The 66,114-nt window shown below is 34.8% G+C and overlaps 3 protein-coding genes across 4 annotated transcripts; 2 read left to right on the top strand and 1 right to left on the bottom strand.

Moving 5' to 3' along the window:
• The first annotated feature begins 6,241 nt into the window (after positions 1 to 6,241).
• LOC136205688 (D-2-hydroxyglutarate dehydrogenase, mitochondrial) lies at positions 6,242 to 17,144 on the top strand. The gene is made up of 16 exons (XM_065996404.1): positions 6,242 to 6,463; positions 6,592 to 6,905; positions 7,324 to 7,425; positions 8,460 to 8,507; positions 8,815 to 8,885; positions 10,057 to 10,175; positions 10,655 to 10,750; positions 10,853 to 10,962; positions 11,297 to 11,377; positions 13,004 to 13,104; positions 13,708 to 13,816; positions 15,101 to 15,206; positions 15,537 to 15,622; positions 15,704 to 15,829; positions 15,945 to 16,041; positions 16,898 to 17,144. Exons 1-15 carry the CDS (start codon positions 6,355 to 6,357, stop codon positions 16,038 to 16,040), a joined length of 1,674 nt encoding a protein of 557 aa, XP_065852476.1. The 5' UTR covers positions 6,242 to 6,354; the 3' UTR covers position 16,041; positions 16,898 to 17,144.
• An 11,179-nt stretch (positions 17,145 to 28,323) lies between these two features.
• On the top strand, positions 28,324 to 30,591 carry LOC136205678 (uncharacterized). 2 transcript variants are annotated; one of them, XM_065996383.1, is made up of 2 exons: positions 28,324 to 28,457; positions 29,202 to 30,591. In XM_065996383.1, exon 2 carries the CDS (start codon positions 29,204 to 29,206, stop codon positions 30,251 to 30,253), a length of 1,050 nt encoding a protein of 349 aa, XP_065852455.1. In that variant the 5' UTR covers positions 28,324 to 28,457; positions 29,202 to 29,203; the 3' UTR covers positions 30,254 to 30,591. The 2 variants fall into 2 exon arrangements, with proteins under 2 accessions (XP_065852455.1, XP_065852463.1); XM_065996391.1 differs by having other exon boundaries at positions 28,333 to 28,457; positions 28,902 to 30,591.
• Positions 30,592 to 39,978: 9,387 nt separating this feature from the next.
• On the bottom strand, positions 39,979 to 43,784 carry LOC136205670 (uncharacterized). The gene is made up of 8 exons (XM_065996369.1): positions 43,638 to 43,784; positions 42,977 to 43,182; positions 42,740 to 42,877; positions 42,457 to 42,535; positions 40,881 to 40,949; positions 40,673 to 40,748; positions 40,365 to 40,415; positions 39,979 to 40,278 (listed from the first exon to the last, which is right to left on the bottom strand). The coding sequence occupies exons 2-8, from the start codon at positions 43,154 to 43,156 to the stop codon at positions 40,188 to 40,190; spliced, it is 684 nt and encodes a 227-aa protein (XP_065852441.1). The 5' UTR covers positions 43,157 to 43,182; positions 43,638 to 43,784; the 3' UTR covers positions 39,979 to 40,187.
• Positions 43,785 to 66,114: the final 22,330 nt, after the last annotated feature.

The following is a 66,114-nucleotide window of genomic DNA, read 5'->3' as shown; positions in this document are numbered from 1 at the left end:
GAGAGAATTATTACATTAATTAGTCTTTGAGATTTTTTAATACTAAAAAAAATATCAATGATTAAAACAACAGAATCTTCTTAGGAAGGTAAAACATTACTTGCATCTTACCATATAAAAATTAACTACAATGAAAGAATTCCTATTGACTAAAATTTAAACTTGTTTTACCTCTAAATAAGCACCTACTATAAGTTTAGCTTCTTCAACATCTTAAAGTTCATAAACTCATAAAACATTTAGCGCCTTACAAGCATGAGAACAAAGCACAACATGATAAAGAAATCTCATTTATTTTTTCAAGACTTCTCATTACAGAATATATAGAGAAAAAGTAAACATTTATCGAAAGCAACCTGAAAAATACAAGTGACAGTAGATCCAAAGTAAAGAAACATGAGATCCAAACCTGAAAGAAGCCATCAACAAAATATAGACGAAAAAATAACAATAAGAATGCAAAAATTGGAGATCGAAAGGAATGGAAACTGATAAAAAAAAGTAGGAAAATAGACAAGAGAAAAGAAACAAACTATTTACCATGAATCATGAGAAAAACAATGTCATTACATATGTCCATGCAAATAAACCTGCAAGAGGTTGTCCATGTCAAATATAGCAGGCAAATCTAAATAAATCCAGCAAAATGAAAAGGGAAATATCAATTAGATCACGACAAGCACTAAAACAAGCACCCAAAACATTAAACGGATAAGGGAAAAAAACATAATCTCCACGAGATCATTTACCTTTCATAGCCAGAAACAGAGGGAGAAGTTTGAGGGAGAAATCCAGCAACAACAGTTTAGCCATAAGTGCACCACCCGGGAAATAGATAAACAAATCCAACTAGCATAATAAAAACCAGACAAATGGATAATCACACTGATGCAGAATCGAGTATCCATCTAGAAAAAGTGTTTGCAAATTAGATGGTAGAGCTTAATGATGTGAAAATCACATGAAGAAATAAAGAACAAAAACAAAAAAATAGCACAAATGGCAACTGAAGAAAAAACAACGCCATGAAAACATGCCAACAATTGCTAGATGTGATTGAGTTTTTATTCGATTGTTTTTTTTTTTTCCGCACTTGCTCGATATTTCTCAGCTTTGGTCCCTACTCTGGTTATCTGTAAGGCACCAAATAAGGAAAACGTTCAGTTTTTGTTAGGGAGCAGTAAATAAGTCTTCAAATAAATACTGTTTTGGAGTGCATAAGTTTTAACAAATGCAATCTAATTTCTAGACCGTACAACAAACATGACTTGTCCAAAGGTGTTGATTTGTTATTGATGACTTGTTTGATGAAGCCATTAAGCTTATTCTTCATCCAACTAAAAAGTTGAAGCCAAAAAACACAAATTCCAATAAATTAGAGACCATTCTCTCGAGAATTAAACTTGCACTGGGAGTAACTTACCTTCATCTTTATCATGGGTTTTTTGGGCTTTTAAAGCGGTTTAAATGGTGAGATTAAAGCAATTTTAAATTGAGTGCAATGTTTGGAAACAGACAAAACTCTTAAAAATTAAGAAATAGAATTAAGTTTCAAAATAACCAAACTAAAAGAAAGAATAAGCAATCAAGCTAATCATATTTAGCTTTATTCGTATACATCATAAAGGATGAATAATTGAACGAAAATTGAAAAATCAGAACTTTAAATATGCATGTCGTCAATGAAGATGAAGAAAATAGTTGCTTCGAATATAAAGCATAATGAACATGAATCTGTAGAAACACATGATAAAATAAAGAACAAAAAGAGATAAAAAAGAAGAAGAGTAAAACTCATCAAATGTAGCACTCGGAATACCAAATCGAATGAACAATGATCTCCGAGAAGGAAGATGATCAACAACAATAGAAAGAAGACTTTAATAGAGAAAAACAAAGTTGAAATAGTCAAATAAAATAAATATCTGTAACAAAAGAAAGAAAAAATGAAGAAAGAATAAAAAATAATAAAGTAGCAGAAACCTAGAAATTTTGAACAGAACACGATGAGAGAGAAGGAAAAAAACATGAGAGAGAAACGATGAAACTGAGAATTCACACACAAATTATTGGGAGCGACACCGTTTTGGAAGATGTCTATGCAAATAACAACAAAAGCATTGAATGGAAATTAGAGGGGCAAATTGGTAAAAAATCCAGAATTGAAATTGATTTCAATGTGCTGTTGAATTCCTCCTTCAGCTTTAATTCTATAGAATAATTCCAATTTTAATTTTTTCAATTTTTTTTTTTGGTAAGAAGGGAAGAAAAAAAAAAAAACAAACAAAAACCTAACCCGGAATCAGTCTAGGAAGACTGACCCCAATCCTATCCTCAAGAAGAGAAGGTAACAGAAAAGAAGGAGGAACGGAAAGGGTAGAAACACCTAACATCTCCCCATGCCCAGCAGCTGCCAAGCGATCCGCCACGCGGTTTTGCTCCCTATAAATATGGGAGAAGGTAAGAGAATCGAAGGCAGGACGAAGCCTCAAGATGGCTTTAATGAGATTCTGACTCTTAAGACAAACAGCCTGTCTATCCGAAATCCTGTTGATAGCCTCCAAATTGTCAGACTCCACCGAAAGTCTTTTAACACCCATGCGAATGGCGAGTTTAATGCCAGACAAGATCCCCCAGAGCTCTGCAGTAAAGGAGGAGCCCGTACCTAAGTTATGGGTAAACCCAGCCAGCCAGGCGCCACCAGCATCCCGAAGAACTCCACCAGCAGCAATTCTGCCATTACTAAGGCAGGAGCCATCCGTATTCAACTTGACAACCCCTTCCCTGGGCTTCCTCCAACCAACTAACTGGACCTCTTTAACCGGGGAGGGGTGAACCAGTCTTGTTCAGGAACCTATCACTGTAGTATTCAAGAGGTAGGCCCGGGAACCTAACCCAAGTAAGGATCCTGTTAACAGAGCAATCATGGGGATCAAAATTTGGGACCCAAGGTCTCAGAGCCAACACATGATTGGAGATAATATACGGACCACCATTCACAACAACATTGAAATCCTCAGCCCTTGTGAATTTAATGACATAATAGTCATTTTCAAGGTCTGTGATAGTAACCTTTCCTTTCTTTGCCCATTGAGCCTGGATCCTCTGGGCAAAATAATTGAAACTGATCCTTTTCCCCAACACAGTGACGATTAACGCCAATTTCCACTTCGATCTCATGACCCGCTTGTCATCTGAGGACAGCCGGATCCTAGGACACAGCGGGTTATCAGGCTCTCCATCCTCAGAATCGGAATCAGAGAGAAAATCCCCGGAATCATTCTCAAAAGCATCCACCTCCATCATGGGATCCTCCTCTGACACCCCTAGCAACTTATCCCTCCAGGAGGGGCCTCCCAAATCCACGGAAACTTCCGCTAAATTACACTCATGGCTACTGAACTTTATCCATTTTAACATTGTGGTCATTGAACTTCAATTCTTAACGGTATAGCCACTGAATTTTACACTTTTTCAACACTAGTAGCCACTAAATTTCACTCCTAAAAATGACCATTAACGATCTCAAAATAAAAATATTTAAGAATTAAAGTTGTTTAGAACGACATTTACCATGAAACCACATTTTTTAAAATATTTATCTCTCTAAAAAATAACCCTCTCCCCTAACCAAACAACACAAATGATCCCAAAACGCGAAATTTTTTCAAGAACTAAAGTTCCTTAGAATATCATTAACTCTTTGAATTTTTTATTTTGAGGCCGTCAACAGTCGTTTTGAGGCGTTGAATGGCCACCGATGTTAAAAAGTGTAAAATTCAATGACCACACCTTTAAGAATTAAAGTTCAATTGCTACAATGTTAAAATGGATAAAGATCAGTCGTCATGGATGTAATTTACCCAATTAATAATAAATATTAATAAATATTTTTTTTCCAGTTAATGTTAATTCATTGGTAATTTTATTATTATTATAAAATATGTTAAAAGGTAAAAAGAAAAATATATTATATTACGTATAGAACTCTATTAAATAGTATTGATTGTGACTAATCATTAAAGATGATTTTTGATAGAGATTATTTGAAAAAGAGAGTTGTTAGAAATGAGTGACGTGAAATGGTTAGAGAATGTGCAACCCTCCAACCATTAGAGATGCTCTAAGCAGCGTCCTCTAATTTCTTTTAGTTTCTTTTCGAGTCATTCACTTATTTTTTGTTAAATGAGGATAACTCAGAGCATCTTTAGTGGGTGTTGTTTGCTTGTTACTTTAGAGAGATAGATTGTGACCAACCATTAGGAAGCATGTTATTAATTTTAGTTAGTTACCAATATTGGTAACAAAGTTTCTCTCTTCCTTTGTATTTTATATATAAACATGTTTCTTTTACCGTTTTTTTTTTTTACATTGTGTAGAAATAATAAACTTTATATGTAAACTTTGTGTTTTATATATTAAAAACATGGCTGTTGAACTTGTAATTTTAATTTTTTTTAATGATTATATTTTTTCGAAAGTTTTAATGATTATTTAATTATTAAATGAGACATAATAAAATAATTATTGAATTAATTGTTGGATAAATACTTTTTTATGAGATTAATAGTAATTGATCGATTAGGGGTTTCAAATCGTTTCATCTAGATCTCGAGTTTTGATCCACTTAAAGGGTGTCTGAAGACCATCAAACCGCGAAATCGGATAAACTAATTTTAGTTTATTTAATAATAATAATTATTTATTTAATTTTATTAAAATAATAATACATATTGAATTAATTATTATATTGGATAAATATTTTTTGTATTAATAATTAGTATTGAATTAATTATATTGTTGGGTAAAAAATTATTAATTATATGTTAATTAAGTAAATATGAAGTCTATCCGTTGCTCACCCCCTCATATCGCTGAACTTAAAGCAATTGCATTTGCTGTTAATGAGGCGTGGGAGAGAAATTGGAGGAATATTTGGATTGAATCAGACTCGGCCTATGCGGTTCACCTGCTTAATAACAACCGGGCTGATGTGCCGTGGAGAATACGAAGAGAATGGCAATCCTACTTATCCAAACTTTTTGAAATGAACTGGCGTGCTACACACATCTTCAGAGAAGGAAATCAGGCTGCAGATCGATTAGCTAGTCATGGTTAATCAGCAACGTCTACCTGCTGGTGGAACTCTGCACCATACTTCTGTCAAGGTTTTGCGTTTGATGATTTATGTAATGTAGCACACATACGCTTCTTGTAGCGATTTTTGTTTTTTCTTTTCCTTGTTTCGTTCTGTTCCTCCCCCTCTGTAATTTTTCACTTTTTTCAATAATATTCGGGTTGTTGGTTGTGTCGGGGGTGCCAGCCTAGCTGGGATGTCTGACATTCCTTCGCGTCCCAACTTTCATTCAAAAAAATTAAGTAAATATGAAGTGTTTTATGATAAGAAATGCCTACTAAAATTTAAAGTAACAAAGTGCTCTAGTAATATATAATTTTAGGGTATTATTTTTGATGATGTGGAGGGGTAAAATAATAAAGTTTGTAACTTTGCATTAAAATGCTCTTATTGTTCTGTTTGGGGGAATATCTTAAAAAGTTCCCCAATTTTAGCCATATGAATATTCCTTATATAAGATGGTGGTTTTTTTTTTTTAAATGATCGTAATTTCATTAGATAAGCAAAAAAGAGTATAACAAGCAAAATATAGAGAATAAAACCTCACATGATCATAGACTAAAGCAAATACAATATCCATGAAGTGATGAAAATAACTACAAATAGCATAAAAAACACAAAATAACAATATATTTTGCGTAAATTCAAATACGTGGAAAGATATCTGCAATCCAAACTTTATCTTTAGACCATTCCGAACATTCGGATCTGATTTTTATTTTGTTGCAACCATGTAAATTTATTAATCTACGGATAATATAAATCATTCCCGTTTTTGTTAAATCCGAAAAAAGCATAAACAGACGGAATAATAGAAAGCGGATGCAATGAGACAGATAAAAGTTCCCATGAAATATATAAAAGAAACCTAACAAGGTATGGAGAAGAAAAAAGGAAAATCCTAGATCAACAAAATAGGAAGATCCATGGAAAAAGAGAAGAGGAAGGAAAAGAGAAAGGAAGAAAGAAAAGAATTGTCTGTCATTTAAGAAGATGACCGTTACTGCGTTTGTTACAGAGGGAAAAGATTTTTTAATTTTAACAGCAAAGTTCTGATAGTGGGCTTAGCCTGACTCGGCCTAACCATCTGCAGTCCAGTCCACCACTTACAGATTGTAGTTGACAATGGCATGCTCATATATCTTGTCATTGCTGTATTCAAACGTTTACACGCAACTTCCTACATTCATCTACATGCATGGTGATTTCAATTTGTGATGGCAATGGACAAGTTCAGAGCACTTCATCGACTCTTGACCCACTCCTCCAAGTCACCATTTGATCTTCGATTGATCATCCATCACTCCAGTCGCCGTTTTGCTTCATGTAAGAATCGAATTCCTTTATTATCATCTCCTATTTCAACTTTGATTTCGATAATTTCAACCGCATCATCACATACAACATTTCTTCAAGAGATGATATTGAAGCCTATTTATGTATTTTTGTTTCAGTAATTACAGGTTTTGAGCATCGTTTCGATCGAAACGGTGAACACTACCTGCCGAAGCGAGAATTACAGACGCTTACTCCTTCCTCAACGACATATCCAGTTCAGTGTAGAAGTTTTGGTTCAGTGGCTACGACAATTCAGAGAAATTCGTTGTTTTCGACCTTGAATTCTGATGATATAGCCCATTTTAAGGGAATATTGGGCGAGAAAAATGTCGTTCAGGATGATGATAGGTTAGAGTCTGTGAATACCGATTGGATGCATAAATACAAAGGTTCCAGCAGGCTACTTCTCCTACCTAGAAGCACTGATGAGGTTCATTTCTGTTTCTCGGTTTTCTGCATTGGATATGGGTTGATGACTTACTTGTTTATTAACGGAGATCTAATATGTGCTACTGATTTTTATGCTGTTGAAATAAGAATTATGCTTTCTTTCTAGAGAATTTTGAGTGTGAAATTCAATCATGCTATAATAGTATAATGTGAACCATGTTTGCTGCATTTGTAAGATGACAGAATTTCCAAAAGATTGTGAAATCTATGTAGGAACGGTTGGAGCACTTGCTCAATAGTCAGAGTAGTTCTGAGGCTGGGATACTTTCAATATGATGTTTTCTGTCGTAATCATCATTTATTTTGCTTGTTTCCAGAAGTTGTTGTGCTAAGTATGCCTACTTTACTTCCCTGGAAAATTTCCCTGTTACAGATATTCTTTGCTCTTTCCTTCCCAGGTTTCTCGGATTCTTAAATATTGTAATTCAAGGCACTTGGCTGTTGTTCCCCAAGGTGGAAATACTGGTCTTGTTGGAGGAAGTGTGCCGGTATTTGATGAGGTGATGCCACTGTGCAACTTATGATTATAAATGTTCATTGTGCTTATTAGAAGATGCAACGTGTTATTAATTAGTCACATTACCCCGTCCCGTAAAATGCTTATTGTCTAGAAATTTCTTTCATGTTGGTATACTTTTTAACTTGTCATATGTTTTATATGTTGATAGAGTTTTGCTTCATAATTTCTGTTCACAGTTTTATAGGAATAGTTATAGAAAATCAGTTATATTTTATGTTGATCTGCTGAAACAAGTGGAAAAAGAAAGATGATAGGGCAGTTGGGTGGCCCAAACCGGATGAGGTGAGAACCTTAAGCAATATAAATCATATTTCGTTATTTTGGAACTGAGAAACTGGTAGGAGTATGTGCTAGAATAAGAAAAAAAAAGGAAGGCCATAATTACACAGATATTTTTACTGAGAGGAGACTGGTTTTGTATCCTTTTCTTAGAACTATGCTTTTAGCAGGGTTAGGCAGTTGATGCTAATCATTCAGTTACCATGGATAAAATGATCTCATTTCTTAGCTTGTCAATGAAGGTATGATGAATGTGTGTCAAAATCTTTGGAGTTCGTCTTTTTCAAGAAATCCCGATATGTCATTTCACTGTAACCAGCCTTCCTTGATCAATAAAGCCCATTTATTTGAAATGTTCATATTTCCATACAATGGAATAATACACTACAGGCATACATATGCACCTGGGACATACCAAAACATGCTTACCTGCACATTTAGATGGACACACAATTTGGCTTTGGCAGGTGATGAAACTGCCTCATTCAATGTTTGGATTTGAAACTGGATATGGCAATGTCTAGGTATGAACTAAAGGTTATTTTTTCTCCTCTAACATGATTCACATGGTTGAATATGATCATAATATTAATGTTGATGAGTGTGTAGATCACATATAGGAGTGCACATATGCAACCGAGTCCAGATTTTACATATAATATCATTAATTAGAGTCTGTAAAATTCTCCAATATACACTCATGATTAAAAAGCTAACCCACTATCTTTTCTGCAGGTGATTATAGGTACGAGTTTGATGAATAAAATTTTATCTTTTGACAAGGTGGGCATCATATCCCTTCAAGTTTTTTCGCAGCTTTTTTTCCCACTTGAATTCATATGTATACATTGGCAAATATCACCTGATAAAACGTTCAGGCTCACTTATCTGATTTCTTCTAGTTCCATGACATTTGAGTTGTATTATTTGTTGCTCTTTCTCAAGCAGTAGTTGGTATCTGGCTTAGCCTCTTCTTCATATTTCATTCCTTGTATTTACAAGTTCGTATAATTTAATATTTTATTTCAGTTTTAACGTTCAGGAACTATTGCTATGCATCCTAAAGTGATTGTTTCATGCTATTTTTCAGATCAGTGGTATTCTGGTGTGTGAAGCTGGATGCATATTGGAAAACCTGATAGCTTTCCTGGATAACCAAGGGTAAATATCCTATATTTTTGCAGTTTTTTCCCTGCAACATATTAAAGGCACCGGAATTAACAGTAACATAACATAGTTTGAATTAGAACTGAAACTAGCTGTTGATTTCCCCATTGAAAACAATTGTCATACGATTTAGTTTCCCATAAATCAATAATATTATTATCCAGTTGAGAAACTACTCTTGATAATTTTGTGATAGGCATGCAATTATATGTCATCATTATTGACAAATTCTTTTGCCACTGGACAGTGTTTGACTTTCTTTATGATTGACAGGACCATGTATTAACTAATAGGAGTATTTGGCTTATATACCAGAACTGGAATTAATAGTGATATTATATGATACGTAATCAGTTACTAACTAATAGAATGTCATAATGAAGTAATAAAATAAGATACTAAATAAGAGGGGTAAATTACATACATGGTGTACAACTTTTGTCATTTTTCACACTTTGATGTACAATCCTTAATTTTGCACACAAAATTGTACAACCTTTTGGTGACCTCCCACTAAAGTGTACAACCGGTAATTATGACCGGTCAACGCTAAGTCAACGTTGCTGTCGCGGCGCGTTGACTTCGTGTTGGCCGGTCAACTGTTGACTTTTAGGGAAGTCAAATAGCTGACGAGGCACGTTGATTTTGCGTTGACCGGTCACAATTACCGGCTGTACACTTTAGTGGGAAGTCACCAAAAGGTTGTACAGTTTTGTGTGCAAAATTGAAGGTTGCACACCAAATAGGGAAAAAGTTGTACAACACATATGTAATTTACCGTAAATAAGAGAATAGGAAATGAAGTTGATGGCTGGAGATGAATGATTCCCGAAGGATGGACTATGGACAATCATCCTATGGGCAATGGAATTCTCATTCCTTCTTTTTTTTTTTTGGCAAACCAAGGAGGAATGAGAACCAAGCATTATCGTCTCAATTCTTGAGTAAAAAATACCCTTCCCAAACACCTCCTTGATTTGAATCGTATGATGTAAATTCTTATTTGTTTGGTCTGGTGTCTTTTGGCAGTTGAACTTTTGATGTGTTTTGGCCCTAATAGTATGTTCTAAAGTACTAATATTTCACCCATTGAATTGAAACTGCACCAAAACAAAATTTGACACCTTATAGATGTTTTATGCAAGCAAATTATGCTTCCATTCAGATTTATTATGCCACTGGACTTAGGTGCTAAGGGTAGCTGCCAAATCGGTGGAAATGTTTCAACTAATGCTGGTGGTCTGCGCCTTGTTCGTTATGGTTCACTACATGGAAATGTACTTGGTGAGAACTACATTGTCTACTATCTACTGAACTTTATTCACAATTGGAAAGTCGATTTGAAATGTTTGTGGTTGGAAGGCAATGTGACATGGCACGAAGATGGTTATACCAATGAGTCTTTCTACCAAATAAAATAAACTATGCTTGCAATATAGGGAGTTGTGTGTACGATACAAGTTATTTGCCAGTTCGGGATTTCATATCTATATATATATCATTTAAATCTTATAGACGTCTCTGACTTGTTGTGGCCGGCATATGGTAAAATTAAAAATCTTAAAAATGTGTAGCACCATCAATACCCAAGCCAGAAATCTTTTTAGCACAATGAGGCCATGAAGCATGCTTGTGTTGAAGGTGTATTAGTTCATTTATTTGATGGTGAGGTACTTAAGAGTCTGATTTAGGTTTTAATTGTGAAACTGCTTTTTCTTATAGTTGTGTTTATTCTGAACATACTTTGTTCATTTTTTATACAGGCTTGGAGACTGTTCTGGCAAATGGCGATGTGCTTGATATGCTTGGAACTTTGCGTAAGGATAACACAGGTTATGATTTAAAGCATTTGTTTATAGGTACACTCTAAATTCTTCAGTTTGGGTTTATATTTCAGGACTACTTGCTAGTCAATAATTAGTAAGTGGATGTTATGGTTCATGCAATTATCTATGGTATAGGAAGTGAAGGCTCCTTGGGTATAGTAACTAAGGTGTCCATACTTACCCCACCAAAACTATCTTCAGTGAATATAGCTTTTCTTGCATGCAATGATTACCTCAGCTGCCAGGTATGATTATGTACTGTATAAGTGAAGTTCCTTACCTATGATCTGCCATTTTAAAGTCGGTTAATTACTCAGATATAGAAAGATATATTGATATATTTATTCTAGTTCTAAACAAGGGGCAGGAAGATACATAATTATGTTTTGCACTCAAGTAAGGTTTAGATAGAAGCTCATTTTTTATTATTTTTCAGGAAAGAAGAATTTATTTTGATACGGAAGAAGTTTTACTACAGAAGCTTGTGTTGTGGCTTCATGTTAAATTGTTTGTCCCTGTGCTTTTGTAGAAAGAACTTTTTTCTTGCAGCTTTTCCTTATATACTGTTCTATTTGGCAGAAACTTCTATTGGAAGCAAAAAGGAAACTGGGAGAAATTCTGTCTGCGTTTGAATTTCTGGACAGTGAAGCGATGGATTTGGTAAAGTTTGCTATTTCTAATCTATTTTCATATGCTTTTAGAAACTTTTTATGAGCTATTGTACTTGAAAGTGTATGCAAAGGGGGTAGATAAGGTTACAGCTTTGCACAAGTGTACAAATTTTTAAGACCTTAATTGTGACTGTTATGTTGCATGCTTTCAAGTGGTTGATGAGGATGCATATAAATTTGATTTTGGCCCATTTTCTTTTGCAACTCCTGTTGTGTGCCTCTTGTAATATCTAAACGATTCTAGCTAAATTGAATAATTTGTTTAATTATAATTTATATGTTAATGAGAACAAAAAATTATTATTTTAGTACTTGAGTTCTGACTCAGATTTTTTAATATTATTTACTTTAGGAAGTGCTATAGTATATCAAGTTTTACATTCTATTTTCAATGTTATGTGATTTTTGTTTCTTGCTCTGTCACTTTGAAAAGCCATTGCACAACATTGTCTTTTCTTTCTCTTGCTCCAATAATATTTTGATCATTATCGCGAGAAATAACTTTGAGCTACTCCTTTTTGGGTATTTTCTTTTTCTCTATTTTCTCACAACAAAAAGCTATGCTTTGCATTGCTTGCACAATTTCAAATATGTGTTCTGCTGTTTGAGTATTCTTACTAGGACATCTTCACCTTCTTCTTAACTTTCTTTCATTGTTGTTCTTTTTCTGCCATGGTTTTCATAAAACGAATCTTGCCTATTAAATTACCTAGCCTGAAAGCACTACTCAGGACAATTTATTAAAAAGAAAGAAAGAAAAAGAAGCTTTTTAAATAGTGCCAATGAGTCTGGGTTTGGCTTTTCAGTTGAAGAAACTCCCCACTCTCCCATCTTTCTAATAAATTTCCTCCCATTTCTGTTTTTCACTATGTTACACACTTTTCTCTGCTAATCCTTTCAAGCTGGGTTTTCCTTTTCTCCCTAAAATTGCATTTCTACGTTTAAATTTTTTTTATCATCTGAATGACTGGCTTCCTCAAATGGATTGCTGGAAGAGATTCAGCAAAAGTTTCTAAGAACAAGCCAGTTTGGACCTTAACATGCTTCTAGTCTATGTTGCACGGACACTCTTTAGTAGTGTTTCTGCATTTCATGTCCATGTCCGTGTCTGTTTTTGTTTGAAGGCTATTTTATGAAGGTTGTGTTTTATAAATTATGTTTCCCGGTGTCCGTTTCCATGTCCGTGCAACGTAACTTCCAGTTATAAGAAGCTCTTTTAAATCATGAGTATTTGATGTACATGATACCATGTATAGTCTAAATCAGCTACCTTCCTGCAGTCGTCAATTATTTATCACTTCCAAATTAGTAATATAGCAATTCGTGGTTCCATTTAATCCATCGTGCTGTGACATGTGCTCCACAGGGTGCTTATGTGTTTTACCCATAATTTGCAATGTTGAGTATACTTAATTTGTACCGCCATCAGTTTTCTACCCTTTTAATTGCCCCAAAGAAATAGATAAATAAATAAAAGAAACGGATTTCCAAACACAGCAAATAATTTTTTCTGTTTCCTCTCATGGTTGTTTTGTGAAGCATGTTATATATTATTATGAAAGTATCTCATCTTCTGTTTTGGTTTTGATCCTGCTGATTGTATTTTATCTGGCAGGTTCTAAACCATTTAGAAGGTGTTCGGAATCCATTGCCTCCCTCAATGCACAACTTTTATGTTCTGATTGAGACAACAGGCAGTGATGAATCTTATGACAAGTAATCTTCTTGTTTCATTTTCATTCTGAAGTTCCTGTAATTTGCTCTTCAAGAATATGTTATCATTACACAAATTTTCAGTGGTGTTGAGGTTGACGCCCATTGGCCCTTCCTTAAATATATATATATATATATATATATATATATAAAAAAATATATATATATATATATATGTATGTATATTTTTTCTTTTTACTTTTTTCAAGAATTTAATGTACTTATATCGGAAGACTGGTGATACCTGAGACTTTTGATTTGAGGTTTACAAGCAGAAACTGATTGATTTTCTCAGAAAGAAAAAAGATTTACATACTGGAAAGGCTTTGTTTTGCAATGTAGAGACGTGAGATGTTTTCTTGACTTTCACTGACCAAATAATCTCAAGATCAGTTGATACTTCGGTATAGCGAAAGTAACTCTGTTGCCATTTTTTGATTGTAGACTTATTTGGTTTTTGTTTTGACCTTTCATCAGTTTTAATGTTTAACTGCATTTTGTCCTTCAAAACTTGGTCAATGTATTAATTCTTTTTCTAATTGATTTGCATAACTTCAACTTCCATGTTATCAGTTCCAAGTATGACTAGTGTATGATTGTTTACAGAGAGAAACTTGAGGCATTTTTACTTCGTGCAATGGAATCTGGTCTAGTTTCTGATGGAGTACTTGCACAAGACATTAACCAAGCATCCTCTTTTTGGCGTATACGTGAGGTCTCTCTTTCCACCTCAATTTGTTTTCCTTGCATGCACCATTCTTCGTATTTTTAGAGAGAGTGCATATGCCTGTGCTTCTTTCACTTTTGATCCATGGATGATTTCTTTGTTCTCACACCTTTTGTTTGATTGAAAATGCACCCATCTACTTTTTGGATCGATAGAATCTCCTTGGTGTGAATCAAAATTTCAAATCTAAGATGCTTGTTTTCCAAAAATGATATATATGGGGCCAGACTTTTAATTTTTTTTATAAACTTTGGTCCCATTAAAAATAATATGTATTTTTTTAAAATTTACTTGATCCTTATAATTTAAATAACATTTCACTCTATGAGACCTTGTTTTCTAGAAAGTACTTCCTAGAAATTAGAGAACAGTTTTCAAGTTTTCATTTTATTTTCTATTTCCATAAAAGAATTAACAGAAAGCACCTATCTTTCTTATAAGTATAAGAATGATACGTACGAAGGTGACTAGAAAAAACAAACTGTTCTCTACCATGCTACCTCTTTGCATGTGTTTTTTTTTTTTTAATTTGCGCAATTGCGTTTACATTAAATAACAAAGAAAAATCTCCACCCCACCCCCATGTGATTCGAACCCATGACTTCCCCAGTCATGGGTACGCTCTCAACCACTAGGATAAGAGCTTCACCCCATATGTGTGCATGTGTTGTAGTTGCTAAACTTCTCTCAAATAAAAAGCTAAAATTAAAGAAATTGAGTTTATCAAAAACTTTAAATTATTAGATTAAATAATTTCATGTTATGCTCATTATAATTGTTAGATTGAACATGAATACCAGTTTCTAAAAACTAAACTTCTATATTTATTTTTTCATGTTCAATTAAGAAGTTTTTTTTCAAGATAATAGTGCATAGTAACAAGTAAATAATAAAATTGATGGGCAATCTGATCAAATGAACTTTTTAATTCGTTTTATAAAAATACAATAGTGAAAACTTGAGAAATGGAGAAAAATAAATTGGTCAAAAGGGATTATGTTTTTCACATTTAGATAAGACTTGAGCTTTTCATATGAAACGACATTTTAATCCCTGTTAAAAGATTATTGACTAAAATTTGTTTGAAAGGTGAAAACTTCACTTATTATTATTTTCTTCTTTTAGTTGAAGCAAGGGACTAATTACATTTGGGGTCTCTTATTAAAAGCCTATATTGTAGTATTCTTCTAAACGCGAAGAAATGATTTAAAGTTAACGTGATGTATATCAGAAGCTAACATTCATTAGTGGGGTCACTTTATTTGGCCACAGGGCATACCGGAAGCCTTGATGAGAGCAGGGCCTGTATACAAATATGATCTGTCAATACCTGTTGAACATATGTATAATCTTGTTCAAGAAATGCGGGAAAAATTGGGTAAGTCGCACTATCATTTATTCACTCTGAACAAAATTTTAAGCCAGCATTTTCTATACAATAGAGGTGGTTGTTGCATGTACCATCTGATAATTTCATTAGAATTTCTGAAATTAATTGATAAAATGAATAGAAGCCTCGGCTAGGCAGGGAGTGGTGGTTCCAGAAATGGTTCTATTTGGAACCTGAAATAACGTGATCTCTCCTACTTTGGATTAACTTCTTTTCACTTAAACATTTCTTTTTTAAGTGGGGAAAGAAATTGCTTATATCACAATGCACATCCATAGGAACATCATATTCACTCTGGTATGTCTTATAATTTTCCAGGTCAAAAGGCTAAAGTAGTAGGGTATGGGCATCTGGGGGATAGCAATTTGCATCTAAATATTTCTGCTACCAAGTACGATGATACGGTAATTTTCATTACCCAGACGCGGAGTTAATTGCATATCACAAATTACATTTCGTAGATTAATTTTGGAGCATTATTGCAGATTTTAGCACAAATTGAGCCCTACGTCTATGAGTGGACATCTAAACACAAAGGAAGTATAAGTGCAGAACATGGCCTGGGACTTATGAAAGCCAATAAGATCTTCTATAGCAAGACGCATGAAACAGTATGTATCCCTGAACTTGTATTCATAGGAATTCATATTATCATGATGTGTTTTTGGAGTATATGTAGTTACCTTGCAAAGTGATGTCTAATTTACGTATGATCCACTTGCTTAGGTACAAGTGATGGCTTCAATCAAGAAATTGCTGGATCCTAATGGAATTCTTAATCCATATAAAGTTCTTCCTCAGTCAGTTCTTACTCATGAATGAGGTAATAAATTCAAGGGCAAAGTAAAAAAAGAATATGTTTGTGTTTTGCCCTATTTGTAAACATAGGTACGTGGTTTAAAAGTTTGCAAATAAAGACGTGTTTTGCTTTTTGTACAAAACAAAGTATTTGAAATTACACATGTTTTTTAAAATTACATTTACCTATTAACAAATAAAGACTCCAAAATCGAATTGTGACGGTGTAAACTGAAGTTAAATATCAATCTAGTTCATAAATTGTTAAATTAGTGAAAAACATAAAATGTCCATCATATGATTTATGGTTTCGATTTAGGGTACTGTGTTTTGGGAAGGGCTGTGTTTTGTCGATATGTAAGAATAATTTTCTTTAAGATAAAATTTTCATTGGTTGTAATCAGAATTTAATAGTGTAATTTGAAATAGTTTATTTTGTAAATAAAACATACCACAGAACTCTATTTACAAACTTGTAAACCACAGACCTCTATTTGCAAATTTGACAAATCACAAGTTGTACTTTTCCCCACATTCAAATCTGCACGGGTACAGAAACAGACAAGGATAGGGAAACAACACCAGAAACATTATTTAACTTTCACAAAATAGCTTTCAAATGTAAACGGACATAGACACTAAATGCAGAAAAGCTACTAAAAAGGAGTTTCCGTTCTTCAAATCAATCCTTGTCTCTTTCTGGATTTCCAAACTGATTGTTCTTGACAGTGATACTGAACTAACTCAGGGTTGAAAACATTTGCGTCATATAAAATAATAATAATATAATAATATTATTGTTATTATTTTACAGTAAATATACTTGTTTAATTGGTGGAAAAAATCTTGGATTGTATTGACAGTTCAAGCTTTGATTGCAGAGTACTTAGGGGGCGTTTGGTTTAAGCTTTAGAATCGGAATCGGAATTCGGCGGAATCAGAATCGGAATGTGGTGGAATCAGAATCGAATGACTATTTATTTGAATCGGAATGAGATTCTCTTTGAAGCTGTTTGGTTCTTTTCTTTAATGATCGGAATCGAAATAAATACAACATTTGTCAAAAATAATTTAGTAAATAATTTTTATTATAACATCAATTAAAAAATAAATATAAAAAATATTAAATCATCCTAAAATTAATATTTTAATACAAAGAAAATTAAGTGTAAAAAATAGCATATTAAAATAAAATTAATAGTTTTTACTGATAGTTTTTATTATTATTGTTATAAATTCAAAAGAAAAACAAACATTTGCTATATAATACAGATATATTTCTTAAAAAAAAAATATAATACAAATACATTAGTATTACAAAAAGAATACATTAGTATTAAAATATAATATAATGTAACTACCCCTTTTTTTTTGATAGAATGTAACTACCCCATTTAAAATATAAAAAAATAACTATGATTATGAATAGTGGGTTTTTGGGTTTTGAAAAAACGTGGATATTGTAATGTTTTTTATAATAAATCAATGGTAATGGTAATGAAATGTGATCGAGGTGGAAAGATGAGGTTCCTATAGTTGGAGGAATGAGATTATTCTTCAGTTATATTTGTTTAACCAAACACTAATAAAGAGAATAATTCAATCTTATTCTCATTCTATCGTTCAAGTTTAGGTAATCAAACACTCCCTTACAATAATCTGTATAATAGAGGATTCAAGCTCAAAATTAGTGTTGGAAATATGCCTTAGTTAATTTATTAGCAGATAATGTTTTATTTAATTATTTGAATTCAGGAGAAGTTATTCAGTTATTGCTTATGTTTAGGAGAAGTTATGGAAGTCAACTGATGTTTGTAATTCTGTATAAATTTCCTGAAGTTCAATAGAAGTTTAGTGTTGGTTCCAAACTCTTAAATGTTAATTTATGCAGTATCTTTTAATCAGGTTGTTGCACCAGTTTTTTGATGGCCAGAATTAGCAAGCTTAGGATACTTTGAAGGGTCTCTATCATAGTAATGATAGAACAAGAAGAAAAGGAGACTCTACAAGAGTTTTCTGATAAACGGTGATAAATAAAAGGTTTGGACATATTCAAAAGAATTGTAGAACCAAGTCTGAAGAAAGTGTCAAGTTGACACATGTTGCCGAAGAAGAAGAAGAAGAAGAAACATTGTTTTGAAATTGGTGAGACGTGCACCAATATGAAGCATTTGGAGAGAAGTGCTCCAATTCTAATATGAAGCATTTGGAGAGAAGTGCTCCAATTCTAGAATGGTGATGGGAAGTACATCATCAAAACAAATTTTGAATCAAGAGGTCCAATTGTAGAATGGCGATGGGAAGTACATCATCAAAACAAACTTTAAAACAAGTTGGATGTTTGTAAATACTAAGGCAATGAGGAGTTTGTTGGAAATATGTCTTAGTTAATTTATTAGCAGATAATGTTTTATCTAATTATTTGAATTCAAGAGAAGTTATTCAGTTATTGCTTATGTTTAGGAGAAGTTATGGAAGTCAACTGATGTTTGTAATTCTGTATAAATTTCCTGAAGTTCAATAGAAGTTTAGTGTTGGTTCCAAACTCTTTGAGTTGGTTCCAAACTCTTAAATGTTAATTACTACAATTAGCTATCAATGACAGATGTGAGTAAAGCTGATGTGTCAAGCACGCTTATAATGTGAATAAGAGAATGTATACAATTTTGATTTTAAACTGTAATCTTATATAAATAGATGATGTATTACTTACAAATTAATTCAATTCAATAAGAATTAAGTTGTTTTTCTCCTCTCCCATCGCAATTCAATAAGAATTAAACTGTAAGCTTATAGAAACCTAATTTTGCTTTAGACCTTTCCTGTTTTCTTTTTTTCTTCTAAATCAAAATGTCCAAAGTTAGTTATCTTTATGTTGCAATGCATTCTCGAGGCATGATTTTGAAGATAATAGCGATGGTTCATCCAATACGAAATCTGGATCTGGAAAATCAAGCAACGTAAATGATCGTAAGAAAGACGGAGAAAACAAGATTTCTAATGAGAATTCTGGTTCTAAACATGATGAGAATAACAACAATCACAATGATGATATTAATTGTAATCGCGATGTGAATTTCAATCACACAGGCTTCTAGCATCCAATTACTTCTACAGAAAATCCAAGTCTTATTTTGGTTAACATGTTGCTCACAGGTAACAACAACTATATTCCATAGTGTCATTGAATAACACATGCTTTGCACGCCAAATGCAAGTTCAATTTCATTTTGAGTAATATAGAACCTGACGATTCCTCCCTTGAATATGAGCGTTAGTCGAAGACTGATATCTTAGTTATATTTACGTTATGTTAAATTACGTTACATTACATTGTGTGAGGTTACTCTAACTTATGGTATGTTAAGTTTCGTTAAGTTACATTATGTTAAGTTAAGTTACGTTACGATAAGTTACATTATGTTATGTTATATTACGTTACGTTAAGTTAAGTTGCGTTAAGGTATGTTAAGTTATATTACACTACGTTATATTATGTTAAGTTGAATTATATTACAATAGGTTACGTCAAGTTACCTTAAGTTATGTTACATTAAGTTATATTAAGTTACATTACATTGAGTTATGTTACGGTAAGTTATGTTGAGTTGTTTTACGTTAAGTTTAGTTTTACATTGCGTTACGTTGCTCTAAGCTATAGTACTTTAAGTTTCGTTAAGTTACATTATGTTAGGTTAAGTTATGTTACGAGAACTTACGGTAAGTTACATTACGTTATTATGTTTTGTTATGTGATATGATGTTACGTTACGTTACTCTAAGTTACATTGCGTTATGTTACGTTATGTTACACAATGTTAAGTTTAGTTAAGTTACACTAAGTTACATTACGTTACATTAAGTTACGTTACGTTACGATAAGTTATGTTTAAAATGTACCCCATAATGTAGATATCAAGTAAAGTTATGTTGCAATAAAGTAGTAGTTGGTATTTTAGCGGTTCATTTTTTTTTGTAGGAAAGGAAAAAAAACAACAAAAAACAAAGAGCTTAGCCCGGGATCAGCCTAGGAAAACTGACCCCCACCATATCATCCATCAGAAGAGAAGAAAGGAAACTAGGAGGTGAAGAGAAGGTAGAGACCCCCAAAATCCTCACATGGCCTTCTGCTGCAAGACGATCCGCCACCCTATTCTGCTCCCTGAAAATGTGGTAGAAACTGATGGACTCAAAGGAAGAAACTAACCTTCTAATCCCTTTGATTAAGTTCTTGCTATTTAAACAAATAGCATTAATATCAGAAATCATTCTGACAGCTTCCATATTATCTGATTCCACGAGCAGCTTCTTCAACCCTAGATTAATAGCTAACCTGAGACCAGAATAAATCCCCCAAAGCTCCGCAGAAAAGGAAGACCCCATACCCAAATTCTGAGCAAACCCAGACACCCAACCGCCTCCTTCATTTCTCAACACCCCTCCAGCAGCAATCTTACCATCTTTTAGGCAAGATCCATCCGTGTTTAATTTCACCATCCCTTCGCTAGGCCTACTCCAGCCAAAGAGATGGACATCCTTCCTCTGAATAGACCCAGCTAAAGTGTCCTCTTTGAAGCTATCCACAATAGTCCAAATCTTATTGGAGAAGAAATTAAAAAGATTGGGCATAACTACAGTTTCTCCTCCAAAAATCTCCTCATTTCTCCATTTCCAAATCTGGTGACAGACAACTGCAAAAATGGTCACATCATGCTCAAGATCAGCCAATAGCTTCCCACTAACACCATCAACAAACCAGTCAAGATCAGAATGGGACAAGAACGCAGACAACAACTGGTCAGGGAGAACTTTCCTCCACACCTCTTTACTCTTAGCACAATCTCTAAGAGCATGGCAAATGGTTTCTTCATACCCACTGCATCTACTACAAGCTCCAGACTCCACCAAATGCCGCCTTTTCCTATCTGTATTAGTAAGCAGCCTATTTTTAACACCAAGCCACAAGAAGCTCCTAATGCGGTAAGGGACTTTCAAGTCCCAAATAATTTTCCACAGCTCCGGGTATGGAGTCTCCAATCCTTGATTAAAGGCCTCAAAAGCAAATTTACAGGAATAAGCTCCATTGTTTGTCAAAGACCAACAGTGACCATCCCTATCCTCCTCCTTGCTACTAACTTTTATTCCTCTAATCTTCAGGAGCATTTCCAGATTGAGGTAAGAATCGAACCTTGACCAAATCCAATCACCCTCAGAATCCACCACATCCGCAATCCTCCAATTTCGAATACCTACAGGCGGTATGGAATCACAAACCTCTAATAAGGGTTTCTTACCAATCCAGATATCATTCCAAAAGCTAATTGACTTACCATTACCCACATCCCAGCCAATCCCAGAGCAAAACTCAGTGAACACAACACTAAGGCCTTTCCAAAGAAAGGAACAGTTGATAACTCTCTCCTTAGGACCCCCAAAGATCCTATCCTTTCTATACTTTCCGCATAACAACTGAACCCAAAGAGTAGAAGGAAGTTGTCATATCCTCCACAGAAGCTTCATCAGTAACACTTTATTGTTATCTCTGGCTTTCCTAATCCCCAACCCTCCCATACTTTTAGGTTGACAGACTTCTTTCCAAGGAACGAGGTGATTTTTTTCCCTCCTCAGAATCCCCCTACAGGAAACGACGATTGAGTTTATTAAGATCATTAAGCACAGGCTCAGGCAGCCGACAAGCTTGCATAATATGATTAGGAACCGCACAATTAACTGACTGAATTAAAGAAAGGCAGCCCGCAAGCGAAAGAGTCTTAGCTTTCCAAATGACACATTTACTATTAGTTTTATCCAACGTCTCCTTAAAAGAAGCTTTCGAGACTCTATCACTATGGAGGGGAATCCCCAGGTACTTACCCAAAGAATTAGTCAGAGGAATACCAGAAATATCACTCAACCTTTTGCAAACTCTTTGACTCATATTTTTTGAACACAACATCCGGGACTTTTGGATATTCAGCTTTTGGCCAGAAGCAGAGCAAAAGCAGTTAAGGATATCCATAATCACACCAATTTGCTCCTCATTGCCTTCCATAAAGATCATAACATCATCAGCAAAGAACAAATGAGTAATCTGGGGACATAATTTATTGATTGACACCGGATGAAAAATCCCATTACTGACGGCATCTTGGATAAGGTGAGTCAACCTCTCCATAGCAATTACAAATAAAAAGGGACTCATATGATCCCTTTGACGGATACCCCGGGAAGGAGAAAAATCCTCACACATATCTCCATTAATCAAAACTTGAAAAACAGGAGAAGAAATGCAGACCTCAATTAAACTCCTCCAACTATCTGGAATCCCTGCTCTCTCCAGACTATCTATAAGAAAACTCCAGTTTAGACGATCATAAGCTTTTTCCAAGTCTAGTTTAAGAGCCACAATACCCCTCTTTCCCTTTTTGATTTTCATAGAGTGGACCATCTCCTGGGCAATAACCACATTATCCATCATCTGTCTCCCAGGAACAAAACTGCCTTGATTTTGGCTGATTATATCAGGAAGAACACCTCGGAGTCTATTAGCCACAATTTTTGTAATAGTTTTATACAGCACATTACAAAGGCTAATAGGCCTCATTTGAAGGAATGAAGACGGCTTCTCAACTTTAGGAATCAGGACCAGAAGAGTTTTGTTCACAAGCCTAATATCCTCAGAACCACTAAAAACTCCCTTAATAAAACTATAAATGCCTTCTTTAACAGTCTCCCAATGTTTATAAAAAAAACCAGCCGGCAGACCATCAACTCCAGGAGCTTTAGTAGCCCCTATACTGAAGATTGCCTGATCAATTTCTTTCTGGTTAATAGGATGGAAGGCTTCCCGAACTTTATCATCTCCCAAACTGGGAAACGTAGTCCTAGACAGAGCTTTATCCAGATCCACAGGGTCTTCTTTGAACAACTCTTTATAGAAATTAAGGGCCATGCGACGAATGTCCTCATCCTCATAAACCCAATCACCATTAGGATCTTTGATAGCATCGATACGATTCTTCTGTCTCCTAATAACAGTTGAAAGATGAAAATACCTGGTATTATGATCTCCATCTTTAATCCAAGCTTTCCTAGATTTTTGAAACCAAAGTAATTCTTCCTGCCTAAGCACAGCTTCCAATTCCTTCTGGAGGGTTCTAAGAAGACCATCTAAACTGTGATCAAATCTATTCTCTAACAAACGTTGGATGCCCTCCATTCTTCTCATAATTTTATTCTTTCTTATGATAATATGGCCAAAGATATTCTTATTCCAACCCACCATATTATTCCTAAAACCCTCAGCAGCTTATAGGACATTAGAATGAGGCTTCCAATTATCATGAACAAAGTTTTTAAACTCAGGATGAGATTCCCAAGCCACCTGATATCTAAAAGGTCTATCCCCTCTAGGCCGATGACCTCTCACCAGCTTGACAAGGATATGCCAGTGATCAGAGTGATGAAAAGGAAGATTTAACACAAACACTTCAGGAAATCTACTCTGGGCCAAAATATTCGCATAAACTTTGTCTAAACGAACAAAAGTACTATTTCGTTTCCAAGTAAACTTATGACCAGCGGCACCCAGATCCGAAAGCCCACACAAATCCATACTCTTTTTATGATTAAGACAACAATTTATATAGTGATTGCCACCCCCTCTTTGATCACTCATAAGGGCAATGTCATTAAAATCCCCAGCCACAAACCAAGAATCATCCAAATTAATGCTCATAGTATACAGAACCTCCCACAGCCGTTTACGATTGGCCTGGATAGGATCAGCATAAACAAAAGTGATAAAGAAAGGTTTATTACCAGGGTAGCTAAATTTACTATGAATAAACTGTTTATCCATACTAATGATATCAATATGAACACGATCTGGCTTCCAAAAAAAGCCAAATCCCACCAGTCCGGCCAGTAGCTTCCGATCTGACACAATTCCAGTTCCTAAACTTTTTAACCACCTCATCTGCTTTAGCTCCACTGATCTTAGTTTCCATTAAAGCAAAACAAGAAGGGTTAAATTATTTAATTAAATCTTTCACATGGATACGGGTAGCCTTGCTAGCCGCTCCTCTAACATTCCATACAAACAAATTCATCAAAAAGTAAGACTACTGACCCCCGGCCCAACACCCTAAACCAGGTATTTATTAGGGGCTCCTAAGAGGTACCAGCAGGCCCCCTCTTATCCAATAAATCTATATGATTATGGATCTTTTTCTGATTACCTTTCGATTTTTTTATATTCATTTTATTAACACCCATAACATTCCCATTATTGGGCCCAACACAGGGTTTAGGGATACTAACCTCTTTATCCCTCTCTTTTACTTTTGAAGTATGAACCTTGTTGCCTTCATGGGCCTCTTCTTTGGAGACAAAAGTGGATTAACTGTCTCCACAATGTTAATCAGACCTGGCATGCTCAGCTCAATATGCTCGTTAGAATGTTTAGAGTTTTGCTCATCCTCAATAGAGAGAGCCCCAAATCTGGATCCTGAAGCGATAATCGGAGCAGCACTAGTCCCTTCTTTCTCCTTTGGCCGAGGCTTCTCCTTGACTCCTGGATTAGATTGGATCGGAGCAGAATCGATGTTGATATCCGGAGGACGATTCTGAACCACTGATGCACGCGTCCTTCGCCTTCCCGACCTCTTAGCAACCATCCAGGGGCCAAAATTCCTCCCATCTCCTTGATTCCCTCCTTCTATCCCTTTAACAGCTTCAACAACCTCTTCTCTCACCTTCTCCCTCTTAGGGCATCCCTCATAAGTATGACCAAACATACCACACTCATAACAAATATTATGTAAACCTTCATACTCAATAAAATAAACCGTATTCTGAACACAAAATTTAGACAAGAGGGGTTTAGCAAGGTCAATATCAATACAAACTCTTGCAAACTTGCCTCTAACTGCCCCAACGGTAGTTTTATCCATATGGTGAACTTTGCCAACTAACCAACATGTCTTATTAAGAAAGATTTCATTATAATATTCGATTGGTAGGCTCGAAAACCTAACCCAAGTCAGAATTCTACTCACCGAACAATCATGCGGATTAAAATTAGGAGCCCATGGCCTTAAGGCCAAAACCTGATTAGAAATAATATAAGGTCCTCCATTAATCACTGCATTATAATCCTCAGCCCGGGTAAATTTAATTACATAGTAATCATTTTTCAAGTCAGTAATACTGACTTTTCCTTTTTTAGCCCACTGTGCCTGGATCCTCTGAGCGAAATAATTGAAACTAATTCTTTTTCCAAGCACCGTCACTATTAAAGATAACTTCCATTTAGCCCTAAAAGCCCGCTTATCGGCCGAGGAAAGCCGAAAAACAGGGCATAAAGGATCGTCTTTTCCACCATCCTCCTCATCTGAATCAGAACAAAACCCATCCGAATCATCCTCCATAAGACTTTCACTTAAACACGGCTCCTCCTCGACCACTCCTATGACCGTATCCTTCCACCATAATTTCCCCATTCCTAGATCAGAATTATTCTTGCTCGCCAAACCACTATTTGACCTAGGAGACCCATTCACAACAGACGGGGCCCTGACGGTCGCCTCTTCCATCTGAAGTTGAAGTCCCCTACTAGCCAAATTCCCATCCGACACCCCGCAGCCAGCCCGGGCCTGAAACCCTCCTGCGCCTACACCCTCCAACTCTCCTGCGCCCGCAGCCAGCAGGCCGCAGCCCTCCTGCCCCTCTAACAGCCTGCTCTCCCCACCCCTTGGCCAATCACCAACACCCCCCGCAACGCCCACGACATCCGCGCGCCTCGCCCCCTTACCTTCCGCGATGCCGACGCCGACGCCGCCCTCCCCTGCTCTATCCCCTCAACCCCCTGCCGATATGCACGATGGCGCAACCCATCCCCACCCACACCAGATCCGCCAGTCCCTAACATCAAACCGCCGATCTCCCTTGTCTTTCCTCCCTGTCCCCGTCCGACCACAGATCCCTTTCTAAACCCGTCCCCTCCTCCCGATCCGACCAACCCGCCCTCAACCGCTCCCCTCCTCCGCCTGCCGCCGCCCTCTCCGATGACCTATCCCTGACTCTTTTTTCTCTCATCCGAAAACCTCTCTATGTAATAATTAAGTCTCTATTTTAGCGGTTCATTACTTAAACATAATTTATTTAAATTTGTATTTTTATAAAAAAAACATGAAATTTGTGAAAACATTGAGTTTTACGTAAAAATATAATCTTTACCTGAAATCTTTAGTTTTAGACATAATTTATGTAAAAATATGAACTGTATCTAAAACCTTTTAACTTTACCTTAAATCATTAGGTTTATGTATAATTTACATAAAAATATGATTTTCATATAAAGAATGTGATCTTTTTAATATTAATTATCGCTTATTATCTTCATCAAATCATTAAGTATATAGTTTAATTTTTATCAAAATTATCATGAAATATTAACTCCAAAAATTCATCACGTTTTAGTTGAGTTTTAAGAATTGTAATCGCATTTTTATAAAAAAAAATATCACATAATTTCAATTTAAGGTAATTGGGATGAAATTTTTTAATAGGTTTAATATTTTTACGTTATTTCACATAATTTCACTCAATTTTACCTCATGAGAAAGTAGATGTGAAATTTTCTTTAGTTAGCATTCAGTTGCAAAAGGATTATTGCTCTTATGACATTTATTTGGGTTAATTATAAAAATGGGTCAAATGGGAGGCCCATTTACATATTTAACCCATTTACTCAACCTACTACATATCTAGACTGATTTTGTGTGACTTTCCCATAATACCCTCAATATTTACGCGTGGCTATCTTCCTCCCGTCTGACTTCGCAGAGGTTAGCATATGCGAACCCTGCAAAGCTAAATATGCGAAGCCTGCGAAGCTAATGTTTGGTTTAGTTGATGATTTTAGTTAGCATATGCGAAGTCTGCGAAGCTAATGTTTGGTTTAGTTGATAATTTTAGTTAGCATATGCGAAGCCTGTGAAACTAATGTTTGGTTTAGTTGATTTTAATTAGCATATGTGAAGCCTGTGAAGTGAATGTTTGGTTTAGTTGATGATTTTAGTTAGCATATGCGAAGTCTGGATGTATTTTTAACAAAATTCGCTAAGTGGTATATAACAAAAAATGGCAAACAACAACGGATTCTAACATTACTTAACAAAAAAGTCAGAACATAAATGAATACACCAACAATAATTCAGTGAGATTTATAGAATTAGGCATTTTCTCTGCGTTTCCCAATCTTCCGTCTCACGGAACGAGGTTGCCGTTTGCTCTAAAATCGCCATCTTTCTTCCATTTTCTCTGTTGTTCGCCTTCTTCCTCGTCTGTTCTCTCACTGTTCACCTTCTTCTACCGTCTGTTCGCATTCTTCATCTTCTTTGCTCTCACTGTTCACCTTCTCTCACCGTCGATCGCCCTAAAATCGCCTTCTCGTTTTTCCTCTACCGCCGTTCGCTTCCCTTTTCTCTCACCGGAGTAGGAGTTGCTGGAGAACGCTGTCAAACAACAACGGATTTTGCAGGTTAGGTCCCTGTGGAAGGAGGAGCCATTTTGGGTGAAGAGGAAACCGTAAGGAAGAGGAAGAGGAAGATGAAGGATTGGGGGTATTATGGGAAAGTCACACAAAAACAGTCTAGATATGTAGTAGGTTGAGTAAATGAGTTAAATATGTAAATGAGCTTTCCATTTGATATAGTTTTGTAATTTATCGAATTTATTTTCATCAAATTTATTTAGACATAATTTACTTAAATTTCTATGAGCGACCCGGTTCAATTACATCCATAGCTAAAATGTGAATGAATTGAAGTTAAGAAAAGGTTTTGTGGTAAAAGCAAAAGATTTTTTTTAATAGAAAAACTAAACACACTTCTCAACCATCTTATGCCAAATGGACTTTAGTTCCCAAGGTACATGTTCTTGTTAATGTTCTTCTTATTTGCATTTTTTATACTTTCTTTTTTTTTGTTTCTCTTTCCAACTTTTTTTTGCTGACTAAATTTTGATTAACTAATATTTTATATTATTTTGGAAAATCAAATAGCTGGTTAATGTTGGTGATGCTTTAAAAAGAGAAATAAATTTAATGTACATAACATAAATTATGCGGATATAATACTTAAGAGACGTTGGAATAAATCTTAAAAAAAGAGAAATTTCTAAAGCACGACTAACATGTCAACATAGTAAAATTCATTTTAATATTAAATCAAAACTTAATTAGATAATTTTTCAATACTTATTTTATATTTATATATATATTTCTTTTTATTTATTTTAGTTGATATTGGTATAAACAATTTAAAATTTTCTTTGGAATAATAGAATTTAACTATGTGCCCAGGTCATAAAACCATAGGATCATGATCTTTTTGTGAAGTTTGAACTCGCTGCTCAGATTTCCGATTCAATGCCAAGGTCAGTGATATGTTAACTTTAGTTCTCTTCTTCCGAAATTCATAATTGCTTTTTGAGTTTTGGCTATTCTTAAGTGTAATTCCTGAATTTCTGACTTGAAATTTGTCGTATAATTTAGGGTTTTAGGTGCATTGATTTTGGAAATGTGTTTTTGGGATTGGATGCTTGAGGAATTTCTATGTTAGCTTGATCTATTTGTTTTCGCTTACTTTTATGTTTTTCGTTGTTCTCTGTCTCTGTTATCGTTCCTTGTAGAATTGTATGCTTTAATTTGCCGAGTTTGTTTTTCTAGAGAAGGATTTTGGGTAAACCTTTAGCAAGTACAGTGTAGTTTTCGTTTACTGTTTAGTTGAATTTGTCGACATAGCAAGTGAAGAAATTGTGACAGTTCCTATTGCTTATGAACTAATATAATGATTCTGCTTTCTCGGACTGTTCTTTCAGAATCAATATGATACATCTGAACTTCTTGCTTGGCCGATGACAATAGACGATTCATAGGGTTTCATTTAATACAATCATTTTCCACTTTCAAGTTTTGGGGAGAGGCATATCTGATCCTTGCTTACATTCAGCCATTCACCGCATTCAGAATCTTCTTAGTCCTGTTCAAATAGACCTGAATGATTTACTTCTAGTGTTACCGTGGCAGTGAATTGAATTGATATTCTTCATGAGTTTTGGTCTTCTTCTTCTTTTTTTTTTTTAAGTTATTTTGTGAATCAATAGCTCTTTTGCTTTCAGTAATGTTGAAGCGTGGAAATAAATCAAAGGGATGGCATGGATATCAAAATCAAAATTGTCGGGTGCCGATTCTTGGCACATGTCTAGTCATGGTTTTCTTGTTTCTTGTATTGTTATTGTACAACCATCACAAAGAAACACATCCTTCACTTGGATCGGCAATCAAAAACCAGAAGTCAAATCCTTTCGAGTTTCCGAGGTTTCACCCAACTATAAAGTTTAGAAATGGAACAGATGTAATATGGCAAATACCTGATTCACCCAAAGCTGTTCTTTTTTTGGCTCATGGATGCAATGGCAGAGCCAGTAACTTTTGGGATAGATCTCCTAGCTGCCATAAATGCGTTGGTTTGCCTGAGGAAAGGCGACTCACCCTTTATGCTCTTGCTCATAATTTTGCTGTTCTTACCATATCAAGTGCAGGCAGGTGCTGGACTTTTGCTGAGGAAACGCAAATTGTCAAGGATATTATAAAATGGTGGTTGCAGAAGAATAAACTCGAAAAGCTTCCGATTGTAGCTTTGGGGGCATCTTCAGGAGGGTACTTTGTTTCTGCACTTGCCACCAGTCTGAGATTTAACAGCGTAGTACTCATGATTGCTGAAGGTCTATTTGATGGTATTGATATCACAGAAAACTATCCGGCTACACTTTTCGTGCATATGCCAAAAGATTTATATAGGCAACAAAAGATAAGTGAATTTGTCGAAGTTCTAAAGGACAAAGGCATAGATGTTGCTGAGATTAAGTGCATGGAATTCGCACTATCACCAAGTTATCTAGCTGATAGAATTCCAGGACTTGATGGAACAGTCTCTTCTAAGCTTTTTAAGCTGTTTCAAGACAAGGGCTTTGTTGATAGGAACGGATACATGAAGAAAGACGGGCGTGCAACACCATGGAAAGCAGCTCTCCGGGAAACTGAGGAGCTTGTGTTGGATAAGAATTTGATTCAGCATGTGCAGGAGGAACTAAATCTTGCATTTGCATACCATGAAATGACAAGCTTGCAATCTGACCAGATTTTTAAATGGTTTGAATCACATATGTAGAATTTTGGCTTATGCAGTTGCCTAAATTTCTTTAGTAAGTCATGATACTTTGTAATTCTTAGATAATCTAACCCCTGTCTAACAAATTTGTGAGTCGCATCTCTTATTGTTCGTTAATTGGCGCAACATTATCTACATCACATATAATCTTGGTAGCTTTTGTGGAACCAATTGACCGAAGATGAGAGATATGTGTGACAGATTCGTTAGTCAGAAGCTAGATTACCTGAAAATTAGAAGTACAGACCACGAATAGGAGCTTTTGTTAGATGAAAATGATTTGAGCTTGATCATACAATCTTTAGTGAATTCTTTTCCCAATCAAAATTTGTTGTACACACTAATCAAATTTGCATCCTAATTCAAGCAACTAGAGTTACTTCCACCTTAAATCAATTTTATTTAGTACTAATTCGTCTATATATAGACGTACAAGAAAAAAGTGACATAAAGATTCAATTTTGGGGATTTCATCTAAAGCTAAAAAAAAAAAATGTGTTTATTCCTGTTTTGCCAAATATGTGTGTAATCTCGATGATAAAAAAAAAAAAAATAATAATAATAATAAAAAGTAAAAAGCATCTTAAGCCCCTTGATCTCTATTTTCTTTTTCATTAAATCCTCGATCTTTTATTTGAACACGTTAACTTTGTGATCTTTTTTTGTCTCATTGAGCCACTGTTTACCAAATTAGTTCGTTGTGAACACTTAATTCAGTTAAAAATGCATTATTTATTTCATTTGTATTTGAAATTATATTTTTTTACAATTTGAATTAAAGTTTTTACAATTTTTCTAAAGTCACATTATACATATTAAAAATTGTTTTTAAACTATGAAACATACAAATTTCAAACACAACTGAAATGAATAACTCTTTATTAACCGAGTTTTATATTCAAAGTTTTTTTTTTGTCATCAAAAGCTTAATGTAATGTGACAAAAAAAAAAGATCAGATGTTTAACAAACATTTTTAGGGACTCTTTTAACAAACATTCACTAATAAAATTTTGTAAGAACTCTTTTAAAAGATTAGAAATAAATGATCACATGCTTAATATGACTAAAAATAAAAGATTAAATGCTTAATACAGAAATTTTTTAGGGACTCCTTTAACAAACATTCACTAATGAAATTTTTTCTTCAACTACAATCAAGATGCATTCTTAAAGTAATACAAATAATTATACATCTATATTTGCTAATAACCCAAAAATTTGTTGTAGAATGTATATATTAACTACAATAATCGTGGAATATAAATTTCATGGGAATAATAATAAATCCATGGTAGAATAGAATTTTTTTAGGAATTCTAGTCTATTTTAAGAACCACACGACTGCTAAATATCCAATGTTTGGGATAAAACATCATTCACAACACAAGCTTTAAAAAGTAGAATAAAACAATCTCTTAAATTAATAGTTAAGACCTGATAATAATAATAATTTTTAGTATAATCTCTAACAGTGAATGGTTTTATTATTATTTGATTTTATTTGGATTGAATTCATTTCATAAAAGCCTTTATTAAAATTATGTGTATTGATTTTGGAAATTCATTCAAAGAAATTTATTGTTATTCTAAATGCCGTTTATTTCTATTTTTCAAAACTGGTATTTTCTTTTTAATTTGGGTAAATTACATCAATTGCCATTGAATTTTACTCATTTTAACATTGTGGCCATTGAATTTCAATTCTTAACGATATGACGACTAAACTTTACACATTTTTACATCGGTGGCCACTCAACTTTAACCAAGTCCTCAAAATTACCGTTAACGATGTCAAAATGAAAATATTCAAGAATTAAAGTTGTTCAAAATGACATTTACCATGAAACCACATTTTTTATTTTCCAAAACCACATTTTTTGGAGGTTTCTCTCTCTAAAAATTCACTCTCTCTCCTAACCAAACAACACCTAAATGGTCTCAAAAACGAAAATTTTCAAGAATTAAAGTTCCTTAGAATATCATTAACTCTTCGATTTTTTTCAGACCGTCAGCGGTCGTTTTGAGGCGTTGAGTGGCCACCGATGTTAAAAAGTGTAAAGTTCAGTGGCCATACTGTTAAGAATTGAACTTCATTGGCCACAATGTTAAATGGGTAAAGTTCACTGGCCATGGATGTAATTTGCCCTTTTTAATTTTAAACATGAGATATAAAGTGTTTGGTAAATTTTTGACAGCTGCTTTTAAGAGAAAAGATAACTAATATCTACTATATAAGCAACAACAAAGAGCTAACAACAACAACAACAAACAGGAACATGTGAACCAAATGAGCCCTAAATATTTATGATTTATAAAAAAAAAGACATTGCATTGTGATACCATATGGAATAAAACAGTGAAGCATTAAGAGCCTTCAAATCCAGCGGCCACGTGGAATACTAAAGGCCTTCGGATCCAGCAAACTTCTAGGAACTGTTTTCCATAAGGGAAACTCTCTCTGGACACCATGGACCACTAGAGCCTCAATACCAGAGGTTAGTTGATGAGATCACTAGTCGATTCTGCCAAAATTTGGGGGGAATCCAGAAAGAGATGAATGACATCAGGGTAGCACACGCGATGGAAATGGTTGAGTTAAAAGAGAAACTGAAAAATGCAGAAGAAATCATATAGAATAATCAAAACAACACCGGAGAATCCAGTCATCGGCCAACTCGACCATCTAGAAGGTATGCCAGAATCCCATCCCTAAGGAGAAAATGATCTAGATCACTTAGTCCACCCAGATGGAGAGAGGGCTCAGAGGCTTTTAGAGAAAGGCCATGATCTCACCCGGAGGGAAGGTGAGAAAGCGATAAACAGGCTCCCCATAAGTATCAATCAGCCCATAGGAGACATGGGGAGAAGAGCGGACCAAAAGATGAGGATAAGGATAAACCCATTAGTAAGAAGGAGATGTACGAGATCATCCGAATGCAAGGCTTGGAAAACAAAGATACCCCCAGTACATACACCGGGACTTCAGCCTTGACAAATATATGTACACATTTGTCCTTTAAAATCTAGTGTCAGGCGATGCCTGTGGGATTATGGATCCCCACTTTTAGTCAATATGGGGGCACTGAGGATCCAATAAATCACGTTAAATTTTTTAGAAGAATTATGGAGGCATTAATAGCCATAAATGTCGTTCTCTAACATCTTTTCCCCATAACCTTGAAATATTCGGCAGGCTTCTGGTACGAGCACCTCCTCAAAGTTCTATTCACAATTTTAATCAAATGGTAACATCTTTTGCAGATCACTTTGTGACCTCCATTCCTAAAGGAAAAATGATGCAAGACTTAAATAAAATTGTCCAAACCAAAGGGGAAACTCTAGCCCAATTCATTAAGCATTTTGAAGCCTTGACCATCCGGATAAAAGAATTCAACATCGGAGGAGCAATAGACTCCACGGCTAGCAATTACCATAGCCACACCCCCCTGTAGCAGCGCATAATTACCTCCAGACCTAGGTATTTTCAAGAGCTAATAAAGAGGGCAAGGATTTATATCCTTTGGGATGAGCACAAGCCAAACCTTCTGCTCAAAAGTCAATGTTGCCCAAATAACGACAAATCATCAAAATACAAGGTAAGCAAAGTGTGTGAAAGTCAACATCTCATATTCGCTTAGTATCTAGTAAACATAACAGGCATTTTACCGGATGTCATAATGCATTCACTGAACATTGATAAGTCCATAGAAGGCGTCAACTAAAAGAAAAGGAACCATGGTCCAGAAAGATAGAAGATAATGAGCACGGATGTCAAAAAACTGATGGGCTACGGGCACATCGAGCTAGTTCAATACCCCAAATGGTGAGCCAATGTGGTGTTGGTCAAAAAGCCAATGGCAAGTGGCGAATATGTGTGGATTTCACTGACCTTAACAAAGCATGCCTGAAGGACTCCCAGCCTTTACCATGCTTATTGATTCCATAGCAGGATACGTCGTCTAATCCACGTGCGGTGCAGCTTAAGGGTATCACCAGATACCCATGGACCCTAGAGACAAAGAAAAGACAAGCTTCATCACATATGAGGGGACATACTATTACAACATAATGCTATTCGACCTCAAGAATGCAGGGGCAACATACCAACGGTTGGTCAATGAAATATTTAAGGACCTAATCGGAGAGAATGTGGAAGTTTATGTCGATGATATGATCATAAAAAGCCGCACAAAGGAATGGCATGCTAAAGATCTCGATTTGGTTTTTCTCAAATCTAAAGTCCTACAGTTTGAAGCTTAACCCAAAAAAATGCACCTTTGGTGTGGATTCAGGAAAATTCTTAGGATTTATGATCTTCCAAAGAGGAACAAAAGCCAATCCATATAAGATTCAAGGGAGCCACCATTAAAGCTGAATGATGTACAAAAATTGAACAACAAGATAAACGCCTTACGAAGGTTCTTTTTCTGTTTGGACAAACGATGTTTGCCATTTTACAAAAGCTTGAAGAGAATAAAAGATTTCCAATAGACACTCGAATGTCATAAGTCATCTGAAGACCTGAAACAATTCCTGTCACGCCTTCACTATTGAGTAGACCCGAAGTAGGAGAGACACTCTACATATACATCAGTGTTGCTGATGAATGCATAAGCACGGTTTTGATACGGGAAAAAAAGGGAGAACAATTCCTAGTCTAATATGTAAGTAGAGTGCTTTGGGATGTAGAAACTCAATATCCCAGTTTCGAAAAATTAGCCTTCACTGTAGTCATCACAATGCAAAAGCTTCAACATTATTTCTAATGTCATCCCATAATGGTTCAAACTGACATGCCACCTAGGAAAATCCTCCAATGACCTGAAACTTCAGGAAGACTAGTCGAATGGGCTTTAAAATTAGCAGAATTTGAAATTTGATTCGAGCCCCTGAAGAGCCTTCAAAGCCCATGCTTTGCCATATTTTTTGGTCGAAGTACTAAACGTAAAAAGGATCCAGAAATTTCAAAAGAGGTATGGGAATTATTCATTGATGGCAATTCGAGGAGAGGAGGGACATGAATTTGAATATTCATCAAAGGGTCAGATGAAATCTTAGTGAAGTATGCAGCAGCTTTATAGAACTCATATGAAACTTGATTGAAACTATTATCCAACCTTATCACTACGATTCCATCAAGTTTCACTAGAGTTTCATCAAGTTTTACCAATATGAAACTCAGGTTTCACCTGATTGACTAATTTATAAATGCAACTCCACACTTGTTAAATTGAGAGTCTATTTTAATTTGTGAACTTGAAATTCTATAATTGCTTGTAATAAATGAAAGAAATCATATATGTTATAGATGATAACGAGCATAGTGTCCACCTTATTAATAAACTATTTGAACAAAAGTTTGAACTAATATAAGATGATAATAGTTTTTTTTTATTAGGCTTAATACATCATTTGCCCCCTGAACTTGTTCAAAATAATTGATTGACCTCCTGAACTTTTAAAGTGTCTCGATAGCCCCCTGAACTTGCATAAAATGTTTAGTTAGCCCCCTGAACTTGCATAAAATATAATCAATTAATCACTTGATTGTGAAAAAATAAGTTAAATACGGAAGATATGTTTTACACATCTTAAAAAAGTAAAACGATCAACATCGGGGTATGCGATTATAATATTAGAGAAGAAAATGTTTTATAGTTGAACGAGTAAGAAATTCTTTTTTAACATATTTTAATCTATTCTGTGAAGTATGTAATAACATTCTAAGATACGTATAACATATCTTCCGCATTTGATTTACTTTTTACAAACAAATGATCAATTGATTACATTTTATACAAGTTCAGGGGGCTAACTGAACATTTTATGTAAGTTCAAGGGGCTATCGAGACACTTTGAAAGTTCAGGGGGCCAATCAACCATTTTGGACAAGTTCAGGGGGCAAATGATGTATTAAGCCTTTTTATTATTATCTTTGACACGTCCCTACATGTGAATGCCCCTTGGGCTTGAAGCATGTACATCACAGACTCATCATAGCATGTGTTGAAATTCCATCAATAAATGAGGTGGTCAAAATTTGAACCCTTAACCACATGGTTTAATAGATTCTGATATCATGTCATGTAACCATTTGAAGTCTGTAGGAACCAGAGGAGCAGTGTCCGTTTTTTCAGACCTAGAGATTGGCACAGGTGTGGATGACATATTAGGTGATGAATTCTATAGCGGAACCAGAGGAGCAGTGTCTGTTTTTTCAGAATCTGAGGGAATATTCCAAGCGACAGAACCCAAAGTGGAGTTCACATGTGTAGTGGGATATGAAGAAGAAGAAGAGTTAGAAGAAGAGGGTGTAGGATTGGGAATAGAAAGATTACCTGGATATGGGCCAAGTAAAGATGGAAGTTGACAGGATGTGCTTTCCACCAGGATGCTAGTAGATGATGTTGATGAAGCAGATGAGGCAACACATCTTCACTATACTAGACAAATTTGAAAATGTATACTCGGCAAGTAGCAAAATCAAGACATATATCCTAGAGTGATTTGCAGAAGGACCTAGATAGACACACAACTTAGATCTAAAATCAAACTTGTGTTGGTTATATGGGCGAAGCAGAGGATAGATTCCACTTCCAAAGATATGCAATGATGAATAATCGAGTTGTTTGTTATAAAACAAGAGATATGGTGATTATTTTTTAGAACTTTAGTAGGTAGACTATCAATTAATCGTATGTTTACATAGTTCCAAAATGTTAATGGTACAGATGCATTAGCTAATATGGTAAGGGAAGTATCAACTACATGCCTAATTTTTCTTTCAGCAATGTCATTTTGAGCACAATGTCATGGCTTCTAAGAAAAGGTTGTAATTTTTTAAATCCCCCCCCCCCCCCCCACTAAGATCAAAATAGAAGTTTTTAACTCTTGCACTATACTGATTAGAAATCATGGCATAGAAATCACGAAAGGTAAAAAAAACCCCACTCTTATTTTTTAAACAGAACACCTATCCAAATCTAGTGAATTCATCAATGATAAAAAAAAAAATCAAGACAAGATAACGTTAGAGCTGGCCCCCAAATATCCAGGTGTAAATTTTCAAAAATAAATGTACTAGAACGATTAATAGAAGGTAAAGAAGTTCTAGCTAGCTTGCCTAAAAGACAAAAAGAACAACTACTAACTAGACTTGAAAAGGATAAATTTTCTTTCTTTGAGTACTATGCTGACTATCTGATTCTGAAAATGTCCAGGCCATGCATGCCACCTTTCAAAAGACACATTCTCTCTTACAAGCGTCTCCTATGGGTGGAAGCACATATAGTCCATCTTTACTAGGGCTATGTAACAGGATTTCCCTAGTTGTTTGGTCCTTTACAAGAAAATGGTTAGGCCAAAATTCAAAAAAAACAAGAGTTCTCACGAGAGAATTTTTGAACAGATAAAAAGGATTTAGTGAGTTTAGGAATAAACAAAGCATCATCAATTTGAAGATTATTTATGCGAGTGTGCCTAAAATGAGAAATTTTCAAACCTTGGCCATTACCGAATTGCACAATGTCATAACCCTAATAAGGATGCATCTGCTGAAGTTGAGCTAGATCAGCTGTCATATAATTGGTGGCACCAGTATCAGGTTACCAAGGTTGATGAGGGCCAGATAACGGATTATGAGGTTGTTATCATGCCATATGTGCTTAAGGACCAGGATTGTAGTTCTAAGTAGCAAAGTCTTCAAACGTTTGCACTTGTCACTCTAGTGGCTAGGATCTCCACAATTGAAGCACTTACCACCCATTCTCTTCTTCTGATTCTGTTCCTTTGGTTGTGATGATGCAACAGTGGAAACATTGGCTTCCCGAGGTGTAGATATACCAGTAGAAGCTATCAACTCAGATTTTCTTATAGTTTGAAGCATGCCCTCAATAGTTTTCAAGCTAGTTAGGAGTTCATAGTAATCAATATTTGTGCCCTTTTGAGTGATGAGATTCTGAATAGTGGAGCAATATTCTTCACCCAAAATTTTGAAGAGGAGAGCAGGTAATAGATGCATAGGATATGGATTACCCGAAGCAGCCAGATCATCTAAACTACCTTTCAATTTTTGATATAAGCAGTTACAGACAACCCACCATGTTCTAATTCATACAGTTCAAGTCTCAACTGAAACTGTTTAGTTCCTGATATAGTGCCATAGGTGCGTTCATGAGCCACCCAAATATAATGTGAAAACGTAAAACAAGTAATAAGAGGAAAAATCTCTTCAGTGATGGAATTTAAAAGAAATATTCGAACCGCATTTTCCAAATCATCTCATGCAATAAAAGATGGATTTAAGATTTAATCCGCGGAAGATGTCATATAGCCAGTGCGGGAAATGAATTAAGGTGGAGGAGGTATTGTTCTAGTAATATGATAAAAAATGATGAGATTTTAGGGTAGATTCAATAGACATTCTCTATGCTTTATAATTATGTGGGGTTAATTTGATATTAATGATAATATTAGCTGGAGGAACCTTAGAAAAAGTAAACAGAGATACAACATGGCTCGTATAGACTGGATTAATGTTATTAGAATGATGAAACAGATAGACTTGAGGAGGTATATGGTTAGATTGGAATTGAGTAGGAGGGATTGGTAGGGGATTACTAACCGTGTTTGAGAAAAAAGATGGCGGTGGATCAAAATTAGGTCTAACTTGATTAGGAAAGATGAACGGGGATGAATCTGACTGCTATACCGATGGAGGAATCACACGATGCGATTGATTCGAATCTGCTGGAGGCTGCTGTGCCGGAGATGGCACTCGATTTTCAATCGTAGGATGCGACTGATGATCGGCTGCAACACGATCTGTCTGAAACTGGCGGTCGGAAGCGGCAGCGGCGCGGTCAGATTCAGAGTTATCATTTGGATTGAAGTGAGAGGTAAATCATCATTCGGAGGTCGATTGAAGGGAGGCTGACGAGTTCGTGACATAAGTGAATGAAGGTGGTGCGGCTATCAATGGATGAGTAATAGATGTCGAGTGATACGAGGTAGATGTAGGAACATCGGTGCATTCGGATGATGCTGAAGCAGAAACTATTGATACCATGTTAAATGTATGATTTGATATGCGATGATAATATAAGTATAATGGAGATAAATATAATGAATTCCCCAGACATAAAACCTTCTATTATAATTATAATGGTAGATCCAGGAGTTAGTGTAGAATTAAAATACACAATATGTGTTATGGACAATTATAGACACTAACTAGATAATAATCTAATTAAATTATCTCTAACAATGGTGAGAGCCCTCAAAAAATGCAGATTAGAAATGAGAGAAAATATAAAATAATAATTAAAAAAAAAATCTATTTTCATCTTATACCCGTCACACATTTCTTTTAATCTTATTCTCGCCCTAAATTCAAATAGTTTCATTAGAATCCGATAATATCTAGTACCTACGAAATCCATACCCGATAATATCTAATAACTACAAAATATATGTGTGGGACTTATAACAGAAGTGTGCACTACATGAATACAAATGAGAAGGAATAAAGTTTGAATTCACGCCTAAGGTTTTTTTAGAAGAGTAATCCAACATCTATTGTTTAAAATGGGTTAATGTAGATTTTATGGTAGACATCCATCCTTAATTGGTTTTATTCTTTTTCAAATATGCTAACAGACTTTCTGCTGAAATGCAATAAAAAATAAAGAAACTGGACAATAGATTCAAGTTCATAAGAATAACATAATGATAATTGCTAATTCTAATCACAAAAATTAAACTGGAAACCCAAGGTAACACATCTGCAGCAAAAACAAAAATACTAAAACGAAATTATAGACATAAGATGGAAGGTTACATATATGTGAAGCTGAATACTTCAAATATCAACAGCAAACATTAAGCTCAGACGAATAAATCGTTTTCATATAAAAAGTTTTGGATTCTATGCACCTAAAATTTTCCTCTAGGCAGACTTGTTTGTCTGGAAGATGACGCATGATTATTGCGAGGAAAGGAAGGAGGCTTCGTCATGGAAGAGACGCTGTAAGAAAAGGCGTAGAACGAGTCATAAAACATGTAATGATAACAAATGAACACAGTATAACATATGTACAACACCAACATTACCTGTTTTGTCTTTGCATGTTCCTCATAGCTGCAATATTTCTTACTTCCGGGCTGCACAAAACCAAAGTCATCTTTTTACAAAATTGGAATTTGAAAACTTACTAGTATTCTTTTATCCCATCTTCTGAAAAAGTTGACACAATAAATGCTATGAAAATTAGCTTTGTCTCGTGAAATCAATATCCTAACCTAGTCTTTTTAACAACTTAAAAGTCCTTCACACATCAAATCATGATCATCCTACAACTCGACGAAAGAAATTTCACGATTTCCACAAATATAAGCATAATTGCATAAGATAATATTACCTCTTTAGAAAATCTAATTTTGCTTTCTTCATTATGTTGCTCTTCACATTGGAAAGATTGTATCCAGGTCCACCACCTAAGCCAAATATTCTAAGCAAAATAAGCTTCATAGACTTGCAAAAGGATGCACGTCCCATTAATCATAATAATAATAACTTAACTCACAGAACTCGAAGGGAATCAATCACAATAGAGCAGGGAATATTACCTCCAAAAAAGCTTCTTTTACTGGCTGGAGGAACCTTCGTGCAAATACGAATTTGCCTGCTCTGCTTTTCTGCAAAAGTCAAATAATATATAAAAATTGTGAAAAATGCGTGAACAAACAGGAGCTTCCATTGCATGCCTCAGAGTTTACCTAATCCAGCAATAAATTTAGAGTTCAAAGAACCATATTTGACTTGTTTAGGTTAGATATTACACAAACAAAGGACTACAGATGCATTACTTCTTCTGAAAAGTGATATTCTATTGTAACCCCAACTTATTAGAATAACAGAATTATTAAGATACCAAGCACAAAGTGGATACTGCAAATTCCATGATTTGAATGCATACAAAGAGGATATTCAATAAGCTCAGCACGTTGGATCACATATGTCAAAAATTATCTTTTCACTTCAAATTAGTCCAGATTCCAGTACTCATCATCTCAACTAAAATAAATTCAAGATGCCACATATCCAACTCACAAACAATGCTTGTTTATAAATCACTAATCACATACTAGCACATTGATAGAAACCATATGCACAGACACAGTAAGATAGACAAATAGAGTTTATACTGCTCACAGATCCCTTTTTTTCTAAATACAACTGCAGTATAGCCAAAATATCTCTACTAGGATATTCTTGTAAATTAAGTGCCTGTCCTATTCTGAAGCAAATGGGCTTTGGCTGCTCCCTATCACACATTCTATTGGGCTACATTAACTCGGCCTACCAAGTTCGTGAAGAATTTAAACCAAAAGAAATTTTATTTTAAGCCTATTTTGAAGCCAACTAGATGTTTAAAATGTCCAAAAACATGTTAGACAACCCCAAATTGTTATAGGCCGTTGACCGGCTTCTGGTTAGGGGGCCTTGTAGGATAGTATCTGGTAAATTTTTCTTAGGTGTTTGCCTCCCCTTATGACCTATTGTGAAGGTTGGGAAATAAGGGCTCATTAAAGATAACCCTACGATCTCTATAGGAACAAAGCTGATGGGAAGTCTGCTTGCTTTTATTCCAGCTCAAGGGCTTTAAATAGGCCTCAACCATTACAATCTCGATAAAGATAACTCTAATTTGAAATTTGGAAACAGATCAGCAACAACAACTGAAATTTAAAAAGGAAAATCTAATCTCAAAATATCAGAATTCACAAAGGAAATCTAATCTGCTAACCTCCATTTCTTCCCATGAGACTGCTTGTAGGCCACGTGAAAAGGAATTAGCCTAGGCTGGCTGGAATTTGCTCTTGGATTTTGTCTTTGCTAACCCGTAACACAACCATCTAACCAAACATCAACCTCCTACTTACACCATTAATGCATATTTAGATTTCTATGTATTAAACGAACCTTATATTGTTATGGAAGCGAGTATTCACATCATATTCACATTCATTCACAACAGTGATATTCACAATTCAAAGTCTACTCAATAAGGAGGCATAAGCATGAAATTCTATCACAGCAATACTTTATTACTTTTATGTATACTTCACAGTTATTGACTTTCATATAAGCAAAATTATTAGTAAATACGACAATGCATTTTAATCTCAACAGAAGACATACTTGCATCTTCTTTTTTGTATAATTGTCGAAGTCGAGCAGCAGCTTCCTTCTCTTTCTCAGCATTAGCAGTCAATTTTGCCTACAGGGATTTCTCCTAGTTAGAAAGGATAGCTCGTAAACTATTTCTTAAGATAAATTTTATTAAAAATAAAAATAAAACCGCTGCTATTTCTTAAGTTCATTTCCAAATGCTGATAATATGCATAAAAAAAATAGAAGTAAAATCTCTATCAATGACCACTTTGTCCGCTCATATGTATAAGATGGGCAAGAAAAGAGTCACCTCATACAGGTCTTTCCATTTAAAGGAAACTTTATGCTGTGTCATCCTCTGGAGGGCAATACTGAGATTTTTCTCTCCAAACTCTTTCTTATAGAACCCCTTCCATAGTTCATCAGTTACCGGGGTAAGATCTCTCTCCTAAACCAATAATTCAGAGTTAAAAGAGAAAATATAGTTCCATCAGAAAAGTAGAGCAAAAGAAAGCATTTATATTAGAAATTATGAAAGGCATCTTACTGTTCTCTCCTCCACATGTATCAACTGATCCAATGTACAAGAAGGTAAAATGCGATCAAGCAGATGGAAGTCTGTTTCCCCAACATCCCCAAGGTACCTTGCATGACGAACTGCTACATCAACGCAAAGATCAACCAGTGAAGGAACTTTCCTACTCACAGGCATTACTTGTCCTGTCATCTATCTAAATATCCCCCTCGTTAAAGCTACAAGAAACAGGCCAAAAATTCAGTCAGTAACATAAAACCAAAACCAACTAAGCTTAAATCAAATTAATTGGACGATTGATGGTTTACACAAAAGAGTTTGATTACAATAAATTTAATCAAAATTCGGCCAACACAATCAATTAAATCCAAAGAATGCTGAGAGGGGGGAAAAGCTCCTGTTTTCACAGGAAACAAACAGACCATTCAAAATTAAAATTATCAAAATATTTTCCGATTAAACTCACACCATCGTAACTCATTGCATTCGATTCAGCTAACAATATAATTCATTCTTTTAAAGTCGATTCGGCTATAAAGAGAGAGAGAGAGAGAGAGAGAGAGAGAGAGGAAACCCCCTCTGAAATCCACGATGATCGAATCGATTAATCTTATTCAATGATCAAAAAAACAAACAAATTGATTAAAAAAAAAAATTGAACAGATCAGCTTACAGTGTTTTGACGAAGAAGGGAGTTGATGATAATCGGGAATCTTGCTTGTGTTCTATATCTGGTTGTTTCATGTCCTGGGTAAGGTGCGCTATATATACTAAAATCCAGCCGTTTCTTTTTTCTGATAACAGTTGAAGATGTCTGGAAATTAACATGACGTATTAAAAGCATAATTTGCATAACATCTGTTTGACTCTCTTTACTAATGTTTCAAAATTAATTAAAACCTTTTATAAAAAAAAATTAATTAAAATCTTAAACTATTAAAATTATTATTTTGATTCTTAAATTATACAAAAATAATCAATTAAGTTTCCGTTTTAAGCAAAATTCATCAATTGAGGTTTCATCGAAAATCATTCGGTTGAATAATTTCAAATCATTTTCTCCAACTCATTATGAACCAACACAAATATTTTTACAATCCATATAAAATAGTTACATTTTTTGATTTTAAAATAGAATAAGGACCCAATTGATGATTTTAACTTAATTTAAAAACATGTTAATGATTTTGATAGTTTAAAATTCTAATTAACTTTGAAAATTTTAGTTTAATGAGCCAAATAGATATTATACCTAAGTAATTATGACCCGTGATTAAGACTAAATTTATAATTATAGTACTAGTTTATAATATAAGTATTAGTAATCTATACTATATATAATAGCGGAAGCAGAGAGAAATTAGAATAAGTGTTTTATAGGCTTTTTTGATGAGTTGTCAACGTAGTAAAAAATCAAAATTAAAAAGATTTAATTAATTAAAAATAACTTAGGGGTGCCAACCTAGTTGGGATGTCTAGCCACTTAATCGCGTCACAATCTTTCATGCAAAAAAAATTAATTAAAAATAACATATTTATATTATAATATAATATATTAAACAATTATTAGCCCATTAATTAAAATAATAAAAGAAAGTAAGAGTTACAGGAAGATGAAAAAAACAAAACAAAGAAAATCCAAAAGTCACAAATAAACTTCTATATAAAGTATGATATATAATATTTCATCATTATATTCATTGCCCATGATAAATAGTATTATATTTCTGAAGGTAATTATTCGATTTTTTTCCATATGTTGTAGTTATTTTGTTCTCAATTGTGTTGTTGTTTTATTTTGATTAAACAATAGTTGTTATAGTTTCATCTTTCAGATCCATTTCTGCCGTTACCCAGGTTCTATACCTCTCGCTACCTTATTCATGTTTTCTTTTTTATTTGTCTTTTTTTCAAACTGATATCTCCAATTGAAAAAATCTGATAGAAATAGAAGATGCATGGACAACTAAAATCGAAAAACACAAAGGTGTCAAAAATTACAAGAAATTCTTACATTTGTCATGGTAATTATTCGATTTTTTCATATGTTGTAGTTATTTTTGTTCTCAATGGTGTCGTTGTTTTATTTTTATTAAACAATGGTTGTTATAATTTTGTCTTTCAGAGATAAAATTCCATTTATGTCGTTACCCAGTTCTATACCTCTCGCTACCTTATCCATGTTTTCTTTTTTATTTGTCTTTTTTTTCTCAAAATGACTAAAATAAAGATTTTGTATATTTGGATTCTTTTTTAGTATAGTATATGTTGCTAGGTGTTATCGTTTCGATTATTAACTCTAACTAAAATTTAGATTTTCGGTTTTATATGAACTCAATTGTTAGCTTTAATTGAAGTTAGATTAATTTTTCTAATTCGGAACCTGTTGGGATCCACTCATTTTTTTTAGTGAGTTTATCTAACTGATATGGATTGTATTTTTTTTATTTTTATACATTTTGGTACAAATAGATATAAAATTTCACATAATAGTTGTTCATTGAAGTTGGAGACATATTGAAGAAAATATTAAAGAGGTATTGAAATATTATACTTACAATGAAGTTTATTTCAATTATAAATTATGTTATATTATTATTATCATCAATAAGTTATTTTTTCTCAGTTCTCTAGATAAAGAGATTGTAAGCGACTAATACACTTGATAAATGATATATTTTATATATAAATAATTATAATTACAATAAATAATGATAAATGATATATTATATATAAAAATATAATAAAAATTAAATATTATATATATAATAAATTGTAAATTATATATAAGTAATTATAATTATAATAAATAATGATGAATTTATATATAAATAATACTAAATTATAAATTATAATAAATTATATATAAATAATTATAATTATAATAAATAATGAAGAATTATATATAAATAATACTAAATTATAAATCATATATAAATAATAATAAATTATATATAAATTATAATAAGTAAATAATAATTTATATATAAATAATTATAATTATAATAAATAATGATGAATTATATATAAATAATACTAAATTATAAATTATATATAAATCATTATAATTATAACAAATAATGATGAATATAAATAATATTAAATTATAAATTATAATAAATTATATATAAATAGTTATAATTATAATAAATAGGCTTAATACATACGGAGCCCCCCTGAACTTGACCTTTTTTTATTTTACCCCCTAAACTCAAGGGACAACCTATTGACCACCTAAACTCCCCCAAAAACCACCCAATTTACCCCCTCATCGCATTTGACCGTAAAATTTTGTCTCGTCCATGACACGCACTTGACTTTGACCCACGTGGCACTATCCACATAAAATCACTTGCCATGTCAGTGATGTTTCGGAAATGACGTTTTTGCCCTTCTTCCATTGAAACACTAAACGATTCAGTTCTCCCTGTGGAGCAATTTTCATTTTCAATCAGAAACAATGGAAGCAAATGTCCATGGATTCCTTTGAAGATTTCACTATATTTCTCTATTATTCTAAAGCTCCATCATTTTCTATCGCGATTTAGGGTTTCTGGGTTTGAACGCGGACTGGTTTTGAACGCGGACAAGTTTTGATCGTGGACTGGTTTTGATCGTGGACTAATGTCGATCGCGAGTTAGGGTTTCTTGGATTCAGATACGAAGCTTAAATCCTTCATACTGGTTAGTGTTGAACTTTACATTATCATATTCCTACTGCTTTTCTTGGATGTCATTAGCTTTTATCATTAGGTTTTTTTTATGATATTGTATGAACTCAGAGGGCAAATGATAAAGGGAGAAAAGAATATATGCATGTGGGTTGATTTGTCAACTGATATGGAAAATGAGTTGTCAAATTTGAGTATTTTATTTTATTTAAGTTGCTTTTGTTGTGATGGGTACTTTTTTATCAATTGATTTGTCTGTTTATGACAAAGAATCTTATAGTTTTGCTTTTTTTGCTTTTGTCAGCTATCAAAATAGGGGATGTAAGTGTATTTTTACATCATGGTGGTAGGACAATGCTGGAAGATAGTGGTTTCAAATATGTGGGTGGTATTGTTGAAGAATATAATCAGGTTGACATAGATAGGTTAGCAATACTTGATCTATTTTGGTTTGTGTGGGATTTAGGATACAAGAGATGTGGGTCTTTGTACTACAAAGATGGTAGGAATGGTGAGTTAAAGATACTTGGTAATGATAGGGCCCTAATGGAATGTTTACCTATAAGGGCAATATGGATATTACTGAAGTTTATGTGGATAAAACTGAAGATGCACACCCTTGTGGGACCCTGGATCCTAATGTGAAAGTGGAAGTAATAGCTGGGATGAGTAGTAACACTGTCCCTACACACATGGAGCCTTTAAATGAGGGGGCGAAGAAGACATAAATGAGGAGGATGTCCAAACAGATATACAAAGAGAAGGAGTTAATGCAATAGAAGCAGTTGAAGGAGTTAATGAAGGAGAAGGAGTGAGTGAAGGAGAAGCAGTTGAAGGAGTTAATGAAGGAGAAGGAGTGAATGAAGGAGAAGAAGTAGAAGAAGTGAATGAAGTAGAATAAGTGAATGAGATTGTGCAACCAGATGTACAAAGAGAAGGAGTGAATGAAGGAGAAGAAGTGAATGAGATTGTGCAACCAGATCTACAAAGAGGAGTGAATGAAGGAGAAGAAATTGAAAACAGTGATGAATCTTCCGATGAAGAATATACAGATGGAGAAGTGGAATCAGAGAGTGAGTCAGAGCATGATTCATATGTAGGTGAAGTTGATGTTGAGGCTGTCAACTATGAATCTGAAGGAAGTCAATTTGCATAAGAACTAGTTGAAGTGAGGTAGAGTCATGTAAGTCAACAGAGAGATAAATCTAATAGGAAAAGGCCAGAGCCACCTTTTGAAGTTCAACTTGGAGCTTTAGGCACAGACAAAGGGCTAGAAGATGAAGTAGAACAATAACCCAAGGATGGACTACTTGGTGGTGATGAGGAGTACATTGGCTCCTTAGATGTAGACAGTTTTGCTTCTGACACTAAAGAGGAAGATGGACCCCATATGAGGAAATGCAAAAGAGTTCACTATGACCCAGACAGTGAAGTACCAATGTTTTAGCTTGGTATGGTATTCAAGAGTGTATACCAATTTAGAGAAGCTTTGCAGAAATATGTTGTGAATCGGGGTGCAAAACTGAAGAAGAAACCTAATGATTGGGATAGAGTTAGGGCTAGATGTCGTGGAGTTAGGTGTAAATAGCAGATTATGGCTAGCTTGGATAGAAAAAGTAACAATTTCATTGTGAAGACTTACATACTTACACATCATTGTGAGAAGACTAACAGGAACATATTATGTGATTCTAAGTTCATTGCTGAACATTTCAAAGGGACAATACAGGAAACACCAAACATCAGACTCTGGAGATTACAGGAAATTGTGAAGGACAAGTTTGATTTTTATATGGGCAAGACTATTCTGTGTAGAGCCAAGCGTCTAGTTATGAAGAAGTTTATGGGTGTACAATGAGGAATTTATAAGGCTACATTATTACAAGGATGAAATTCTAAGGTCCAATCCTGGGTCAACATGTGTCTTCCAGTATGACACCAAAGATTTACCTCCTAAGCAGATTTTTAGAGGAATTTACATATGTTTCAAGGCAATGAAAGAGGGATTCAAAGCATGTTGCAAAAAGCTCATTGGAATGGATGATTGTTTTTTAAAGGGTGTATGTAAAGGGCAGCTCCTGTCTGCAATAGCAAAAGATGGAAATTCTCAGATATATCCAATAGCATGGGCAGTGATAGACCACGAGACAAAAGACACTTGGAAGTGGTTCTTGAAGCTGGTGCAAGAAGACCTAGAACTTGGAGAGGGAGCAGGATTCTCCTTAGTCACAAATATGCAAAAGGTATGTATACCTTAACTGACTTCTAATCTGTGCATCTGAAATTTGAAGCATAATTTTCTGTTTTGTGGTAAAATGTGGTCTTTAATTTTCTGTTTTGTGTTTTGTGGTAACATGTGGTCTTCAATTTTCTGTTTTATGGTAAAATGTGGTCTTTAATTTTCTATTTTGTGGTACTATTTTGGTGAATGTGAATGTGATACTATTTTGGTGAATGTGAAATGTGATACTATTTTGGTGCATGTGAATGTGAATGTGATACTATTTTGTTAAATGTGAATGTGAATTTCTTCCATAGGGACTGATTCCAGCTATTCAAGAAGTTTTACCTGTTGTATGTCATAGAATGTGTGCTAGACATGTTTTGGCTAATTGTGGAAAGTAATGGAGGGGGGTTGAGAGGAGACAAAGTTTCTGGAAGGTGTGCAAGTCCACATTTGAGGCTGAGCTAAAGGATAATCTGCAGGAGTTGAACACTTTGGGTGGGAAAAAAATTGTGATTGATTTGATGAATTATGATTTAGAGAGATGGTGTAGGGTGTACTTTAGTATGGATAACAAGATTGATATGGTGGACAACAACATGTCTGAAACATTTAATGGATGGATTCTAGCTGCTAGGCACAAAACTATCATAACAATGCTTAAAGAGATTAGGATCAATTGCATGCACAGGCACATTGAGATGAGGGTATTTTGTGAGAATAAATGGATTAGTGACATCTCCCATGGCTTTAAAGTGTTTAACTAGAAACATATGTGCTTCTATAAGGTGTAGGATTGAGTGGAATGGGGATGCTGGTTTTGAAGTAGTAGAAGGTGAATATGGGCATGTAGTTGACTTGAGGAAAGAGACTTGTACATGCAGGGCTTGGGGTTTGAAGGGAATACCATGTGCTCATGCAGTTGCTGTCCTGTAGAAACAAAATTTGGATCCTGTTAATTTTGTAAGTGATTGGTATAGGAAGGAGAAATATAACTTAACATATGTGCATTTCATTCAACCTGTGTTGAACATGAAAATTTGGCCAAGTAGCACAAATCCTCCAGTTCATCCCCCAGAGATAAAAAAAATGTGTGGAAGACCTAAAAAAATAGGAGGAAGGATATAGATGAAATCAAGAAAGTTGGAAAACTAAGTAGGAGGGGAGCAACAATGACTTGTACAAACTGAAAGAACCAGGGGCACAACAGAAAAGGTTGTCTAGCATTGAAGAAAGCTGGTGGAGAGGTATATTGTTATCTGAGTTTAGTTTTTTGTTTTTTTATCAGCTCTAATAATATTTTGGTGGAATGCAGGGTGTTGCCCCCTAGTGGAACGCAATCTGCTGGTGTTGGTTATAATGGAGCAAAGGATGTCGGTGCTAGTTGTAGTGGAGCAAAGGATGCTAGTGCTAGTGGAACGCAATCTGGCGGTGGAAGTGGAATGCAGGGCTCAACCTCGACAGTTCAACGATCTACACTATTTGATTCAGAAAGCTTGATAGTGTATGGAAGAAAGAATAAGGCCATTACTCTTGTTACCCAGACTCATTACAAGAGGCATAGACTTTCAGGGGTAGGTGTGTACATATCTGAACGAACTGGGTGGACTTGTGCTCAGGTATTTTTTTTATTTGGTTTTTTATAGTAAATGATGTGTACTGTGTGTGTAGAATCTATTTTGTGATGTTTGCTTGTCATGTTTGTATGGTGTATGTAGAATCTAGCTGGTGAAAGGACCGTTCTTTCAACTGGGCCAAGCAAAGTGAAGAACTCATCTGAAGCTACAGGCAACCTTGGATTCCAACTTGATAAACTGAAATGGAAAGGCAAACAAGCCATGACTGTCACACAATTACAGCAAGAAAAACTGGATAAAAGAACCCAGTCTAAGGTAAGAGCATCAAGGGCTAGAAACTGAGCACAAACAACAGAGACAGGTGGCTATACTCAACCTTCACCGAATGCATCTCAGCTTGTACCAAAACCACCCATAAGTGCAGCTTCGATTAGAGTTACAAGATTAGTTGCTCACTAAGCAGTTTCACAACAAAGAGCAACTTCACAACCAAATGCAGGAGGACCTCGTCTTACAAGATCAGTCGCGTAGCAACCAAATTCATAACCAAATGTAGGAGCAACTCATCTTACAAGATCATCCACTCATCAAGCAAATTCACAACCAGCTAGACCCAAAACACCTTCAGTTTCTACAACTGTTAGATGGATGCCTTAATTATTGCAGCTTCATGTTTTGGCATTTTTGGCTTTACTTTTTGGATTTTGGACATGTTTGATATTGTGGCCATTTTGATATTTTGGACATGTTTGATATTATGGCCATTTTGATATTTTGGACATGTTTGATATTGTGGCCATTTTGGCTTGTAAAGATCTAGTAAGATAGTTAGGATTGGCAGCAGCTTTGTACTCTGCCCTTTTTGGCCAACCTCATTTGGCATTTTGTTTTTCAAGTGACATGTAATGAACAAGTTCCTATTCAATGTATATGTCAAATTTCAGGTTATATTTCAATTGTCTACTGATAGAAGCATTCCAAGTTTAACCATTACAAACTTCACAATTTCAATCTGAACAATTACAGGCCTGACATTTGAAGCATGAAATAACCATTACAAACTTCACAATTTCAAGCTTAACAATTACAAGCTTAACATTTCAAGCATAACAATTACAGGCTTAACATTTGAAGCATGAAATGAGCAGTACAAACTTCATAATTACAGGCTTAACATTTCAAGTAATTGAATCACTTAACAAGCTTAACAATGGTCTCAATTACACTTCCATGCATTTTTGCATTCATTACAACTCAACTACTTATAAACCACACCCCTGTTAAAAAACCCTACAATGTAAATGGCTACCATTCTCTTCCATTGACTTCTACTGCCTGAATTCTTGTTCATTTGCATGCCACCATTTCCATTTTCCTTTTCTTTAACCCTATTCAGCATACCTGTGATTACTTTCCTACTTTGGCAATGAACTTCTTCTCTATCAAACCAATTGAAATATCCACAATATTTGGGTCCCTGCAATTCCACATTTACAGTTAAATCAATACAATTATCAATGAATTGTAGGTAATAATGAAGCTAAAACACATACCTCATAATTTCGCCATCTATAAAAACGTCTTCCTGGGTTACGAGGTCTCCATGAGACTTTCAGTACAACACGTTCACCATAGAAACATATCTCGTGACCCATCATCAACTCAATTTCCTTCGGTTTTCAGGATAAATAAATTTGGTCACAAAACTTCAAAGGAACAGAGGAATGAACCAGACTCATAACCAGAGAGAAGAACGAACTAGAAGAAATGAAGAAATAGAATAAAGAGGAACGGACCAAAAGAAATCAAAAAGGGAGAGAAGAACGAACCCTTCGGAATTAGCGAGAAAGCTGAACTGGGCAAAAGAAATCAACGAGACAGAACCGTGCGGAATCGACGAGAAGAAGACGAAATCGATGAGCAGAAGAAGAAGTGAAGATGGAGAAGAAGAAGAAGAACTGAAGATGGCGAAGAAGAAGAGAATAAGAAGAAGAGATCGTCGATATTACTGTTGAAATGGAGAGGATCCCAGGCTTCACGCGCGTCTGGCATTTGAGAACCAGACATTTGCCAGGTCAGTGCCACGTTTGCGATGAGGGGGTAAATTGGGTGGTTTTTGGGGAGTTTAGGTGGTCAATAGATTGTCCCTTGAGTTTAGGGGGTAAAATGAAAAAAATGTCAAGTTCAAGGGGCTCTGTATGTATTAAGCCTAATAAATAATGATGAATTGTATATAAATAATAGGCTTAATGCTTCTCCAGCCCCCTTAACTTGTCCAAATTGGTCATTTTACCCCTCCAACTCATCGAATGTCCTATTTACCCCCTTAACTCCATAAATATGGTATTTCTCACCCCTTTAACTTGTCCAAATTTGTCATTTTACCCCTTCTCAACTCATCGAATATCCTATTTACCCCCTTAACTCCATAAAAGTGGTATTTCTCACCACTTATGATCTTATTTACCCTCTTAACTCCATAAAAATGGTATTTCTTATCCCTTTATAGTAGTCAAAAAAGTTGAAAAGAGAAAGAATGAATAAAAAATACAAAATAACAAGAACATTAATATACACAAGTTAAATACATTATATGTAAGGATAATGTACCAAAATAGGCCTGTGATTTTTGGGGAAGTATCAATTTAGGTTCCACTTACAAAATAGCATAAATATAGGTTTAACGTTTAAAAGAAGTTATCAATTTAGGTTTCGATAACGGATTGTAAGGGGTGAAAAATATCATTTTTATGGAGTTAAGGGGGTAAATAGAACATTCTATGAGTTGGGGGGATAAATGGACAAGTTGAGGGGGTGAGAAATACCACTTTTATGAAGTTAAAGGGGTAAATAGGACATTCGATGAGTTGAGGGGGTAAAATGACCAATTTGGACAAGTTAAGGGGGTTGGGGAAGCATTAGGCCTAAATAATATTAATTATAAATTATATATAAATAATAATAATAAATAATATGATTATAATTATAATAAATAATGATAATTACTGAAATTAAATTAACTGAACTGAACTGAATTTATTTATGCTGAATTTAAATCAAAAAGAACAGGGCCTTAAAGAACTTAACAGAGATTTGCACTCTTTTAATATAGAACCATAAGCAGATGTAAAAGGTCCTTCCTTAAAATCAACTACCATGGCATCATCCAATTCAATCTCACATCTTCTCAAACCTTTATTTTTTTAACCAACTCAGCGCGTCGCTTATTCTCATTGCTTCTCCATCTCTAACTTGATAGTTGCCTAGGAGAAGCTTAGAAAACATACCACAGAACTGACCTTCACTATTACGAAGCACAACCTTAATTTTTTTAACACTGTTCGCAAACCAATCTGATATAGAACAAGTCATTTTGGCTAACACATCAGTAATATTAATTGCAGGCCGCTTGATAAAAGATCTATTACTATTCTCAATATCTAATAATATAGATTTACAGTCAGATACAATCACACCAAAACTAGAAATAGACTCATCTTGACAATGTAAAATATTTATTAGGAGTTGTGAGTCTGTTTCTATAATGGCATCATTGAGGCCACGATTTTTTATCCAACTAAGGACTTCCCTCATGCTAAGACTCTCGACAAGTAAATGGTCCACATGACAAGAGATGGTACTATTCCTTGTTGCCACAAAACTGTCAGATGAGTTGTGAAGAACACAACCTTTGCAAGCATGCCACATGAGATTTCGCATCTTACTCGACACCTTCAACTCCCTAAATCTTTTCCAAAAAGTAGTTGGATGGTGTGTACTCTAATTTAGGCTCATATTGTATCCACACTTTATCCTATATTTTCTATAATGCTTCAGAGCCCAGAATGAAGACTATGTCTCTTTATTGGTCTATAGAGGAATAGCCAAAATGTTATTGCAATCCTCACAGACCTCAATCCTTCATCATTTTGGATCAGAGATAACTACTCTTTCCATTTTTAAAACTGCCACTTGATTCCCTTCTTTAAATGACTTCGCATTAATAATAGTAATTATCATATTTATTGCTCTCCTTATTGCGCTTTTAATTGAGCGGTTACTGCCATCAGAAATATCAATTGATTATTTATTTTTTTTTTTTTGAGGTAAACTGCAAATTGCATATATATCAGCATAAAGAAATTTTGTCTGCTAAACATACAGCAGCAAAACCATCAGGCACATCCTCTATTAAAATTAAAGGCATATTTAGATTCCTTGCTAGCCTAGCCAATTCATGAGCCACACAATTTCCACTTCGTTGCACATGACCAAGTTTGACGTCCACAAAGAGGCTCATTTCATATTGCAGATCCGCAAGGATCATTGATCCAGCTCCAAGCCGCTGCCCTTTACCGCGTAAAGCATCAATCACGTTCTTGCAGTCCGACTCCAATTCAACACGTCTCCATCCTCCCTCTCGCGCCAGTCTTAGCCCTTGGTCTGCCGCCATCATCTCAGCTATTTCTGGGCTTTGTACTGCTGCTGCTGGAACAGCTGCTGATAACAGCACCTCGCCCAGCGAATCACGAATTACAATCCCAAAACCACACGCCATGCCGTCGACCCAAGTTGCATCTGTGTTTATTTTAACATAGGGGTCCACCGGCACCCGCCATTTTCCTGTTGTGCTTGCACCAGTTACCCCTACAGGCGCATTTCCATCCGCAGGTTCTAAAAGAAGCTCATTACCAGTTCCTCGTTGTTTCGCACTACTCCACTCCGAGCACAGCTCCTTAGCTTTTTTACCTATATCAACCACACATGATCCACCAGGATTATGTACCACCTGGTTTCTTTGAAACCATAGGAGCCAAGTGATACTAATCATCGTTTTTAGCTTCTCCCATGACAGAAACGACCGAACCCACGCTAGCCATTCACCAATCGACGGGGCCATGATTTTCCAGCGTTTATCCAGCCCAAAGAAATGCTTCCACGCTAGCCATTCATCAAGAAACGACCGAACCCACGCTAGCCATTCATCAATTGATTATTTTGTAATATAAAAAGTATTAACTAATTAAAAATAATTAGTATTATTCTTTTAAAAAAGTTAATATTCTAAATTCTCATAATAAATAGACCCATAAATTATAAATAAATAAGTTCTGTAAACCCTCACCCTGACCTTGGGAGTGGGTAGACCTACCCTTACCTAAACTTTATCCTACCAAAATAAATAAATAAATAAGTTACACGCCATTTTTAATGAAATGTTACTAATGGTAATTATGACCATAAACACTTACATCATAAATTTAGTCTTAATTATGGTCATAATAGGTCTTCAAATCATTCATTTGGAAAAAATTCCAGCTTCTTTAGGTGGAACTCCAGGTTGAGGAGTTACTTGGAATGCTGCCAAAATATCAGTATCTTTGGTTTCATATTCAAGAGTATAATAAGTCAATTTATAATCTTTAACACCAGCCTTGAATCCAACACTTGCTTTAGTCTCTATTTGTGGTGAGATAATTCCCTCCTTACAATGCATAAATTAAGAATTCTCACAACAACAAGGTCTACTCGACATGAATTAGGAGTTAATGAAACCTTTCACATGAAACTTTCATAATATTATCAACTAATCAGTTTGTTATTACATCAATGTTTACACCCTAGATGTGTTTAATACATCATGTTAATTTTCAGACATCTTTAATCGCTACCAGAAAAAAGGAACAACCGCATTTTAGCATATACTCCATCCGTTTCATATTACATGTCTTTCTAGAAATTTTTTTTGTTTCATATTATATGATCAATACACATTAAGTCACATTCTTTCTGCTATAAAACGTGGGTTTATGGAGATTAATTAGAATTAATGGACTTATTACAAAACAAATAAACAGTGGAATCAATAAATAAAGGGGCATCAAAGTCTTTTTTCTAATATTCTTAATTTCTATAATTCTCTAGAAAGACATGTAATATGAAACGGATGGAGTATAATACACCTTACCTAAAACATAAAACAATCAATATAAAAAACATTTATAGTCATAAGTAATTATGCCCATAGTTAAGACTAAATTTATGATGTAATCATTTATGGTCATAATTACCATCAATTATATGTTATAACTTTTTTTTATAATTTACAGGTCTATTTGTCTTAACAATTTAAGATGTTAACTTTTTTAAAAGAAAAATACTAATTATTTTTAATTAGCCAATACCTTTTTGTATAACAAAATAATTAAGACTGTAATGCCAATTTGGCTGTCAGATGTTATTCTTGAGAATGATAATCCTATTTTATAAAATTTAATTTGAATTAAAAAATATTAAGGAATAATTATTATTAAGGGGTTAGACTATGCTTACTTTGTTTTTTTACAAAGTAAGCATTACTTTGTTTTTTCCACCATTAGATGGTGATGAACTTTGACAAAGTAAGCTCATCCAATGGTAGGAAAAACAAAGTAAGAATAAAAGACACCATTATTTAGTATACATATTCAAAAGTTTACTAAAATCTTACGTTATTATTAATTATTATAAATATATTATTATTATTATTATTATTATTATCATTATTATTATTAAGACATTTTTTCATTTCAAACTAATATATTGTTGATTAAAAAATTAAAAATTAAAAAAGAATATGTTGTTGAATCAGTGGTCACCAAAAATACCTTTTCCATTTTTATAATAAGGGTATGGCGTAAAATTAGAGGTTTAGACTACTTTTAAAAGTTTTGACTACTCAAATCTTTAATAGTGGTACTTGGTGAAAAAATATTTTAAATTTATTGTTACATCTCTTTTAAAGAAGACTAGTTGAAGACTCGTGCGATGCACATAATATAAAATATATATTTACACTCTTCCTCAATTCTATTTACACATTTTAAAGTTGATTTTAAACGTATAACAACACAAAATTCATATTTTATTTCAAAGCGAAATAGTTAGTCTCAGCAATAGCGGTATAAGGCACAAAATCAAACTTTCAATTAGACTTATAAAATCCAAACTCTCAATTAGACCTACAAGGGACAAACACATAGAAACGCCAAAGGGGGGGTGATATATTTTCTGTCTATTATTTCTTTTACTTTGTTTGTTCTCCATCAAAGAGTCCAAAATGATGATATTTTAAGCACCGACTTGTTCTCACAAGCGAAAGCGTACACATAAGTGATGGATTCTCAAGCATCATCTTGGTCGTAAAGTATCAAACTATTGACTAGGTTTGAAGGACCGAGATGGATTTACATGTTTTTAATCATGATAGAGAATAAGAAACTATAAAAAAAATACTTTTTAAATATCTCTCTCTATATGTATCTCGTTTATACTAATTTTAACATGTACTTTTATGCTTAAACTCATATGATGTCTTAAGCGTACAAAAAGTGATAAACATATGTTAGCAATATTAATTTGTAAAAGAAACTACAATAAGAACATAATAATAATTTTATTAAATTGAAGAAAAAAATTAAAATAATATTGGTTATAATAAACCTTTGGATGAATTGGCTGAACGAAAGAAGACGATTATAAGGCCTGATGATATCAATCTCCTTAAGACTTAAGACAGATTTTACTGCAATCAACAATTGTATTATAGGATATGACAGAAGCGCGAGTCAAACTCTAACTGTGTGTGTCGAATTATCACCAGAAAACCAAGAAATATAACGAACAAATCGAAACAAAAATTTAGAGAGCTGGACAAATTTTGACAAAGATAAAAAAATCCAAATGAACTGTATATGTATTTCGAATGAGAAAAAAAAATCAATCTTATAAGAAAAATGTTTAACATTTTTCTTTTAATTAATTCACTTAATGAAGAATTAACGTTAATGATAATCAAAACCATTATATAACTACCAAACTATTTTACAAAATTAATATCAAATAATTTAATTCTATTAATGAGATTTAATTCTCTAGTAACTACCATTCAGAATTTAAAACGAATTCTGACAGTTTCATTAAGACTGCACCAACAAAAGTTGTTATCACTCCAGTAATATCTAGACCTGGGCATGGGTCGGACTGGATCGGGCTCGAGCCGGATCTGTCGGGTTTTAATAAAACTTGACGAGCTCAAGTCCAGTCCAACCCGCAAAAAATTGAGTCGGGCTCGGACCTAAAATATGAATTCCAAGTCCTCCCGTTCAAGCCCATATATATATATATATATATATATATATATATATATATATATGAGATTATGTGTGACACATTTCTTATGGTGTGACAAGCCTTATTGTGTGACAATGACCAATTTTGTAATTAACCAGGGGAAGGTGGCAAATTTGTAAATAAAAAGAAAAAGAAGATTGTTTTATTTCTTTTCTTTAAAATGCATTTTTCTGACTTTTCCAACCTCGTTTTTCAAAAACTTTTATACCATTGGACTCGTCTTAATTAGACGGTCATTTTAAGATCCCAGAAGCTCAGGTAAAAAAAATTCCGGTTAATAGAATCCGGCGATTTGTTTTTCTGTGAGAAAAAAAATACCCAGAAAATTTTCAAAAAATTCCAGAAAATATAAAACATCATTCTGGGAAATTTTAATTCTCAAAGTGAGATTCTGTACGGTTTAGTCCCAAATCAACGGAATCCGGCGATTAGGTGGGCGTTTTCCGCCGAGAAAACATAAAGTATCCAAAAAATTCTCAAAAATTCCAGAAAATGTAAAACATTATTTTGAGAAACTTTAATTCTTGAGTTGAAGCAGGATTTCTTACGTTTTTGTCCCAATAAAATAATTTCCTTAATTTTATCCATTTTACATGCTTCAACAATTTATTTGGTGAAAACCGTAAGAAATATCATTTTGAGCCAAGAATTAAAGTTTCTTAAAATGATGTTTTACATATTTTAGAATTTTTTGATAATTTTCTGGGCACTTTTTGGTCTTACCTTTCAGCACTATGTGTGGCAATATTTTGTTAGAACAATATAACAATTCTGTTGGAACAATATAACTATTCTGTTGGAACAATATAATTATTCTATTGGAAGAATATAAGAATTGGAATTATTTTCTAAATAATATAACTAATATAAATTTGAAGATACTATATTAAATACTAAGAAACAAAAATGAAATTGAAGACATAGATAATAAAATTGATTTCGAACAATTGGTAAACTGATTTATTATGTTGGAACAATATAAGTATTATGTTGGAATAATAGAACTATTTTGTTGGAAAAATTGGTACGCTGATTTATTCTGTTGGAACAATATAAGTATTATGTTGGAACAAATGGTACACTGATTTGGAACAATTTCGTACATTGTGTGAACAATGTAAGTAGGACCAAAAACGTACCCAAAAAATTATCAAAAAATTCCAAAACATGTAAAACATCATTTTAAGAAACTTTAATTCTTGGCTCAAAACGAGATTCCTTACGGTTTTGACCCAACAAATTGTTGAAGCATGTAAAATGTATAAAATTAAGGAACAAGTTTTATTGGAACTAAACTATAAGAAATCTCACTTCGTCCCAAGAATTAAAGTTTCTCAGAATAATGTTTTACATTTTCTAAAATTTTTTGAGAATTTTCTGGGCACTTTTTTTCCGCCAGAAAACGCCCACCAGGATTCCGTTCATCGGAATTTTTTTTTACTTGAGCTTCAGGGATCTTAAAATGACCATCTAATTTAGACGAGTCTAACAGTATAAAAAATTTCGAAAAACGAGGTTAGAAATGTCAGAGTATTTTAAAGAAAAGAAATAAAACAATTTTCTCTATCCTCTCTTTCCTTTTATTTACAAATTTGTCACATTGCCTTTTTCAATTATCATTAAAACTACGTAGTTTTGTTATGTCACACAATAAGCTATTTGTCACACCCTAACCCCTTGTCACACTAGATCTCACCCATATATATATATATATATATATATATATATATATATAAAAGTTTTTTTGGTTTTTCAAAGTTTAATTAAAAGGGTTTTAATTTGTTATTTAATAATAATAATATATATATATGTAGGTTTTCGAAGCTCTAATTCCTAGACCGGTGCCTCTGGGGTGATAAGCTTCTCTCATATTGAACCGCCGATCTGAGAGGATGTTGAACTGTGGCATATGTGTTTTCGCAATTGACACGATGTATAACCTCCTTTTCTACCATCTACGCCGCATGTTCAACTTTAACGTCGCCCATCTTGCGATGAACTTGATTAAGGTTTTGGTTTAAGTGTCGATTTATTTCATTGAGGAGTCAATGGTGATGAGGATCCATAGGCTCCTTGTGGCGTTGGTTATGGGAGACCAGTAGAGGATCTGACTGGGATTCTGTCATACCTTTCTTTTTAATGAGTGTCCCAATAGGTCTTCTAGATGACGCTCCTTGAGCTAGCTCTATGGGGGAAACATTACTTTTGAAGGGGACGAATAAGTCCATGGTCACCGCACCAATAATAGCATTGTATCTGAGTAGTCTTCTAGATTCCTCTTTCTTTGGCCTTAGATAAGAATACCAGCGGGTCAGATAGGGGTTGCATCTGGTGAACCCGCTCCGATGCTTAAGTTAGCAAAGGTTGAAGGAAGGTTGAAGATAATCAATGCATTAATAATGTCTATCTTCATGTACCTTGTATAGATCATATATCTCTCCTATTTATGGCGTCTATCAAGGGTTGTCTTTGTCATTCTAGGAATGCCCTAACGAATCATCAAACACGTGTTAGCCTTTGATTGGCTCTGTCTAGTTCAGACTGTGATATTGTAAGATGGTGCACCCTGCCATGCAGCAACCATGTTGCCAAATGTCATGATCTCATTGGGCTTACGACCTTCGAACCTCTGAAGTGCCAAGTGGTAGTTTTGTCCTTTGTGCAATCACTTAAATTGATCCAACGTTTGCTCCTTCTTGACCGTACAGTTGTTGGGGATTATTCTATATGGCTGAAGGGTGTCGTTCGTATCTTTAAGGAATATTCATTTTTTTTAGATCAGACAACTTCTACGAGTCTCTAAGATCCGAAAAGTGACATTGATCCACCTGTAAAGGATGACTTCATGAAATATTCCTTAGAGTATCAAAAGTCATTCACATATTTATAAGAATCTCGATTCTAACATAGTTTATATAACTATATACAAATTAAGATTATGTTTGAAAAAAAAAACTTACATGATTGTTTTTTTCTATGTAATTTATGATTTATTTTAACAATGTTAAAACTTTTATACAATTTTTTTTATTAAAATTATGATAAACTTAGATTTAATAATGCCTTTGTGAACACCACAAATATCTTATATTACATTTTATTTATACAAATTAATTTATTTGTACTTTTAATTAAAAAATTATAATATCAATCACCGTTAATAACTGACTTATATATTTATTAATTATTTTCATATATTACACGGTTACTAAGCTAGTTTGAGTTTTTTTTTTTCTTAAATCATTATTTGGTTTCTGATCTATCTAAAATTTTATTATTTGACCACTGACTTATTATCTGATCACATTTGACATTTGACATATCCCAATTGATGAAATTTCACCCAATTTGTATAAATACTTAACGAAATCGTTATCTCATTAACAAGTAACGATATTTTGACACGTGATATTTCTTAAAAAAAAATTTGCCACATTAAGTGGAAATAATTAATTAGATTAAAAAAATAAAAAACAAAAAACAAATCCTAAACTAAAATCTATTAAGTTTAGAGAGAGAGCGGATGAAAGAGAGAGAGCGTGACTGGCAGCGTGAAAGATCGAGGTCTGGTGGAGGGCCGTCGTTGGCGGCGATGGTGCGAGCGGGGTTGACGGCGGGAGGGGCGCACGGTGCTGGGGCGGTGGAGGCGAGATCCGTACCTTTTCAAGCGGCTAGTGGAGACGATCGAAGGAGATAGGGATGTTATCCCGCGATCGGCCGGCGGTCCGCTGTTTGCGGCGTCGGTTTGCTCCGATCTGTGGGATGGGAAGGAGGGCGGGGTGAGTTCGGCAGGAGGGATGGCATCGGCGAGGGAGGAGAAGGATGGGTGCGGGAGGAGCGGATCTGGAGAAGGAGAAAGGGGCGGGGCCGGGTTGTCTGGCCAGTCGGGTGGGGAGACGGTGGATCCGCGAGGTATATGGTTGGGGGCGATGGAAGCTGAGGTTTTTAGCAATGATCAGGAGGCTGTCATGGGTGACCTTGTGGCGACATTCAATTCCTCCTTGCGCCCGGGGAATACAAAAATGTCTTGGAGGGATACGGTCATGGTTGTTGTGGAGGAGGAGACATCTCTTTACGGAGGGATGGTGGATGAAGACTTGGAGGAAATTTTGTCAGATTCGGATGTGGAGGATGAGGAACAAGACGATCCTTTGTGTCTTGTGATTCGTTTGTCCTCAGCTGATAAACGATCCCTGCATTCTAAATGGAAATTGTCTTTAATAGTGACTGTCCTAGGGAAAAAATTGGCTTTAATTATTTTGCTCAGAGAATCCGTGCACAGTGGGCTAAAAAAGGAAAAGTCAGTATCACTGACTTGGAAAATGATTATTATGTGATTAAGTTTACACAGGCTGAAGATTATGAAATTGTTATTAATGGGGGCCCCTGTATTATATCTAATCATGTTCTTGCCATAAGGCCTTGGGTCCCTAACTTTAATCCAAGGGATTGTTCGGTTAATAGGATTCTGACTTGGGTGAGATTCCTGGGTCTCCCGATTGAGTATTATAATGAAATATTCCTAAAGAAAATTGCTGGGCTGGTTGGTAAATTCCACCATGTGGATAAAACTACTATTGGAGCTGAAAGAGGCAAGTTTGCTAGAATTTGTATTGATATTGACCTAGCAAAACCCCTTTTGTCTAAATTCTGTTTACAACATACAATATACTATATTGAGTATAAAGGGATCCATAATCTCTATTATGAATGTGGGATGTTTGGTCATACTTATGAGGGTTGTCCTAAAAAGAATAAGGTAAGTGAGGATGTAGTTGAAGCTGTGAGGGCCAGGGAAGAGGGTATCTAGGGGGATGGGAGGAATTTCGGCCCTTGGATGGTTGCTAAGCATTTTGGGAGGCGAAGGACGTGCGCTCCTATGGCCCACAATCTTCCTCCTAACATTAATAATGATCAGATCCTGCTCCAGAATGATTATGGAAGGAAGGAGATGTCTAGTCCAAAGAAATGTGATGCTACCGACAACCCTTTGGAGGTATATTCTGGATCTATGTTTGGGGTTCTTCCCGTGGATGAGGATCAAGACCCTGGGCCTACTAATGATCAATCAGAGTTGGGAATGCCGAACTTAGAACCTGCAGATCCAGTAGGAAATAATGTGGAGACTGTTAACCCTCTGTTTGAATCCAAAGAAGTGTCCCAGAAGTGTCCTCAGGTTCAAGATCCTCAAGTATCTGAGATGAATAAAAAGGTTAGTTTTTCTAAAGTCAGTATTAAGGCTAGAAATGGGAAGACTATGGGGATTAATAAAATGAGTATGAAGAAACTGAAGGGTAGTCATAAGAATAACCAAAATTCTTTTCGTTTCTTGGAGAAAAGGGGGTCTGTAGGTACCTCTTCTAGGCTCTTAGGAGCCCCAAATAAATATCTGGTTTAGTTGGGCTGGGCCTGTGTTTGCTGTCCTCTTTTGATGGATTTGTTTGATGGAATGTTAGAGGGGCGGTAAGTAAGGCGACTCGTATCCATGTTAAGGATTTAATTAAGCAGTTCAACCCATCTTGTTTTGCTTTACTGAAAACTAAGATCAGTGGAGCTAAAGCAGATGAGGTGGTTAAATTATTTAAAAGTTGGAAGTGTGTCAGGTCGGAGGCTACTAGCCGCACTGGTGGTATTTGGATTTTTTGGAAGCCTGATCTTGTTCATTTTGATATCGTGAAGATGGATAAACAATTTATTCATAGTAAAGTTACTTACCCTGGAAATAAACCCCTCTTTATCACTATTGTGTATGCTGATCCTATTCTTGCCAATCGTAAACGCCTTTGGGAGGTTTTGTTTACTTTAAGTACGAGTATGATGGATGCCTGGTTTGTAGCTGGAGATTTTAATGATATTGCTATTATGAGTGATCAAAGAGGGGGAGGGAATCATTATATTAATACGTGTATTAATCATAAGAAAAATATGGATTTGTGTGGACTGTCGGATCTTGGTGCTGCTGGTCATAAGTTTACTTGGAAACGTAATAGTACCTTTGTTCGGTTGGATAAAGTTTATGCTAATATTGTTGCTCAGAGCAGGTTTCCTGAAGCGGCTGTGTTGAATCTCCCCTTCTGACATTCTGATCATTGTCCTATCTTAGTCAGGTTGGTGAGAGCTTCTCGTCCTAGAGGGGAAAGACCTTTTAGGTATCTAGTGGCTTGGGAATCTCACCCTGAGTTTAAGAACTTTGTTTATGATAATTGGAAACCCCATTCTAATATCTTACTAGCTGCGGAGGGTTTTAGAAGTAATGTGGTAGGCTGGAATAGGAACATTTTTTGCCATATTATCAGAAGGAAACAGAAAGTTCTGAGTAGGATTGAAGGCATCCAACGTAACTTGGAGATCAGGTTTGACCATAGTTTGATTTGTCTTCTTAGATCCCTCCATAATGAGTTGGAAGCAGTGCTAAGACAAGAGGAGTTACTTTGGTTTCAGAAATCAAGGAAAGCTTGGATTAAAGATGGAGATCGTAATACGAGGTATTTCCATCTTTCTACTGTTATCAGAAGGCAGAAAAATCAGATTGATGCTATCAAATATCCTAATGGTAATTGGGTTTATGAGGATGAAGAAATCCGTCTCTTGGCCCTCAATTTCTATAAAGAGTTATTTAAAGAAGACCTGGTGGATTTGGATGGAGCTCTATCTAGGTCTACATTTTCGACGGTTTGTGAGGATAAGATTATTGAAGTGTTTCATTCTATTGATCAGAAAGAGATTGGTCAGCTAGTGTTTAGCATAGGTGCTACTAAAGCTCCTGGGGTTGATGGGCTCCCAGCCGGCTTTTATCATAAGCATTGGGAAACTGTAAAAGAAGGAATTTACAGTTTTGTAAAAGGGGTTTTTAATGGGTCTGAGGATATTAGGCTTGAGAATAAAACTCTTCTGGTCCTAATTCCTAAAGTGGAGAAGCCTTCCTCTTTCGTACAGATGAGACCTATTAGTCTGTGTAATGTGATTTATAAGGTGGTTACCAAAATCGTGGCTAATAGACTTCGGTGTATTCTCCCTGATATTATTAGCCAGAATCGAGGCAGTTTTGTCCCGGGGAGATAGATGATGGATAATATTGTTATCGCTCAAGAGATGGTTCATTTGATGAAGGTCAAAAAGGGTAAGCGTTGTATTGTGGCTCTGAAGCTGGATCTAGAGAAAGCTTACGATCAGATTAACTGGAGTTTTCTTCTAGATAGTCTGGAGAAAGCTGGGATTCCGGATAATTGGAGGAAATTAATTGAGGTTTGTATTTCTTCTCCTGTCTTCTAAGTTTTGATAAATGGGGATTTGTCTGAGGAGTTTACACCTTCCCGGGGTATCCGTCAAGGGGACCCTATGAGCCCATTCTTATTTGTTATTGCTATGGAGAGGTTAACTCATCTTATCCAAGATGATGTTAGCACTGGGAAGCTTCATCCGATTTCCATTAATAAATTATGTCCCCCGGTCACTCATGTGTTCTTTGCTAATGATGTGATGATCTTTGTTGAAGGAAGTGAGGAG

This window comes from Euphorbia lathyris, chromosome 1, assembly GCF_963576675.1.
Source record: "Euphorbia lathyris chromosome 1, ddEupLath1.1, whole genome shotgun sequence".
Taxonomy (NCBI): Eukaryota; Viridiplantae; Streptophyta; class Magnoliopsida; order Malpighiales; family Euphorbiaceae; genus Euphorbia; species Euphorbia lathyris.
The sequence above is the reverse complement of the archived record's forward strand: the minus strand, read 5'-3'. Positions and strand labels throughout refer to the sequence as shown.

What these genes read in the sequence shown, in the direction of transcription:
- LOC136205688 (XM_065996404.1), top strand. Translation starts at nt 6,355, where the DNA reads ATGGCAATGGACAAGTTCAGAGCACTTCATCGACTCTTGACCCACTCC. An exon ending in GTGTGCCGGTATTTGATGAG is followed by an intron (nt 7,426 to 8,459) that starts GTGATGCCACTG and finishes TCTTTTCTGCAG; the next exon opens with GTGATTATAGGTACGAGTTT. An exon ending in CTACCAAGTACGATGATACG is followed by an intron (nt 15,623 to 15,703) that starts GTAATTTTCATT and finishes GCATTATTGCAG; the next exon opens with ATTTTAGCACAAATTGAGCC.
- LOC136205678 (XM_065996383.1), top strand. Translation starts at nt 29,204, where the DNA reads ATGTTGAAGCGTGGAAATAAATCAAAGGGATGGCATGGATATCAAAAT.
- LOC136205670 (XM_065996369.1), bottom strand. Translation starts at nt 43,156, where the DNA reads ATGACAGGACAAGTAATGCCTGTGAGTAGGAAAGTTCCTTCACTGGTT. An exon ending in ATACAAAAAAGAAGATGCAA is followed by an intron (nt 40,950 to 42,456) that starts GTATGTCTTCTG and finishes TGACTTTTGCAG; the next exon opens with AAAAGCAGAGCAGGCAAATT. An exon ending in TAAAAGAAGCTTTTTTGGAG is followed by an intron (nt 40,749 to 40,880) that starts GTAATATTCCCT and finishes TATTTGGCTTAG; the next exon opens with GTGGTGGACCTGGATACAAT.